The sequence below is a fragment of the Polypterus senegalus genome, chromosome 10 (assembly GCF_016835505.1).
Source record: "Polypterus senegalus isolate Bchr_013 chromosome 10, ASM1683550v1, whole genome shotgun sequence".
Lineage (NCBI taxonomy): Eukaryota > Metazoa > Chordata > Cladistia > Polypteriformes > Polypteridae > Polypterus > Polypterus senegalus.
Genome location: NC_053163.1, coordinates 16,731,787 through 16,803,875, shown reverse-complemented (window position 1 = coordinate 16,803,875; position 72,089 = coordinate 16,731,787). Strand labels below are relative to the sequence as shown.

At 40.0% G+C, this 72,089-nt stretch overlaps 2 protein-coding genes across 2 annotated transcripts in view; one reads left to right on the top strand and one right to left on the bottom strand.

The window, feature by feature from the left end:
- Positions 1 to 5,854, top strand: part of LOC120536196 (apolipoprotein L6-like) — an 11,498-nt gene extending 5,644 nt beyond the window's left edge. Inside the window, exon 3 of the mRNA XM_039764533.1 lies at positions 4,649 to 5,854. Within this exon, the coding sequence (XP_039620467.1) occupies positions 4,649 to 5,546 (898 nt within the window). The 3' untranslated portion in view covers positions 5,547 to 5,854. The remainder of the gene's footprint in view (positions 1 to 4,648) is intronic.
- Positions 5,855 to 28,450: 22,596 nt separating this feature from the next.
- Positions 28,451 to 32,818, bottom strand: LOC120536819 (interferon-inducible GTPase 5-like). The gene is made up of 2 exons (XM_039765321.1): positions 32,738 to 32,818; positions 28,451 to 29,873 (listed from the first exon to the last, which is right to left on the bottom strand). The coding sequence occupies exon 2, from the start codon at positions 29,864 to 29,866 to the stop codon at positions 28,670 to 28,672; it is 1,197 nt and encodes a 398-aa protein (XP_039621255.1). The 5' UTR covers positions 29,867 to 29,873; positions 32,738 to 32,818; the 3' UTR covers positions 28,451 to 28,669.
- Between the last annotated feature and the right edge of the window lie 39,271 nt (positions 32,819 to 72,089).

Genomic DNA, 72,089 nt, shown 5'->3' with positions numbered 1-72,089 from the left:
AAAGGAAAGGGCATTTTAAATTTGGCACCCTCTAAATGTACAAAAAGAAACAGTACAAATGAACACAAACAAATTGTGTCCCACTGTTAAAAAATTTACTGCAGCATGATAAAACAGTTTCTCCTAAATCATTTTAGGAATCTCAGCAAAATCCTATAAATTTATATGGATGCAGAAAATGAATGAATGGGAAATGGTACTATGTAACTATAAGGAATTTAATATCTGCTTCTCAGTATTTTTGAAAAGCAGTCTAAAAACAAGTTTACAGTAATCCCTCCTCGATCGCGGGGGTTGCGTTCCAGACCCCCCCGCGATAGGTGAAAATCCGCGAAGTAGAAACCATATGTTTGTATGGTTCTTTTTATATATTTTAAGCCCTTATAAACTCTCCCACACTGTTAACATTATTAGAGCCCTCTAGACATGAAATAACACACTTTAGTCAAACGTTTAAACTGTGCTTCATTACAAGACAGAGATGGCAGTTCTTTCTCACAATTAAAAGAATGCAAACATATCTTCTCTTCAAAGGAGCACCGTGAAGAGCAGATAATGTCAGAGAGAGCGCTCGCTAAGAAAAGCAACCAATCAAAAAATCAATACGTGCTTTTAAGTATACAGAAGCACCGAGATAAAGCGGCATTTTGTAGAGGAGCGTCCTATCCTCTAGGCAAACAGCCACTGTGTAAACAGCCCCCTCTGCTCACACCCCCTCCGTCAGGCAGAGAGAATGAGAGAAGCAAACAAAACAAGCGCCACGCGGGAAGCATATCTTATAGCATTGAGGAGTTTTAGTTAATATGTAATACATGCCCTGATTGGGTAGCTTCTAAGCCATCCGCCAATAGCGTCCCTTGTATGAAATCAACTGGGCAATCAAACTGAGGAAGTATGTAACCTAAATTAAAAGACCCATTGTCCGCAGAAAGCGTAACCAGCTTAAAAATCCGTGATATATATTTAGATGTGCTTACATTTAAAATCCGCGATAGAGTGAAGCCGCGAAAGTCGAAGCGCGATATAGCGAGGGATTACTGTATTATTAAACATAGTGTGATAGCTGGCCGGCAGCTCAGCCTGGCCGGGGCGTTCAAAGAATGAACGGATGGGGAAGGCAGCTACTTTGAAACGCTGCCTCCCCCACGATGCTAGATGGCGATTTCCCTGCAGCACAGCAGTGCTCCGGATTCCCGCAGGACACCATGGGATATGGAGTTCGGCTTCACAGCCCTTCTGGGTACCATGGATGCTGCCAGAAGATGCTGCAGAGAAACATGGGGATTTTTGCTTCCCGTATAGTCCGAAAGCACTTCTAAGTCACGGGGATGGAAGCCCCAAAGTACTTCCGGGCTGAAGAAAAAGACAATTCTCCACCGGACCCGGAAGTGCCGACGAGTCATGTGGACGGGAGGACAGAATCGCTTCCGGGTCAAGGACTTTATAAAGAACTGGTGGAGACCCAGTAAGCGTGCCAGAATTGGGAGGTGGTTTGACAGAGCTTGCTGGGAGGAGAGGAGGAGAGTATTGTGTTTATTTGTATTATTATTATTATTGCCTTTATATGGTGGCAGAGATGCTTCAAGGCACCATTATTAAAAGAAAAGGAATAAAATATCCTTTTGGTGCTTTTACCTGGTGTCTAGGAGGTTTGTCTATTGGATTTAAGGAGTGGCAGTGCCCTCCAGTGTCACAATTGTCACAGTTGCATGGTGGTGTGGTAAATTAGCACTACTCTCTCATGAATCCTGTATTCTAGGTTTGATTCCCATGCCAAGTTACTGTCCTTGCACATTCTCCTCATTTTTGTATGTTTTATTTTCTTCATGTACTCTGTTATTCTCCCAAAGATGTCTTTATAGACAGACACAACTGTATTTGTCTCCACAGGGAAATTTGGGTTTTTACATAAGCTCTTTAAATAAATTATCAAATAAATAGATAGATAAATGAATATATACACACACACCAGAAAAATTAAACTGGAAAAAAGAATTTAAAAGAAAGAAAACATCTGACTTTGCAGTCACACTCAAGGTGAGGTGCTACACAGGCACATTGCTGTTGGTATAAAGGAGCTCCCAGTAGTGTTTCATCACATACTTCTACTGAATGATTCATTGACTGAAAGTCCTCAGAATTAGTGTGTCACAGAGAGAATGTTCAGCATTGTTCATAATGTCACTCAGTTTTTTTTAACTCTCTCTTCCTATATGACCTTTAAGGTGTCCAGAGTGTGTCCTATAATTGTACTTACCCTTTCAATTAGGTTGTTGATTTGGTGGTCCTCTCTTGAAATGATGCTACTAACTTGAACACCACAGCATAGAAAATCCCACTGGCCATCAAAGAGCTGTTGAAGATGTGAAGGATGTCACTTCCCACATCAAAGGAACACAGTCTCCAAAGGGAGGGAAGCCTGTTCTGCACTTTCTTATACAGTTCCTCTGTGTTCAGACCAGTCCAACCTGTCATTAATAAGAACTCCCATGTACTTTTAAAAGTGGATCTCCTCCCATCCACTCTTTTAATAGTGAGCAGACATAGAGACTCTTTGGTGCGATGAAACTCAATAAGAAGTTCCTTGGTTTTGCTAATGTTAAGTTGCATACAATTCTCTTTGCACCATGAAACAAAGTTCTCCACCTGACTCCTCTCCTCTGTCTCATCTCCTTTACCGATACACCCCACAGGTGCTGAATCATCTGTGAATTTCTGCAAACATTTTAGGCTGTTTAAAAACTGTAAATTCACCCACATGACAGAGTGCATACTGCATGTCCTGATGAATTTGTGTCCTGTCAAGTATTGATTCCTGCCTTGCACCTAACACTATTGGGATATTTATGGAGGAATATTTCGGACAAAATGAAATAAATGCGCAAATAAATAAAGTACTGTGAAATGTGAGCATAAATAAATAAATGTGTCATGAAATGAGAGCCTAAATAAATAAATATGTCATGAAATGAGAGCATAAATAAATAAATGTGTCACGAAATATGTTTTTTGTTGCTTATTTATTTATTTATTTAATCAATTTTGTCCGTAATATTCCTCCAAACCATCAAAAAATACGATTTGAAATAAAACTGTCACTTTCACTCGTCAAAGTTGAGAGGGTGGGCTCTAACACACCCTCTGGTTATTGATTGATGAATCGATAGCACAAGAATTAAATAGAAAAATGCTTACTACTGCCGATGAAATGGTTTCTGCCGAAGATATTATGTATTTCAGAGAGAGAATTGAAGATTTATCGGAAGAAATTGCAATGTTGGCGGCCCTTTTAGACTCCGATATACCTGTAGATGAAACTATTTTTGAAAATATCGAAGAACTGGTGGAACGGACTCGACTGCACTCCAGTTCAGGTGACGCAGTTCCCTGCTCTGGACGCCCATCCTTTGACATTCCAGCTGAGTCAATAGAACAGACAGATTGCAGATCTATATGGTGTATCGGGGAAGACGATCACAAGGCGAATGAGCCAGTTTGATATACGGTAAGCTGCAACGGCTGTATTAGTTTAGATACTTTGACATGGAATGCCCAAAGCAGCGCCGACTAATATTTTGAACTGAGTATTTGACCCTTGTTTTAGGAGTATAAAGTCAGGTGCATATTCGCAGCTACTTTTTCAAACAACTTACAGCTCTGATCAGTGGCAAAGTTGTTTGAAAAAGTAGCTGCGAATATGCACCTGACTTTATACTCATAAAACAAGGGTCAAATAATCAGTTCAAAATATTAGTCGGCGCTGCTTTGGGCATTCCATGTCAAAGAACCTAAACTAATACAGCCGTATATCAAGCTGGCGCGTTCGCCTTGTGATCGTCTTCTCCGATGCACCATAAAGATCTGTAATCGGTCGTACTTTTAAACAGCATAACAGAAAGTGTTCAATTGACTCAGCTGGAATGTCAAAGGATGGACGTACAGAGCAGGGAACTGCGTCACCTGAACTGGAGTGTAGTCGAGTCCCTTCCACCAGTTCTTCGATAATTTCAAAAATAGTTTAATCTATATCGGAGTCTAAACGGGCCGCCAAAATTGCAATTTCTTCAGATAAATCTTCAATTCTCTCTCTGAAATGCGAAATATCTTCGGCAGAATCCATTTCATTGGCAATAGTAAGCATTTTTCTAATAAATTCTTGTGCTATCGATTCACCAATCAATAAGTAGAGGGTGTGTTAGAGCCCACCCACTCAATTTTGACGAGTGAAAGACAGTTTTATTTCAAGTCATATTTCATGACGGTTTGCAGGAATGTTACGGACAAAATTAAATAAATAAATAAATAATAAGCAACAAATAACAAATAATAAAAAAATAAATAAGCAACAAAAAACATTTCGTGACACATTTATTTATTTATGCTCTCGTTTCATGACATATTTATTTATTTAGGCTCTTATTTCATGACACATTTATTAATTTATGCTCACGTTTCACAGTACTTTTATTTATTTGCGCATTTATTTATTTATTTATTTAATTTTGTCCGAAATATTCCTCCATAGATATTCTCTGACTCAGCATGAGCATAAATGTGATTTGGCAGGTTTAAAATTGTAACTAGGTTTGAATCTGTTAATATTTTACAAATCAAATGTAATGTTTTGTTATTTATTGTCTCAAAACAGAAACGTCAGAGAGCTGAGGACTGGTCTGATTTACCAATGTTTTTCAATCTCCTTTCTGAGCAACTTTTCAGAACATGTGGAAACACTGGAAACCTGCCTTACAGACATAGAGAAGATTGCTTCAGAGATGGACACAGTTAAGAAAAATGTTAGCATCACCAATGTGGCAGGAGGCACTGTTGGTATAGTGAGTGGTGTGCTGTTTATCACTGGCCTGGCCTTGGCCCCGGTGACACTTGGAGCCTCCACAGCACTCACTATAGCAGGAGCTGCAGTTGGAGCAGCTGCGGGACTTGGAGGTGCAGTAGCAAGCATTGCTGAGGTTACACTCAATAGATCAGATCAGAAAAAAATTCAGGAAATCCTAAACACGTATAAACATACCATAGCACACATTAAAGAATGCATTGGGATAGAAGAATTAGTTTTTAGAGAGGTTTTCGAATTACAAGAAGAAAATATCCAAGAAAGAAATCAAAACATAGATAAGAATGAAATATTATCTGCCGAATTAAGAGCTGGTCTTCAAATTGCTGGAGCTGGAAGAGCTGTAGCAAGCATGGTAGATGACATTGTCTCTTTGAGCAGAATGGGAGATGTAGTGGGTGATGTTGCACGTGTTGGAGTGAGAGGAGCAGGGCAAGGAGCATTAAGAATAGTTGGTGGAGTTGGTAGTGGTATTTTTATGGTTGTAGACCTTTACAGCATCTGCAAAAACAGCATTGCTCTGGCAAAAGGAAAAAAGAATGAAACTGCTGAAATCATGAGGAAGATAGTAGCAGAGCTGCGGTGTGAGCTGGAGACATACAAACAACTTTATGAAGTCCTGGAAAGTGGGATGAAAGATATAATGATAAATATGGAAGCCTTAGAAAATGATTCCATCTTTGAGCAGTAAACATTTAATTCTATAAGATGTCGATAGTATTTCCCAGAAATGTCAATGATCATCATTTAAAACTCCTTACACCCTGGGGGCATTTTTCAGCAATCTCCACCTAGTGGAAAGTACCCCAAAATAAATCCTTATACAGTAATAAAGCCCTATTTTTCAAAAAATAAAGCCAGGACAGTTTATTTTTCAATAAAAACCTGACAGATAACTTCTCAAATGTGATAGAATCTGTGCTTGTGTGACATTTAAACATTGGAAACTGCTGCTAAACTAGGAAAAAAAAAACAACAGGGACTCACAGTCTGGGCCGGTTCTAGACAGGCAAATATGAGGGGGCAGGCAGAAATGTAAAGGGGGCACATGGTGACGACGGAGGCAGGAAAGGGGTGGGGGTGCTCTGGATAACTGTTTTTGTCATGTAATTGGATTGCACTTTGTCAGGCCTCTACCCTAAGACCGGTCCAACTTGGGTGTCCCACCTGAAGGCTAAGCTTCTGCTGGTGTAGCTCTTAGGGTCACTGAGGCACGCAAACCCCCTGACCACAATAAGGTGGCAATCCCTCAGGAGGAAAACTGAAAAATAAAACAACAAAAAGTAAAATAAAATATTCCTCATCAAATTATAACAACTAAAAACATGACATTTACCTTAATTTTATGGCCTATATCAAATATATTTGAAGCCAACAATAACACTTCTCAATACTAACAAAACTAAAAAGGGTAGGCCAAGTTATAAAAAAAAAATCAATTCACCAAGTCTTGAAAAATAAAATAAAGAATAAAATAAAATATCCATCCAGATCTTTACAACCAACAACATAAAAATTATCTTAATTGGATGGCCTAATTCTCAAATAAATTTGCAAAATAAAGTAAGAATAAAATAAGACCTCTCAATATAGCCAATATTTACAAAACTAAAAAGGGTTGGCATAGTAATTTAAAAAAAAGATTCACCATGTCGTTTCCTACAATTCTCAAACTAATTTGTAGAACACAACAGATTTAGAACAGAACATTTGAACGTTTTTCTTCTTTTTTTGTCTTGTTTTAAGCTTGTTTGTTTTGTAAGCAACTGAACTCTCTGTTTGTAACTGAACAGCTCCACTCTCCTTTCTCCTCAATCCACTCTACAACAACAGTCTCCTGTTTCCCTTTGCAAACACTCTTCCAAATTCATCCACATCCAAGTTATTTGTTATGGACTTCTCATGGGCCAAGATCACCAAATTCCTCTTTTTTTATGTAACATGGTGTGACGATAGGGGTTAGGACCCGTGACAAAGTGGAGAAGGAACTCTCACACGATGCTGAAGACACACCAATTACCAGGGCTGTTACACACAATTTATGCAACTCAGGAAAGGCTTCCTTGTACTCCTGCAGGAGTTTACACACAGTGGACAGGTCTGTTTCCTTTGAACATTTTTTGAGCAGCATCTGTTTTGCCACAAGAACTTCATTTTCAAACTTACAACATCTGCTACAGTGCCAGCCATCACAGCAAGAGGGTGCAACAGGGTGGGAAATGCACTAGATTTGGGTGCAAGACTAGATGTGGCTCTCATCAGGTCAATATTCTTGTGTGAAAATTTAGTTTCCATTTCTTATATGGCCCTGTCAAGGATTTTGAGCAGGGATCTTTTCAGAGACTGATGGGGGGAAATGGTAGGGTCACCAGAGTCTGTATGGCCCAAAGTTGAGAGCACAACACTTTGACCCAGGTGTTTGCTCATTGTTCTCCTTCTCTTTGTTGGATGTGACTCATCCTCAGCAGGAGATGACACTTCCCAACAGTCATCCTCACGGATGTTTTTAAGGAGTCCAGTGCTGCACTAACAACCTCAGAAGCACTGCACAGATCAACTGACTGAGACTGTAGAATAGCATTTGCTGGTTTCAAGACACCAAGCACCCGCACTGGGAACTTTCCAATCTCAAAGAAGTGATGCCTCTTAATTTGGCATAGCAGGCCTGATTCCTTGGTGCACAGATCAACTGCAGCATCATCATCCTCTGTCATCTCAGATAGGATACTAAGGATTTGTTCTTGATTGTCCACAGTGCACCTTGTCACCTCATAGTGGCTTGTCCATCTGATCTCAAGCAGCCTTTTTAGACAAGGTGCATCATGTTTATTGAGCACATAGTGGTGGTGAAAAAGTTGTAGAGTGAACTAGATAGGCTAAAAAATCTTTTGCACACGGCTAACTCTGCATGGCATGCACAACCACTAAGTGCAGTTGGTGGTTGTAGCAGTGGATGTATGGGACATATCTGTCAAGCTTCTTTTGGAGCAGAGCTTGTACACCACCTCTAACCCCACTCATCACAGAAGCCCCATCATAACACTGGCTAAGTATACTGTCAGCACTGTAGCCAGCATCAGAAAGGTGTAACAGGATCTCAGAGGTGATGTACTCTGCATCAAGTTGTTGCAAGTCGAGCAACCCAATAAGATGCTCCTCTGGCATGGAATTTCTGACAAACTGTATTATCACAGACACATTTTCCACATTGCACCTATCCCTGGTCCCATCACTTTTGAGGCAAAACCCTGCAGAATCAGCACTTTCATATTTTTCCTGACCTCTCCAAGCACCATGTCAGCCAGTGTTTGGATAATTTCATTTTGGATATCCTTAGATGTGTATTTTGCATTTTACGGGACACCCTTAGCAATGTTTGCTAGCTTCTCATCCTTCTCCAAGGTATATTCCATCAGTTTTAGAAAAATACCTGAAGCAATGTCATCATCATTACCCGCTGCATCATGTCTCAAGGTTTCTGCAGTCCCACGGAGCCCCAACTCATTTACACAGAGAAACCTTATAGCACTACCAATACTCTTGACATAGTAATGGTTTTTTTCAAGTTGTGTTTTACCAACCAACATTGAATCCGCAGTCTCCCCTCTGGCCTCCCTGCTTTTATGCTCAGTCCAGGTGGTTGATGCATGCACATGGTTGTGGCTGGACACATATCTCTGTAGCCCCTTGTCTCGATCAAGTGCTGCTTTCCAGTTGTTAAAACCAGTTAAGGTAAAAACTACATCCCTCTCATTAACAGTGCTGCCATATTTCCGACATGGGAAACAGAAGCATGCGTCCCACACAACAGAGTACTCCAGCCATGGTCGTGTGTGGTACCAGGCAGGATTGAATGATCTTAATGTTGTACCACCAAATACACGTTTGGGGTAACTACCCAGTATTGGCTGGGATGGTGTATTACCATTTAACTCACTGGGTAGCTGAGCGGGTTGCTTTGGGGCAGCAATTGTTGTTGATGCCACAGGAGTAGACATGCTAGTTGCTGTCTGTGATCATGGCTACTGCTATTGGTACAGCCAGGAGCAGCTTCACACTTTTTAAAAGCTTGGGAAAAAGGATGCATCTCACAGCATTAACTTTCCCTTTGTGAACTGCTGGAAGCTGGGGAGGAAAGTAATTAAGCTTTACTAAAATCGCTGTGATTTCATCAGTATATGAAACGAGAAAACTGTTGAGTGCAGAGTTGAAAGCTGGGGAGGGGCTTTGTGTCGGGGTCTGACAGACAGACACGGGTCCCCTAGTCGGCTCTATGCAGCAGCAGTGGTGCTTGTGGGATCGAGAAAGAAACACTTCTCTACCAGACTGAAACTGTGAGAAGAACAATGGACTAGTCCCCCATTGACTGTACAAATATAGATGTATTTTTTAGTTGTTGTCAATTATCTCACGAGTCGCTATGACTTTGACAACAGAGATTTGCTGCTTCCTCAAAGCCTGCCGCTGTTGCGCAGCCCCGCCTACTGAGAAACCTGACACCGGGTCATTTGCATACTAACAGTGATTGGATGTTTAGCTGGGGGGAGGGTGAGTGGAGGATCTCTGCTGAGTACTGTGTGAGCTGTGGACAAACAGTGCACGGAGGGAAAGAGCGAACAAGAGGTGAAACCTATCATCTCATTTGTGCCTTTTCCAGTGGATTTTTCAGCTACTGTAGTAAATCTTGTCCATATTCAGTTTGTGGGTAATCTATTATTTTCTCTCTCAGCTTCTAAAAGTTTGATTTAAGGGGGCAGGATGTTTGTTTAAGGGGGCATTGCCCCCCTTGCCCCAGCGTAGAGCCGGCCCCGCTCACAGTTATATTTTCAAATTTTTGCTTTCTGATATAATGTATTTCATGTACAAGTAATGCCAGAGCATTTTTTTTTACCTCTAAAGTGTCCCCAGATATGTCAACTGTACCTGTCTAAAGTTCAGTGTTGATAGCTGCACATCGGCAAACTGGAGATAGTAATTACAGCACTGTAGCCACAGGAGGGAAAAATAAGAAAAGATCAATTAAAGAAAGCATGAAGGTTAAATCAAACGAGAAGGAAGAGGCAGGTAGCAAGGCTGAGTTGGTGCAGCAGCAAGAAGGTAAAGGGTCGGGATTGATGTCCCATGAGGAGCGCGTGGCTGACACTAAAAAAAGCAGGGTCACTCCTTGCTGAGCATTCTGTGTGGTGGCAATGGATGGGAGAAGGGGCAGGGGTTGTAGGTGTTGGTATTGGTATAATGGCATTGAGGGACATGAGTCAGCCTTTGGGTACCCTGATGGTGACTGAATGAGGTGGCTGTGGTGTAATGTGGCAGATGTGTCTGTGAGCTGAGTAGATGCTAACCATTGAGAAGCAGAGACATGGTGGAGAAGGAAGCACTTCAACTTGTGCTGTTATTTTTTTTCCAAAGGACAGCACCTGCTAGTGATTTTAATTCTGTTTAATTGATTTATTATTAATTATGTGTGATTTTAATCTTCACATTAACACTTGTTTCTATTACAGATAGTTTTAATTATGTATTATGGATTAAGACTTTGCATTGCACTAATTGCACTTTGTATGCTTAACTCTTGAAAAATAAAAGCACAAAGAACCTTTGCACAATACCTTTTGTTTATTTGTTTCCTGATTTGCCTGTCTCATCCTTGTCATGTTATCTACTGTTTAGGGTTCAGAATTTGTGGGAACTGGAGTAACTCCACACTGTCACATACAGTTAGTTTAGATAAGGAATGGTTAACAGATTGGGACTTTTGTCTCTGCTTTTTGCAATTGTTGTTTATGATGACATGCACTTTCTTGGTATTCAAATTTTTGTCAATGAAAACTCTTTGGGCCCATTAACACCCAAGCATTTTTGTAACATTTTAGTACTACACCAGAGTGCCTCTAAACTGTTTGAGAAGTTATTTGCCACTGCTTCCAATGACACGATTCAAACTTAAGCTTTTTAAGCTGTGAGTGATGTAGAAAACTCCTCTATGCAGTATTTTTTGAGCCTTTCCAGACAAATGCTTGTTCCATTGAAATCAATTGTAATATTTATAAAATAATGATAAAAAAAAAAAAATAGCTTTTTACAGCATTCAAGCAGATGGCTCACCACCAAGTTAGCACCACGCCCTCCCTGTCAGAACAACAAATGCACATCTCTCTTTCTCCAGCCAGTTTCTTTACCACAAAGTTTTCTTCCCACTACAGACACATTAAACTCCTGAGGAGGCATTAAACCTCACTACCATGCTAGTAGTGCTGTTCATTTTTATCTAGAGACTGGCATTGCCTTACTTTTGCAACAGCAACCCCAGGCTTGAACTTCTTTTACTTTTAACTCTGAGCTTTAGGTTAACCAAGAAAGGTCACATTTTCTATGCAGCTCCACAGCCACCTCTTCTACTAGAAGGACAGCATGGTCCATGGTTATGTTGTCCTGTAACCAGGAGAAATTTCAACTTTTTGCTTATGCTCCTAAGATTCTCTTTAAACAAAGGGTTGTGCATTCCTGCAAACAGCTGGGTTGCAAGTATTCTTTCATTACATACTGTATTATTAGGGAATCATTACTTCATCCTAAGTCACCTCTGCCTGTCTCTTAACACCCTTTCAGGGATGCAAGTACATGTATTATGTATATCAGCCCCTCATGCACTGATACTGGGAAATTTAGAACATATCCTGTTGCCAGTGTGGCTGTGTCTCTATCGTGGGGTTTTCTTAAGACCTAGCACTGAAATCTTCATTATTTTCACTTTCTTGGCAACAGCTTGCCAATAGGACAATCCTTCCCTATATTATTTTAAACATATAGTACCAAAATAGGATAGACATTAACAAGTGGCATCATTAAGAAGAATGATTCCTTGATGTTTTTGATGTTATAGTCATTAATAAAGTAATTTACAACTTTTAAGTTCAGGTTAATCACATGAAGTATCATGTCCATTCACTAGTCATGTGACACTTCATTTTGAACAGAATTCAGTAACCAATGATCACTATCAAATTGTTCTTTTTTTCATGACAAGGACAACGTCTATTTGACTATAAATGATGCAGAAAATGAATAATGAAACCACAAATATATCATTAAGGAACTAATGACTAATGAGTAAGTATTTTGTTTTGTCTTAACTTCCAGTAATCCATTATCTTTTTGTTTGCAAATTATATTTTTTGAAAGTATTGAAACCAGGTATATTGCACTGGTTTATTCATATTGAACTTACCAATCTTTCAAATAGAAGAAAGTATTTATTTCACTCTACAGAATTAGGTCTTTTTTAGGCTGAACAATTCAGAGAATATCCAAACTAATGTTGAGTTCAATATGCAAGTCAATAGTTTCTCAGGTTAACGAGGATAGATCAGGTTATGTTTGATTTGGCACTGTGCTAATCACCAAATTAATTTAAACACCATTAAACATCTAAACTTAAACTTAATTTCAACTTTTCTGTAAAATATAGAATTTTGTTTAAGGTTATATCCATTGATTTTTGTGAAGTGTAGAGTGCCCTGTTACCTCAGTGTAATCTGCAAACTCTTCTATAAGCAGTTGGTTTTTGAGCCTCTTAATTTAAAGTAATAATATACTCTCTATATATTCAAAATAAGTCACCATGACATGAATGTGTTCTATACCTTTTTACCTCTTTATTGTTGGATTAAAAAAAATAATAATTTTATGTTCCATCATATTTTGCTTTCAATTTAACATACTTCATCTTACCTGCCGCTGTCAAAATTACTAAAAGAAAGATAGTTTAAGGTTTGACTATTTATTTATTTGTTTATTTAATGAATTTATTTATTTTAGACTAAGCAGTTAATACTGCTGCCACAAGTATACCGGATGCTGGACTGAAATCTCACTCAATCTGTCTGTGTGGACTTTGAACATTTTCTTCATGTCTTTGTGTGTTTTGCTTCCCAATTTTCAAAGACTTGCATCTTTATTTGTGTGGCATTTCCAAATTTCACTCATGTGGGTATGTGTGAATGGCCCCCTGTGTATTAGGTGAAATGGGCTTGAAAATAATAATAATAATAAGAAGAAGAAGCTACAGCTACTTTTGGGCCTTTACTTTTGCATGTTAACTTTTGCTCTCTTATCAATTTGTAGGCCTAGCTAAAACACCTAGCTCTGTTTACATTTTTATGGACATTATATAGCTGTCTTTTCTTCAAGAGTTGTTTTCTTTTTACCTTATCCTTTCACTGGAAAGATCCATTATTTATCCTGTTTCCATTTTAATAATTGTCCAGCACTTCTTCATATTTCATGTTTTTGAAAATAAATGTAATATTTATATACATTGTTCTCCATACTTGACTGAATAACCAAATCAATTGGGCAGTTTAGATTATCATAATTGTAAACTGACTAATTATTCTCTTTATTCATGTTTATTTTGAAGTTATTTTCATCTCCAATCATGAATTTTGTAATGCAGGACACACCTTATACAGTGCAGTTTCAGCTCAGATTTAGCTTCCTCAATGACATAAAGTGAAATAAAAGCCAGTAAAGATACAAAAATACCTTCTATGCACAACAAACTGTGAACATATAGCCCACTGGCTATATACTGGCTGAGTGAATGATGACTGAAACAAGCCATTATGAAGATTGTTTGAAGAAATGTTCAGACAAGCCATATGTTTCTGGTTTCTCAGACAGAATGCAATAAAATAAGATGGATTAACGAGCGGCAGGCAACCCAAGCTATCCTGATGCTTCTTAAAGAAACCATCCCTGAACTTTAACTTATGAAACAAGCCTTACTAAAGGCTGCTTAATTATGTGCTCAAATAGGATGCAACTTTAGCTTTTGAAATGTTTATTTGATACTTTTGATCATTTCATCATTTTAATAAATAGTGTTGCAGATGTTTTAACATTGAAAAACTCTAAATGTTTATTTTTTCCTTTATTTATTTTGAAATGTGAAAATCCTGTTTGTTAAGCTGGAGTAAATAAAACTAGCATGCAACATCAGCCCAGGAAAGCAACATAATTTTGTAATGTACACATATGACTGTGGTTTTGAGATTATTGATAATTTATTTAATCATTGTCAACTATTGAACTTGTTTTGTTCATTGGATGAATAAAGTTATCCATCACCATCTGGCACTCTGTAAAAAAGTAATTTCCCATTAATAAAAGGACAGGCATTAATGAAAAAAAAAAAATCATTCTTGAAATTTGAGCTGATGGAGTTATTATTGTAGTGATTTAGGACTTTATACGCTCAGGTTAAGTACCAGTGTGCTTTTCTACACAGTAACATCACTTCAAGAGAGGCCCACTGAATCAATAAGCTAATTTAAAGGACTGGCTCAGTTATGGGATGCACTCTGGGCCCCCTGAAGGAGAGAAAGAAGACAAATCTGAGTGTCATTATAAACAATGCTGCACATCCTCTCTCTGACACACTGACAATGAGGACTTTCAGGCAAAGGGTCATTCATCAGAAGTGTGCTAAGAAACAAGACTGGGGCTCCTTTATACCAACAGTAATACACCTGCATAAGGCCTCACTGTGACTGGGAACTTTTCATTCCTTTAAGTTTTCTTTCTTTTTAGACATTCTAGTATGTGTTCATACCATAGTTAGTGTGTGTGTAATGTATATGTGTATATGTGTAAGCCTGTGCTGTAAAAAGACTGGGGTCCTAGAAAATATTGAAATAGTCAGAAAAAAAATGAAATTTAGAGATGTCAGGTAATTGAAAGGAACTCCTCTGGGCATCTCTCTCCTAGGAGGATTTGTTTTGCTGATGTGCTCACATCACTTGTGTATTAGCGTCGAGAGGAAAAGTAAAAGGGATACCGTTTTGCCGATGTTAGTGGCTAAGTGACTTTGTCTTTCTTTAGAGGTTTCGTTTTGCTGACGTGCTCACCTCGCTCATGCTATTAGTGGCTAAGCGAGTTTTCTTTTTCCTCAGAAGAAGAGCCTTACCCCGACTCCACCTCTGATATCTGGGCCAAACAGACATGCACACTTCCAGGCATAGATATTTATATATAAGATATATGTTGCCTATTATAATGTCATTGTTATCTATCTATCTATCTATCTATCTATCTATCTATCTATCTATCTATCTATCTATCTATCTATCTATCTATCTATCTATCTATTGTTGCACCCTCATTGAATTCGAAATAGAATTTTGGGCACCATGGTGGCTTAGTAATTGGTGCTGCTGCTGCATCATAGATTCATCATTGCAGCCTGTATGAAGTTTACACATTCTCCCTGTGCTTCTCCCCAAATTTCAAATACATGCCTGTCAGGCAGGGCCGTCTTAATGCATAGGCACGCTGGACAGTTGCCTGGGGGACTAATCTACATATGTTGTGACTTTCTGTCAATAAATAATACTGTACTATATTAAATTATAAATATTTGTTATTATGTTACAAGTGGACATTGGCATTCGCCTCTGATTTAGTGTCACAGTCACCCGTGCAACCTCGCCTGCCTGTATGTGTACAGATCTCACGCACTACATAACGTAAAAGCGTATATGCTAACGTCACTTCAACTCAATTCTCTGCAAATAAAATTGTTTGTGTTGAACACTTGATTAATAATAAATAATTTATAGTAATTTCATACTGTGCCATCTCCGTCTGTTTGGTTTACCAATTGAGTATCATTTATATGTTGAAATTTTTGTGTTTTTCAAGGCTCATGTTATATTGTTCAGACATTTGTGTTGATTAATCTTTGCTGTACAACATGTTTTTTTAATGCTTAAACACTGATTTTGTTGGACGTACCAATACAATAAATATATGTTTAACTTTATCGACTGTTTACATTTTTATTCCTGTGAGAGTTTGTGTAGGTAGGGCCCCAGTGCACGGCTTTGCCTGAGTGCCTATAATGCTGTCAAGATGGCCCTGCTGTCAGGTTAATGTGCCTCTTCAAACTGGCCCTGTGGGCACTGCATACAAGTGATCCCTGCCATGAACGGATGTTTAGAATTGTTTCCAACTGGGTGCCCCGATCGGCTGTGACCTCCTGTCACTTTGCACTGAACTAGCAGGGTAGAAAGTATTTTTGGTTTATGTTACTTTTCATTAGTATCCTCCTCTTTATCTTTGTGTGAACATCTGTTTTTCTGTTGCTGACTCATCCTTTCATTTCCCTTATCTGCAAATTTTGCTGCTATTCTGTAAACATGTTTATGAAAAGTTCTTCTCTTATCAAGTTATCTTCTCACTGCAAAGATATGTTAGCTTTCCTAATACTTTCATTTTCGATATTACATTTTCCTACATTTTTTCATGTTTATTCTTTAACCAGCTTTTTCTAATTACATTTTCAACATGTTACCTTTTTGAAACGATATTCAATGATTTGTTTTGTGTGTTAATGTATGCAGGCAAAACATTTGGTAACTTACGCTTATCACAGGTTTCTGTTGACACATTACTGTATGCTCTTTTTCCAAAAAATAGGATTTTTAATTTGAGGCTTGTGCCTTTCTTGGTGTCTTGACACATTAAGATAAAAACAACATTTATTGTTGGTCTCATTTCCTATTCTGATGTTTCACTGTCTTATGTTTTCTTTTTCCAGGTTTTTTTTTTTTTTGCTAATCAAAATCATATTTTACTAAGGCATATCCATTTATACTCTCACTTTTTTGCATTTTAAGATATACAGGTAATTTTCAGTAGAACATAAGGTAGCTTTCCTTTTTTTCAGAAAAGGCATTTTACGTTCACCATTTACAGTATTTTTACCGTTACATTTACTGACATTTTTTACAGTGAATGTCACATATACTGTACATATACAAAATAAAATGCATTATTATTATTATTATAAAAAAAACTTCCTAATATGTAGAAAAGATGTTGAAATCTTTAATGTTCAGTGGACTGCAGCACACCAGAAATCCTGAACTTAACCTTGTGTTATTGGACCTACACAGCAGGAGACCTTCTAAAATAATGAGTTATTGGTATTTCACAATTCTGTTACCATCTTTTCATGGTTATTTACTGTGTGGAGTCTGTTGTGGATCAAAATAAATAATGGGCTCTTTCTGGAACCTTAATGTGTTGGGTCTCTTTGCAACCAAAAACGTTTCCCTTATGGCATCACTGAAGACCCCCTCTGGCACCTTTATTTTCAAGAGTGTAGACCCATTGCTTGACAAAGAATCACTTCATTCCAGGAAGGGTTCTTTGCATGTTAAGTCAGTTCTTTGGGCTTTGAAAAGGTTCCTACACTGTTTGTTTTTTTTTATTTTATTGAAATTATACAACATCCTATACAAATAAATCAATTTTTACAAAAATAAGATCAAAAACAAATCAATCTCCACCCCTGAGAAAGAGAGCTAAGCCAGCATAGCAAAACTTTAAGCTAGTAAAAATAAATAGATGAATTAATAAGTGAATAAAGATAAATGGAGAAGAAAAAAAAAAGGAAAAATGGGAGAGAATCTGTTTCCTCAGTGCTTTAAGAGCTTATTCTAAAATGTGATTGCTCAGATCCTGCCAGGTTTTGAAAAAGTTCTGCACAGACCCTCTAAGTGAGAATTTGATTTTTTCCAGTTTTAAAGAGTATATAACATCAGTTACCCATTGACTTAGAATAGGCCAGGTCATCTTCCAGCTCAATGCCCAGAAACCTGAATACTGGGACCCTCTCCACACAAGAGCCGCCAATGATGAGTGGCTGGATGTCAGTTGTGTTTCTTCTAAAGTCAGTAACAAGCTCCTTCGTTTTGATGGTGTTGAGGAGCAGGTTATTGACTCTGCACCACTCTGACAGCCGCTCCACCTCGTCCCTGTATGCCAGCTCACCCTCCTTGCCCGAGATGAGTCCGACCACCGTTGTGTCATCTGCAAACTTTATGATCTTGTTGCTATGGTGAGTGGGGACACAGCCATATGTGTAGAAGGGTGTAGAGGAGCTGGCTGAACAAACAACCTGTCAGCTTTGACCTCATGTGTCAGTGTGTAGAGACTGCTGTATGACTGTTCGTGAGCGCAGCCCCTCTCTCCACGAGAGGTAAAAGAATTTAGGAATAGCGTGTAAAGCATGAGCTAACTAGTTTGATATAAGCCGTTTAAAAATCACACAGAGGTATGCATCAGTTCCCTTTTAAATCACATTTGATACGTATAAAAATCATTCTAAAACAAGCCCTTTTCTATCAAATATATCCCACATTTTAAATAATCAAATACATGTATTTTCAGCTGAGCTATGGAGCCACAGGTGTCCGGCCAAAGGCTTAGATGTAAGCCCCCGTACACCGACCCATTAAGGATAAAATGGAGCATCTTCATGATCTTTTTAGAACAATGATTTCTATTTTTTATGGATAGGACTAAATGAAATATAATTATTGCTAATATATTCTATTCTCCCGAGAGTCACAGCATTCAAGATCACGGTATGGCATATTTTTGATTATTATACGCACCAAATGAGTATGTTTTAAAAAACGGATGGCTGAATCCTTATATTTTATCCTTAATCTTTCCAAGTTGATTCTCCAGTAAATCCCTTTTTAAAAATTATACCTGTTTAAAACGAGAGGGGTTGGGGCTTTAAATTCAAAAATGCTCATTGGTTACCGTTAATTATTATGTTCAGTAGCATCTCTCTGTGTGTAGCCACGTGAGTGCGCTAATGTGTGAGTGTACAAGTTGCAGCATTTTATTTCTATCTATGTGAACGATGATTAAGGTTCAAATTCATACGACTGAAGTAAGCAATAGCCGTTTTTTCTGTTACCGAAACGGGTAATCCATTCCATTAGTTTTTGTCTCGGCGTCTGGAAATTCAACCAGGTCCTCTCGTCTGAGAACATTCAGGAGTGATTTAAAAGCTCAGGCAGGGATTGTGTGCGTTAGCTCTGACATAATAAGATGTCAGCATTCTGAACTACGTACGTACAGAAGGACCCGCTTGTGAAATGCGTACTCTTTCAAAACAGACTTTCGCTGTAGCCGGGTGTTCTCTGTACGGAGCCGCCTGTTTTTAAAAGTCTGAGATAACGAAACATTTTTTGCTTTATAAACTCTCATTTGGACAGCCGGTTGGAGACAGACTCCAGGGTTGAACAGTGACCAGGAGCTAACTGCATCTGTGTTTTCATTCATTCCGCTAAATGAAATGTAATTATTTTAATACAGACTAGTAGCCCCAAAGTCCGGATTATATTTAGATATATCAAGTGTATTGTTGAATAATTGAGTAAATGAATATTAGAATATGTTCCTGTATTTATGAGATTATACTCGTATCTTAATAAACCTGACATCAGGCTGTCTGTTTTTATTTACATCTTTAGATTTTAAAAAGTTTGTATCTATACATTTTTCTGAGGTGCCGGTTTCTTTATCCACTTTTTCACAAAGGTAAGGTATCTTTTGCAAAATGGACATATAAAGTTTTACTTTTGCATCGACGCTCAAGTCACCGCGTTCAAGTATGAATTTTATTTGTTTATCCAGTTCACTTTCTATAGCGTTTAAAAGGTCGCTGGAAGCCGGAGCTTTCTGTCGCAGTTGAGCCGTTTGTTTTCGAGGTACTTGGTACATCTTGCGAGTGTATTCATATTTATACTCTCGAATGAATGGAATGGCCGCACTTAATAGGGCTCTGAGAAACCCTCCTTTCTGAATTAAAAGTGTTTTTTTCTTTTTAACGGAAATTTTCTATCGCCGAGTTTTTTTAAGGGCGCAACAAGGCTTCTTCAGCAGAGGTTTGAGTTTGTGTGTTACCGGGGTATGTTTTAAGCTGCTTCATCAGGAACAGAGTATCCAAACCGTGCACTTCCCCCAAGCTGGTCGGCCAGCGGAATGCCAGCGCCATGCACGAAGCTGTACCTTGCTCATTAAGCCAGTGAGCACTCGTGTCCCATACTCCGCACGACTCCGAGTGTCTCGGCAATCATTGCTTAGATGAAGCCCTAGCAATAACACAGCTCTATTCTGTTGTATCTCTTTATTAGGCAGATAGTCAGAAAACAAAGCTCAATCTCATTGCATAGCCATTGCCAGGGTCATTACCAAAGCCACCATTCTCATTGATGGTAACTATTTACAATTTAGTAACCCCGGACGGCAATAACCCAAACCCACCCTACCAGTTGAACACAAACACATACAACAATTACAACAGGAACAATAATTCGATTGCCTTGCTAATTTAACACAAACAGTAAACTTTACATAAATTACCCACAATGCATCATGCCGCCAGCACTGGCTGCCGGGTCACTACAATATTAATACGGTACTAGTCAGGGTCTATTGAGGATCAGGATTTCACTTTCTTTTTTTAAAATCTGGTACCTCCTTTTTCGATCTTGTGCATTGTTCAGTAAACCTTATTTTTTGGTGGACCAGAACATTTTGCTTACACTCCACTCATTAGTCTCTTTAGGTTTTTAACTGTTATACCTATCTATATTTATAAGATTCAGCAGTCCTTTGAAAATGTTTCAGTGACAGTAGTAAGTTGTAACTTAATCATATTGTGCAAAAACCCAGACTACTCACTTTTAAAATCGCTGCTCTGAATTTACCAATTCAACCAATATGTCAGCTTTGGATCCATCTCATCACTGCAATTGGGCCTTTCTTTTTGTAGATTTAGGTTGTAGGGCAGCATTTCTCAACCTTTACGTATTTGCGAACCGAGTTTTCATTAACAGTTTTAATCACACCCTCTAACGTTTTTTTTGAAAGTAGTCCAATAATACCAATATGTCCTTTTTTAATTAATGATATATCATAGATGCATATTTTATTATACCTACTTAACTTTTATCGATGTTTATCTAACTATTTCTAGTATCAGAATGTAGTTTAAGTTAATTTGTTTTGGGTTCAATAGATGTATTTTTCATATTTTCGATTTTTGTTTTCTTTTTTTTCACATCTTTACGCCTACCCTTTTTGTTACTTGATCGGCACCCTATGATTGCCTGTTTTGACCTGAGGATATCGTACCCAACTCAAGATTACTCTACGCCTAACACTAGACTACCTAAAAGAAAGAATAAACCTCACAGTTTTAGTAAAATTTTAATCATTGTGCTAACACATATAATAGATATTATGTAACTATTCACTAAAACATTTTCCATCCTGATTTGTCTAACATGTCCAAAATAAGCCTAATCATCAGCCCTGTAGTGTATAGGCTCCTATAACGTACTATAACCGTTCTTATTTTCAGGGGTTCATAACTGATGTAAAATGGAATGCTATTACCAAGCATTAACAGAATTTCTAAAACTTTTTATTATACAAAGCACCCTGAGTACCAAAGAGGTTATAGCATGTTAATGAAAATGACTTGAGACTCGATGCAAAAGTAAAACTTTATACGTCCATCTTGCAAAGATACCTTACCTTTGTGAAAAAAGCAGATAAAGAAACAGGTACCACAGAAAAATGTATAGATACAAACTTTCTAAATTCTAAAGACGTAAATAAAAACAGACAGCCTGATGTCAGGTTCCCTGTGTATTAAGATATACTCTCATAAATACAGGAACATATTATAATATTCATTTACCCAATTATTCAACAATACACTTGATACATCTAAATATCACCCGGACTTTTGGGCTACTAGTCTGTATTGAAATAATTACATTTCATTTAGCAGAATGAATGAAAACACAGATGCAGTAAGCTCCTGGGGCCTCATGTATAAATGGTGCGTACGCACAGAAATGTTGTGTAAGAACTTTTCCACGTTCAAATTGCGATGTATAAAACCTACACTTGACGTAAAGCCACAGTACCTCATACCTTGTCCTAAGCAAGTTCTCCACTTGGTTTTGCAGACTGGCGGCACCCAGCGTCAAAGCAGTGCTACTGTTCCTGTGTGGTTACTCTTTTATTTTCCTGGCACGGCTTTATAAATACACTGAAACTAACCGCATACTGTTTATTAGTGTAATCCATCTGATTGTAATTAACTTGTAACAATATAATGGTCCAGGGAATAGCCATAGTATTCCAAATACCATAACTGCTTTAGCGTTCTTACTCTCACTGCACCTTCTTCTTTCAGCTGCCCCGTTAGGAGTTGCCACAGCGGATCATCTTTTTCCATATTACTCTCACTGCACCACTCGGAGTATTTATATCACTGTATCTGAGTGTGAATCACAGCAGCAGCTGATCGGAAAGAGAATTATCGGTATACAGCTTCAAGTACACGCTACCTCAGCCACAGCAAAACGTTTTAAAGCCTTTCCTGTACGGACCTCGTGGTTCAGAAACCCCCAAGAACTATAAACGCACTCAATCAATTGCTCCTTGTAGAACTGTTAGTACTTATAAGTACAATCACCTCACTGTAAACTTGCATTACAGTTATAATATCGCACAACCTGAGCCACTTTATAAAGTGCGTATTTACATATGATGACAATATCATTTTTAAGATGGAATGCAGCAAAATATGTTTATTATATTATAAAGGTAAAACTTTAACTTCATTTAAATAATCTATATTCTTCACTGTGACTGGCGTGAAGGATAGAATAATTAAACATGTACTGCGAAGATATTTCATTGTTCCTTAAATATTTTGAAGAATCGGTGCTCTAAGCTCACAGATGGCTTAACGTCTATTACAGAGCTGATTGTGTGGTGATCGGTTACTTGGAGAAAGACAAGCAAGGACTGCAGGGGTGGCCATGCCAATATATATTGAATATGAAATAGAAAGAGAAAATAACGACACAGCTAAAAACGCAGCTGCAAATCTTGACAAAGTTAAACGCTTGTGTCATGAGCATGAGGCGGTTATGCAGTGTCCGCAACGGATGTGGCCACCCACCGTGCATAAGGTACCATATTGACATTGGCAGGCAAAGGAGCCACCGATTCTTTCTCTGCCCAGGGCCGCCACAAGCCTAGAGCCGCCCCTGAGTACTGCTGCAATAAATAATTTCATCGAAGGTCGTACATAATCACTGCACCATGAAACCCATGTTTAATAACGTGCTTTAACTCATATCATCATGAAAATTATATCACTTATACATCTTAGTATTTTAGTTATTCAGAGAGCTGTAATATCACAAATGTAATGGATTCTGTGTACAGTCGGAGGAAGAGAGCCGGTTAAAGAAGCAAGTAGTGATTCACACACATAGAGCACATAGAAGATCACATACAAAACAAAACATTTAACGTGCTACTTTAGTTACGATGTGATTTGAGAAACTGGTTAATTAAACGATTTTAAGATGACGTTTATGATGTTCTACTTTAATGACAAAATAAACTACATGATTAAAGTGGAAATTTCGAGATTGAAGTTGACATTTCATGCTTTTTTCTCCACTGTGTGCCTTTTTTTTTCTCTGTACCCTAATCAGCTTTCATATGACACTCAGACGGTGGGCTACGACTCGACTCGACTACGACTCTGAGCTTTCAAGTTTCTCCAACAAGCTATGTCACTCGATCAACTTCCTTTTGTTGATTATACAACGGTTTAATTAAACAAATAGTATGTTTTTCCGTTGTCTCCACTTGCTATTCGCTGAAATTCTTATATTTTCCCCTGTGCTTTTCCCATTGTCTTTTCACAGAAGGCTGAGCTTAAGGGCGATTTATATTGATTTGCATATTCAAAGAGGTGTAATTCTGGGAGGAGTTGGGGCAGGACATAAGGCACGTGCACGAGCGCTAATTTTCACGCTGACCGGGATTTATGTAGCGGAAGAACGTGGAAGTTGGAGTACGCACAAATTCCTGCATCTGGATTTTTCTGTGCGTATGCACATTTCGGCTTTTGTGCTTACGCAATGTTATAGTGCGAATTCTACGCACGGCGTTATACATGAGGCCCCTGGTCACTGTTCAACCCTGGAGTCTGTCTCCAACCGGCTGTCCAAATGAGAGTTTATAAAACAAAAAATGTTTTGTTATCTCAGACTTTTAAAAACAGGCGGCTCCATACAGAGAACACCCAGCTACAGCGAAAGTCTGTTTCGAAAGAGTACGCATTTCACAAGCGGGTCCTTCTGTACGTACGTAGTTCAGAATACTGACATCTTATTATTTCAGAGCTAATGCACACAATCCCTGCCTGCGCTTTTAAACCACTCCTGAATGTTCTCAGACGAGAGGACCTGGTTGAATTTCCAGACGCCGAGACAAAAACTAATTGAATGGATTACCCGTTTCGGTAACAGAAAAAACTGCTTTTGCTTACTTCAGTCGTATGAATTTGAACCTTAATCATCGTACACGTAGACAGAAATAAAATGCTGCAACTTGTACACTCACACATTAGCGCACTCACGTGGCTACACACAGAGAGATGGTACTGAACATAATAATTAACGGTAACCAATGAGCATTTTTGAATTTAAAGCCCCAAACCCTTTCATTTTAAACGGAGATAATTTTTTAATAAGGGATTTACCTGAGAATCAACTTGTAAATATTAAGGATAAAATATAAGGATTCAGCCATCCGGTTTTTAAAACATACTCGTTTTTGGCGCATATAATAATCAAAAATATGCCATACCGTGATCTTGACTGCCGTGACTTTCAGGAGAATAGAATGTATTAACAATAATTATATTTAATTTAGTCTTGTCCATAAAAAATAGAAATCATTGTTCTAAGAAGATTATGAAGATGCTCCATTTTGCCCTTAATGGGTTGGTGTACAGGGGCTTACATCTAAGCCTTTGGACGGACACCAAAAAGTCAGGTATTTTTTTAAAAGACGCCTTTATAATAAGACTTCTTTAAGCAGCTGTCTGTCCTGTCTTTAAGACAATTTTACACAGACCCCATAAGATACACCCTGAGGTTAAAGGCCTATATGTGTGGATCATCTCTTGTGTCAGAAAAATGCTTGATCTGTACCCACAGCTGAAGTGTGAATCGTCCCTTTTAGCCCCCCGCCCATCTCTCCCTTGGCTTCATGCGGACAACACATTTTTTGGAAGAAGGTGAAAATGTCCGCCGTATGCTTGGAATAGCTATATGGTATTTTAAAGCTTTAAAGCGCCTTTTTCTATCTCCAGAATATCCGAGGGGTGAAGGCATTGGACAGGTGAAGTCAGGGTTATTCAAGTGTGCTCCGTTCACTCGGGGTGTGTCTGAGTGCAGTTCTAACTTTTAGAAAGTTAAATGCCTTTCTTCTGCAATGTGGCTTGATAGCTCAGCTGAAAATACATGTATTTGATTATTTAAAATGTGGGGTGTATTTGATAGAAAAGGGCTTGTTTTAGAACGATTCTTATATAAATTATAATTATAAAGCCAAGAATAGATTTTTTATTCGTATCAAATGTGATTTAAAAGGGAACTGCTACATATTATTTAACTCTGTGTAATGTTTAAAATTCTTATATTGACCTGCTTTACATGCTAAGCCTTAAAAATCCTTTAACTTTAAAAAACCCACCCGTCATGGAAACAGGGGTGGCGCGCTCACCAGTCTACACACAGCAGGGGTGGGTGCTCGGGAAGTTGCACACAAATGTATGCGTTCCGTGCACACGCAGATCCTTTTAGCTTTGAGCTCATGTGTCAGTGTGCAGAGACAGAGAGAGAGAGCCGGACCCCTGCTGTTTGAGGGAAAGGCTTTTTTCAGCGCAGAGCCTGTCAGCTCCTTTCTCTGGGAAACCTGAATCACAGCTAAGGCAGTAAGGACCTTTCTGTAAGATGAAAGAATCAATGGCTAGAAGTCTATCAGCGCCTTTCTGTGGGGAAACCTGATTCATAGCTGCTAGAGGATTTTCTGTAAAATGGAAGAGGTTGACTGATTGCAGGATCTGTAAGCCGGCTTAGATAAAAATGATTTTACAAATGATAAAGCAAAGGTTAGACAGATATTTTAAAATAATAGATAGATAGATAGATAGATAGATAGATAGATAGATAGATAGATAGATAGATAGATAGATAGATAGATAGATAGATATGAAAGGCACTATATAATAGATAGATAGATAGATAGATAGATAGATAGATAGATAGATAGAGAGGCATGACCCCACACTAGTGATGGGAAGTTCTGATCATCTTACCGACTCGGACCTTTGAGTCTCGTTCAGCAAAATGAACAAATCATTTTTCGAGTCATTTCGTTCAATTCTGTTCCGGCTCAGACTGAGTTGGTTAAGCTTATGGGGCTGTCACGTGATGAACGAACGACTCGAAAAACCCGAAGACCCGAAACAGGCGAATCAATTCCAATACAGAAACTATAGGAAGTTGCGCAAATGCGCATGTGCAACTGAACAAATCACTCCCACGAGACAATTTGTTCTTCCCGAGTCACATTAAAGATTCGTTCAAAATGAACGAATCATTCAAGAACGACCCATCACTACCCCACACAGTATATGCAGGAACTGCTAAAAGGTAGATCTGGCTGGCTGGTTGTGGACAGGAACATGTCTGGGCATGTCCTCGGGAGAAGGGTCAGAGAAGTGGGGGTCAGCCAACAAGCAGGTGATGACAGACCTGGGGCCAAGGCAGACTCAGGACATTCATGCCTGGACATGTCGATCGGCCCGGCAGCAACATGTATGGGCATGTCTTCGGGAGAAGGGGCCTGAAAGTGGGGGGTCAACAAGCAGGTGCTGCCAGACCGGGGGCCAAGGGAGAGGACGCATTCATCAAAAATGCTCTTGACACATACCTTGGACAAGCAGGTGGAGGTGCGGGATTAAAGAGGGGTGGGGAGGGGACAGGCTGCCATTCACCAATTTGTTTTGACAGCAAAAAGTTGTCAGTCATCTTTGATTGACAGCTTGACAGAATGTGCCTGGCTTATACTACTCATATCAGGGAGATCCGAGAGTCCCCATAACCATTAGCAGTAGTGGTCGGTGGAGACAAAGCCATAGAACTGAAAAACTGTTTATATGTGTGTATATTTAAGAGGGACATAGTAGCACCAGGGTCCAACAAGAGTGAAATGTTCACACCATTTAAACTGACTGTACATGACATGACAGCTGCTGGTCCTGAAATCAAATTATGAATTATAGTTGCAGTCTGTCCGTGCGCACTGATTGGAGAAGAACGACATACCTTAGCAAAGTGATTCCGTTAACCAGAGCTGCGACAGTGGCTTTGAGCTCTGGTCGTGTGTGATGGTGATCCACAGTTTCCTCAGTGCTGCTGAAGTTGTTCTGAATGCCTGCACTGCACAAACTGTATTGTCTGTTCTCGGTCTGTTGTGCTGACTTCGGATGCTGCGGAATCGTCCGGCTGCGAGTGCTGAGAGTAACTCTCTGATGCGGAGACAGAAGCAAAGCGTTTCAAAAGCTCTGACGCACAAACAGCCACAGATTCCACATGCCCTGAATGCTACTCCGACTGCATTTAGGAATATTAAATCATCTTTTTTAAGCAAAAGCATTTCGTGAACTTTATCATCGCTAGTGCATTCAGTTAGCAGGTGGCGGATCATTTTGTCTTGTAATGCCCCAAACTTGTATGAGCTAGCAAGTCCCTTTAAGTTTGTGACATACTGATGCACAGTCTCCCCACGAAGCTGACAGCGCTGTCTGAAAATAAATCTCCGTAGTAAAGCACTTTGTGGGGCAGAGAAGTGGGCATTCAAAAGTGTAACTGCAGCATCGTATGAGTCACTTGGTCCCAAAATTCCAAGCACTCGCTGCCCTTCCGCTACAAAAGCAATGAACGAGTAGCGACGTTTTGCGTGCGGCCGAAACATCCTCAAGCCCCAAGGCAGTGAGATAGACCTCAAAGGACAGTAATCAATGTGTCCACGAAATAGGAGGCTCAAAAGGGTAAATTGGGAAGGGAGACGGTGGTGAAAGAGAAAAGTCAGCCATTCTCGTCACCAAATTTAATGTCTAAGAGAGATGCTGACAGCTGGAAAATGCAACACCCACAATCTCCTTGTTTTCTTTTCTTTTTTTTTCATTTTTTTTTTATATTTCTCAGACCAAAGCAATCAAGCTTATCTCACAGAAAGCTGACCTACAGCATATGGCTGCGTAATCAAACCCTGTAATTCAATTATAACACAGTGCACATATACTGTATACACTATAACAGCATTATTTACTCTTTACTAAACACTGAACAGGGAGCATCCATCACAGAAGTCTATTACAGAATGATCAAAAACACAAAGGGTAGAGGTACATTTTATGAACTATTGAATTTATACACAGAGTCAATCAATGCATATGTTTACTCTGGTTGGTCTAGACCCAAATGACTTGTTAAAAATCAATCTATTCTGCGATCCTTTGGATTTAGCCATCACCCTTGAAATTTCTGTGTACGTAACAACTGTTTAATTTTGTTGTTTACAGGACATCTGCTGATCTCTTAGTCATTTCCTGGTAAAATGTATGGATTACATAAACCTTCCTCTGTTACCAAAACTATTTTTTATATATTTCAATGTACACTGCAAACCAAAATGTTTAACTATTGTTACCTTTAGATTATTCTCTTAGAGTATAAATGTGTGTGGACTGCAGTACCTTCTTCTCTGAACTTTACTGCAATAATGAAAAAGTATAACTCAGCAAATCAACAGAAAATATTTGGAACAAGAAGATTATGCTGTTAAAATTGATATCTCTTTATTATTTTTGGAATCAAATTAATGTTCTCTATTTGTAATTGACACTGCAGTTACAAATTTAGAAATAAAAGCATATCACACTCACTAAACTTTTAGAAAAGTCCTAAATTACAGGCAGTTGATGTATCACATTGTTAAATGTCTGTTTCATGTACAGAATTAAAGCTTTCAGCTCATGATGTGAACTTGAAATTACTTCTCTGTGGCCTTTATAATCACCCTCACTGCTGACTTTCCAAATTCATCAAGTGAATTTCTCAGGATGCAGTAGGTAGATAGAAATGACAAAGGCGCCCCAACAACCGATCCAACAATTGGGATTAAGTGAAATGCTTCTTCAGCAATCATAATAGCACCAGCAACTGAAGTGGTGATCAGTTTTAAAACTGAGGCTGCGCTAATATCAAAGATAAACGGATTCTTGACTTCTGCTTTGAGGACTTCCACGGGTTTCCCAACTTTCCATGCGAGTCTCTGAAGTGATTCATCATCCAGACCAAAGCTGCTTCGTATATACATAAATGCTGTTACTAAAATGCCGATATCACAAAGTAAGGACGTTCCGGGAATAGGAGATGCACCTGCTACAAACGAAGCCGCAGCAGCTGCCAGAATTTTTCCATGTAGACTGGCCTTTTTCATTTCAATGACTTCAGTGCTGAAATTGGGAAGGGAGAGTTTAAATACATGCCTCTTGTTCTCACTCAGATCGGATTCCACCACGTTACAAAATCTGGAAAAATCAAAATCACTCATACGGTAACTGGACACCAGGAAGACTTCTTGTGAAGGAAACTTGTTCTCCTCCAGCTTTTTGATGCAGTACTGTCTGATTTTGTCGAGTTCTTTCTCCCTGTCTTGTTGTCGGTTCTTTTTTTCTAGATTATCAATTTCAATGTCTATTTTGCTGCGTAGGAAGTAAATCTTCTTTCCCATTTCATGTATTTGTCTGGCAAGAAAAACATCATTTTCCATGACCCTCACTCCCAGAACAACAATGAAAACATCGTATTTGTCAAGTTCAAGTTTTTTGACATATGTTTTACTTGAAAATGTTGTAGTGCCAACACCTGGGAGGTCATAAAAACAGACAGTTGGCAGTTGTGGGTGTTGATAATCTGTGACCTTCATAGTTTGCTCTGTAGAGCCCTCTTCAGCTGCACCAGGGTCACCATCACTCAGACCCCTCATGGCATTGATTAAGGCAGATTTGCCCACGCCAGACTCTCCAGTAACTGCAATTTTCAGTGTTTCATTTTCTAGAGCTTCATTCTTTTCTTTAATTCTGGAAACAACTGCTTCAAAGCCCCCTTTATTGTAAAGTGAAGCAAGTTGTTTTACCTCATCCTCTTTAAAAAAGCCGTAGTAAGTAGATATTGTATTGCCCATTATGTTTCTGCAATTATAAAAATAGGTTTGAGTAAATATTTTACACTTTTATTGATACCACAAATATTTTATCTTCAACAAAGCTGCAATATTAATGATAGAAAAGTTTGATGGCCACTGAGTGGCAGGTTCAGGTGGACATGTTGACTGTACAGGTCAGTATATGTTACTGCTATTTTAAACCTGATGACTTAACACTCACTTCTACTTTTTTACAGGCACTGTTTCTCATATTTTTAAATAATTAAATTTGAAAATGGACTTTTGTTAGGAATATCAAAACCCTACGATTAATACGGTAACCATGGAAAACTGAGGAAAACCACAAAAACCTAAAATATAAAATAAAACAGGAAACATTCCTTGCCTTTCTTACCACTAATACTAAAGAGATACATGACCTGCTACTCCACACCTACACCTCCCTTACTTACTCAGTCATTTTATCACTTTTTGTTATGCCTGGAGCACCCAGATAGACATCTTGATCTTTTACCTGAGCCTTACACTTCATGAAGATCAGATGTAATACTCACTGGGAGTTCTACAATTCTGAGAAGCTTAGCTATCAAATAACACCTTAATTTAAAGAGTCACATATAGTCAATAGACAAGATCTTTTCTGATAATATTTGGTTATAAACTTGTGACAATTCAGCTAAAAATACTGTACATATTTAAAAAGAATAAGACATTCAGTTCCCAAAAGACCATCAATTCCTGTTTTCTGTACAGCTCTAGTAGCTTGGCTTCATGTATTTACAGAATCCTGCGCTCTGTGATAGAATATACAAGTATAGAGGCCATGTTCTGTTTCTCCATTATATAAGTCACAAGAGTCTGAAAGTTAAACTGATCGAAAATAAAATTACACTCTACTGAGTGAGCACGATGAAAACACAAAACAGAGTCGTATGAGCAACAAGAAAGAATTAGTTTGTGAACCAATAGCTAGAGAACGGTAAGAAATAAAGACTGTAAGAAAGAAACTAGCTGATCAGTTTTCACGTCTTTATAATAAACTGGCTTTGTACCATTTCTGAAAAAGACGTACATAAACATGGAAATAGTGGAATTATCACTCTGAACTTTGAAAGCTTACAAAGCTAATGGCAAGAAGTCATTTTGACCTTTCTTTCTTTTTCTTTCTTTCTTTCTGTGAGCAATCCTTCACCAACAAAACTGTTTTCATGCAGGGCCTGGGAATCCCCAAGAATACGCAGCCAGAAGAAAGTAAAGAGCAAAAAATAAATAAAGTGCAAGTCCATAATCAGGTTTACGTACATACTGTACAAATGCATTGAGAAATCACATTAGATAGACGGATGAAAGGCACTATATAACAGATAGATAGATAGATAGATAGATAGATAGATAGACATAACACATGTCTAGGGTGGATTATAAAAATACCTTTTTTTGTAACTTATTATTTTATATCATAAATGACAATCACGAATACAAAAACACTCATAGTGGCAGCCCTCCTGGGTTACATCGGGAACTCAGGCGTGTGACTTTATTGCTCAGAACTGTTGGACTCTGTGGCCACCACCTGGAGGAGCTGCACAGCTTAATGAGCTTGTGTTGGCTGGAATACAGCCACACCCAGAAATGCAGCCTAATTAATTATATATAGATGAGGGGGTACCCAAAATTAACCGGAATTGGAAAAAAAAATATGTTTTAATAATTTTTATTATCTGAAACTTTAGTCTCCTTCAAAGTACTTTCTGTATGAATAAATACTGTTGTTCCAATGGTTTTTTGAAAACATTTTTGGAATTGCTGAAGAGGAATGTTGTCCATTGCCTGCAGCGATTTTTCTTTGACTTCCTCCACAGTACAAAAACGCTTTCCTTTGAGTTAATTTGAGATCAACTGACATTTGCTCTTCTTTGAACAAACTTGAAAACAACTCATAGACGTGTGTTTTACTTAAAGCTCCCATTTTTAAAAGCAGTTTCAAGCATCACTACTGTTTAAGCAGCTGTTTTCACAAACAGGGAACACAATTTAATGCTGACTCGCTGTTCTTTAAGACTTCTCATCACAAAAAACAACGAGAGTGCTTTCAATTCCGGTTACTTAATTATTTTTTAATTTGCTGTATTTTATTTATTTATTTATTTATTTCATCGCTGATGTGACAAAGATAAAAGCATTTCTGCTGCTGGAATTAAGTAAACTCGTGTCATTGTGCCATATAACTAATAACTGGAAGTCAGGGGGCTGCTTCACGGGGATGGTGGTATTTAGCAGCCCGATCATGAATTTGGCACACGTTCCCCTGAAGGAATTATTTACAAACCAAAGGCGTGTCTCTAAAACAGTAACAACCTTTCACTTTAAATGATTACTTCCTAATCTATTAGATAATAATAACAGCCAGCTGAGAAGAATGTGGAAGGAGGTGATTAATTTACGGATTTTCAAAAATTAAGCTTTTGACTCAAAATATGAAAGGATGTACAAAGAATCAAAAATGGGTTTGTCTCTCTTATCCTTTCCTGAGCTCAGAATCATTCACCATGTTGTAGAGCAAGTCCGATAAAGTTCTGAGTCAAAAAACAAAAGGGATTGAATCAAAAATCAGCATCAGAGCTGATGACAGTAAATACATGTGCTTCTCTCCTTGAAATGCTAAGACAGTAATAAAAGTTGTGTGAACAATAATGTGTATTTTCATCCTGAATTCACCCCACAAAAAGTGAAGACCAGATGATCTCCACGAAATGGCGTCTGTAGACGAGATCAAAAAATAAATAACTGAAATTTCTGCAGATACAATGATACAGTACAAGAGCCTAAAGACTAAACAAGTGCTAAAACAGTTTACAATGTTAAGAACTGAATCCTTCTAGCATTTACCTGATTGACCGATGAACTGATGTTCGTCTGATAAAGGATTATTGTTTCTGTTTGTCTTTTAGAAGCGGTGGCATTTGACCATCTTCTCTTTTGTCTTACAGAAGTTTGGAAATGTCATTTTATACTCGGGGCCCTCCGCCCATTAAAAACCGGTTTGTGTCCTGTTTACTACACAGATAAAACTATTTCTTAGAAACGGGTATATTTTGGTTTCGATTCCTCTAGCATTACCTCCAACCACCTTTCAGGGCAAACTAGAATACAATACAAAATGAAGAGGAGGGGAGGCGATATTTAAAACTTTAATTCTTGTGTTTAAGAGTTCGACTTCTAATCCTGTGCACCAAACTGCATCACATTGCATCATGCGAATTATAGTTAAACTTTGGAAATATAGCAGAAATTAAGTTTAGGGAAATCACTTTTATAAGGATAAAGAATATTTATTCACAAACACCTTTTTTTGCACAGTATATTGCTGATTCCATTTTCCTCTATTTATTTATGCTTTCAGCTGCTTCAGTTGGGAGGTGCAGCCGATCTTGCTAGCATCAGACAAAATGCAAGTGCCAAGCCTGGACAGGATGCCATGAACATTAATGACATTAATCCCGTTCAGAGTAGAAGGGAACTGGAATCTTAAAATAGTTGCACCATGTTGGAGACTCTTACCCATATACTCCTAAGGACAACTTAGAGTCACCAACTGATAACCTCATGTCAAGATGAGAATGGAAAGCCACGTTGAAGTAGTCAGAACATGTAAACCACACAAAGGTGAAAACTAGGAGAGAATTTTGAAACTAGGATGGTGAATTCATGAAGGAAAAGTGCTGGCAATTATCCCATACCTACACCCTGCACTGGACACGCACTCTCTTCTGGAGTTTCCTTCCTTGTGTCCAGTGTTCCTGGTATGGTCTGGTCTGCTGTGAACTGAAATAAGCAAGTTTGTTTTGATATGTTATAAATAACCCATATTTTTGCATTTTCATTATTTTTATATTTACATCGAAAAAAAGATGTACTAAACATTAGGTAAAGAAATCTCTATGGTAAGAAAATATTTCCATTTGTATATCTGACTACTAGTAGTTACTATGGTGGCCAGACGTCTGTCCTTTTAACTAATAAGAGAGCAGAATCTAACAGGAAAATTTGTTGAGTAGTTGAAAAGAGACAAGACCTCCTGGCCACAGAGGACATTTGGTCTGAGAAGGGAACTTATGAAACAGTGCCTAGTTCTGTGAATGTTCTCTCAATTTGTGTTTTCATTATTCTACTACATACTGGTAATGATTCCTGTGCAAGGAACTGGTTTACAGAGAATAGCAGGAGTGATGAAAAAAACATCAGAAGATGCAAAGAACACTTAGAACCTGTTAGAGTCCTACTCAACATACAATAGTCAAAAAATCACCAAAGTGAGTAAACTAAATAAAAATCACACCTGGAAATACATCTTGCAAATCCCTTACACTACCGTTCTTCAGTTGTCCTCAACTAATGCTGACTTTCATTATTTGTTTTAATTAAAGTATCTGATACTTGAATTCTACAAGCTGTGTGCTGCAATCTGGGTGGTCCAGGAATCCTTTGCATGCCTTGAAAATGTGTCTGGGGAATATTCCTGAATACAATTTTCAAAAATATGTTGTCATCAGGCACTCAATGCCCAATACTGGATATGTGAGACAATTTTAAATATGAACTCTAAAGAAAATCATTATTAGGGTGTCGCCTTTTATTTGAGCCTGTTTTACTCTTGAAGAAGTGTTCTTTGTCCTTCTGTACTCACAAGTATCTACAGCAGCAGTGCTGCTCTATGGCAGGGTGTCACTTAGCTTAAAGGAATACACCATCCAATAATACTTTTATTCAAATATTTTACTTCATGTTGTTTGTAGTGATGGTTGAGAAAACTAAAGACCCACCTCTCCCTCTTATTTATTGGTCAAGAGTCCTGTCTAAATGACTCCTGTTTGTTACTTTCATTTTCCCGGGTTTTAGAACATTAGAGCAATCTAGAAGAGAAAAGGCCATTCAGTACAACAAAGCTCTCCAGTCCTATCCACTTAACTCTTCTCTAATAACATCAAGTCGAGATTTGAAATTCTCTACTATCTACCTCACTACTTGGTCACTTATTCTTTGTTTCTGTGATTCTCTGCGTTGGGAAAAATTCCCTAATATTTGTGAAAAATTTACACTTAACAAGTTTCCAACTATGTCTCCATGTTCTTGATGAACTCATTTTATACTTAAGGTTTCAATGCACTGGACTAATTCCCTTCATGATATTTAACACTTCAATCACGTCTCCTCTTAATCTTCTTTTGATTAAACTGTAAAGGCTCAGCTCCTTTTATCTTTCCTCATAATTTATCCCTGTAGCCCTGGAATCAGCCCCGACGCTCTTCTCTGGACCTTTTCTAGTGCTGCTGTGTCCTTTTCTTAGCCTGCAGACCTAAACTGCTCCCAGGATTCCAGTGTATAATAAACCTTACGCAGAACCTCCTGACGTTCTGTTAGTCTTCTTAATGGCTTCTGATGCTGTCTGGCAGTTAATTGTGTCAAGTCCACTATGACTCTTAAATCCTTCTCATAAGGTGTACTTTTGATTTTCAGACATCCCATTTTGTATTCAAACCTCGCATTTTTATTTCCTATGTGTAATACTTTACATTTATTGACATTGAATTTTATCTGCCACAAATCTTCCCAATCCTGTATGCTCTCCAAGTCCGTCTGTAATGACTTAATGGATCAGAGATTATCGACCAATCCATTTATCTTGGTATCATCTGCAAATTTAACCAGCTTGCTATTGTGGTACAGTAGTTCCACAGCTCAAAAAGGAGAGGCTGTTTTTAAAAATTAAATTATTGTCCAGTTTATTCTTAGAGTGTCTGCATGCTCATGCGGCTTTGGGGAGTTGGTGGAGTAATTGGGGCAAGGCGTGTCTGCATATGAAGGTGCGGTATTTCTCAACTGTTTCATCAGCTTCCTGCGGTGCATGATTGAGATGCTGCACCGTGCAGGCGCAAGATGAGGGAGAAGGAATTGAAATGGGAGTTAAAAAAGAGAGCAGAGATTAAAGATAGAAAGAATGAGAGGAGCTGGAGTGATCCGGCGATTATAGAGAGTGAAGCAGGTAGATGAGGATGGAACCCCAGGAGGCAGCACGAGCCCAGCGCTCAAGAGGGGTCACAAGGATCACTTCTGCTGAGCAATAAGGAGCAGGAGTGATCGCTACACTCTGGTGTGTCCTCTCGCCAGCTGGAGCCTGGATTGACAGCGGTGGGAGGATGCTACACTTTGTCTGGATTGGCAGCAGTGGGTGCAGTAGCAAGGTGCAGTGGATCTCCGCTGAACGCTGTGGATCGGGCGGCAGGAATAAGGACTTGGTATAATGGATGTCTGAGCCTATTGGTGGACGTCTCTCCATGCTGCAAGGTCCGGGAAGGATAAGCTGGAGAGGTGTCAGTTTTAAAAGGAAAGCCCCGTGGACAGAGGATTCTTAAAAGTAATTTAACCTTGTTTTTAATAGATTTATTTATTGGGATTTTAACCTCTACGTTCACCCATTTTTGTGGATTATTAGATGTTTTGAGCACTGAACACTTGTTTTGACTGTTTTTTAGTTAATAAAAGTAATGAGCACTTTTCACCATCCTGTTGCTTGCCGTGTTTTGTCACAATCTGCCAAGCTCATCTCAGTTACGGTACTGATGGTGTCGGATTTAAAAGTGTCAAAAATGGAACAGGGATCTAGGAGCTAACCCGGGCCATCAAAGTTACTTTTTCCTAAACAAATCATTAAATATATTAAAGACAGAAGCCGCCCTCGCACTCACCCCTGTAGAACGTCAGCCAATTCTGATAAGGTTCCCTGCACCATCACCCTCTGCTTCTTGTGTCTGAGCCAATTTTGCACCCATTTACACACCACACTCTGAGCTCCCACTTCCTTTAGTTTGATGTCCAAAATCTCTCGTGGTCCCTTATTATGCTCCACTTTCATTATATCATACTGTTGCCTCCTCATCTAATTCCAGCATGTTGGTAAATTACAACCTCCCTCATTTAAACCCGTGCTGACTGTTCAGTAAATCTCCTGCTCTTGCCATGTGCTGCTTAATATTTTCTTTAAAATTTAATTCCATTAATTTTCCTGTGATCATGCTGGTCTATAGTTTCTTGGATCTCTCCAATCACCCTTTTATGCACTGGGATAATAATTGACATTTTCCAGTCCCTCAGGATTTCTTAATGTAAAAGAAGACCTCAATGATAAGTATGGACAAATAAGATGTTTCATTTAGTTTACACCCTGGGGAAGGAAAGCAGCACCACAGTCATAGAAATATGAAGGAATTTCAACTGTCATCCATCATAAGGAGAGCCAGGCAATCAAATGTGTGCAATGTCACATATCCCCAAGCCCATGTAAAATTTTAAGAATAAATATGGGACAAAGGGACGACAATAGAATGCAGCAAAGACACAGGAAGAAATGTCAGAGATGAAGAAACTTGTGACACTTTTATAATCACATTAGAGAAGGTAATCTTTGAATAACATTGGTCACTAAATCACAGTGCTGCCCAGCACAACATTCCCTCCTGACATTGCTAATTTTTCAGCAAGCTTTACTATGATTGTTGTGATGGAGGGCCGGCATTTCATTCCGGCCGGGACGTCCCTCATCGGAAGAAAATAGCCTTTTTAGGGCAATACTTCCCCCGGGATGCTAGATGGCAGATCCTCTGGATGGAAATGGTTCCTCGGATTCCGGCAGGGCAGCATTGGACATGGAGTCCGTCTCATCAGCCCTGTTAGGTGCTGTGGGTGCCGCCAGGGGATGCTCACCAAGAACCCGGGGACTATTACGGTTATGTCACCCCGGAAGTACTTCAGAGTCACAAGGACGGAATCCCGCAGTATGTCCGTGATACTTGAAGAAGGTGTTTGACCCGGAGAAGGAATACTTCCGGGTCATGGACTTTAAAAGGACTGTGTGAAACCCAGCAGATCGAGCGAGAGAGGAGGATTGATTATTGTTATTACTGAATTTATATTGTGTATCGTGGAGGTGCTTTGTACACAATTGAAGAAATTAAATTCATTTCTGATACTTTTACCTGGTGTCTAGACGTGTTCTCTTTAGGTTCAGGGGTCAACTGAGACCCCTAGTGTCACACTGTATATATCCAGACTTTGCTATCTATTAAATCTTCTTTAATTTGGTATTTCTTACACTTAAATAAATACCACATTACTTTTACATTTTGATACTTTATAGTTATATCTTGAATGATTGAAGTAAATATTACAGCACCTACTGTGAGAACAGTGCCACCTTCTTGCCCACAGGATTGACAAGACTGACAGGTTACTCCAGGATATTTAGAACAAGTACAGTAGAAATAAAACACTGCTGCCTAGTAAGTGTCCCTATAACCAAAGTGATAGACGTTTTGTGTGTCGTAATGTCACCATATGTTTGTTAATGCTGGTGCTAGTGAGCCCTTATGAAGAGTACTAACAGTGGCAGGCATTTGCCGTCACTCTTACACAATACATATTTATGTCAAGGAGATCCTATGTGCAATATTGTGGGTTGGGCTAGCAATTGGCATCACCCAAGACTTTTTCTGGATAGGATATGTATGCGTATTCATGTGTTTGGGTTATTCTTTAAGTACGGGAGAAGATGAACCAAAGAAAAGTACTTGGTAAGTCTTACAGATCCCATGATGATACACTCATTCTATCAGAAACATTGTTATCTCCACTCTCTCTAAAAATATGTTAAATGTATTTTCTTGGCAATCTGCACAAAATGTCATTTTTGGGTAACATGTTCTTATACTCCACATGATAAAATAGATTTGCTTTTAAAAATCAAACACAAATATAAAAATGTTTCAAATCAAAACATTTAGACTGAAAGTCAGTAGACGGACTGGGAGAGCATGGGGGGGTCATGGGGTCGCTGGAAAGGGGTGTGTGGTGCTTCTGAAATCTATGCAAAAGGACGAATGTCCAAGTCTTTAGAGTCCTGGTGCTTTCTGTCGTGCTATATGGTTGCGAGACATGGACGCTAACCAGTGACCTGAGACGAAGACTGGACTCCTTTTGTACTGTGTCTCTCTGGAAATTCCTTGAGTACCGTTGTTTTGACTTTTGTTGCTCAAGGAGTCCCATATGATGCACATGACCTGCATTGTTAGAGAGTGTCAGTTACGGCACTACGGCCATGTGGCGCGATTCCCTAATGGTGATCCAACTTGTAAGATCCTCATTGTTGGGGACCTGAGTGGCTGGACCAGGCCAAGGGGTGGCCCAGATAAGACCTAGCAGATAGAGGGTCATTTCAAGAGGGTGGGACTGGACTACGTGTCTGCCTCGGGGGTTGCAAATTGGGATCCTGAGTTGTTTCCTCATGTAGTGGGTGCGGCAATGCGCTGTACCAGTGCATGCTCCCCAACTTGACTTAACTTGACTTGCTTGCTGCCGTTACATGAAGTGTCAACACTTCCATGTAAGTCGCTCTTGGATAAAAGCGTTTGCCAGGGAAAGAAATATAAATGTAAAGCAATGAGTTGGCAGTTTTTGTTTTCCTGCCAACTCATTCATTTACATGAAGTGCATGCATGTCATGATGCTGTTTAAAATTACAAGGTGTCTTCTGTTTGCATATTGCATTCGATTATCTTAAGTGACAGCATTCTAAAATAGCTAATTTACAAGTCAAATAAAAAATGAATCCTACAAGCCTATATATGTCTTTAAAAGTATACATTTATAGTTCCAGAGTGCAACATTGGAGCATTAACAGCACACTCTAATTGCAACACTGGGTGAGATGTCACAATATTCATCGTGTTACGCATGTAAGTCGGAGGGACAGCATCAGTGTGCCTCTCAGGTATGTGATACCACCCCAGACAGACAGAGGGTACTGCCACTAACTTCTTGTCTTCCTCCTCTGCAGTGCAGAGAAACTGCCCAATGAGGGCGACTAACTCCACCCCTTCCAGTCTCTGGGCCATAACAGGACAACTGCCTGGAAGGAGGTGTCACTTCTTATGCAAGTGACCAGAACAAAGGAGCCCCTTAAGTAAACAGGAACGGCCAGATTGGTGCCCCAGAATTCATTCTTGTATCACCCTGTCATTCCCTTGGGTGACCAAAGTGAACAGCAAAAGGCACAGTAATCCTAAAAAATATGACCATGACACAAAACACCGGTGTTTTATCTTGGTAGAGTAATATATATATTGCTCTACTTTCCTCTATTGTATTATTAATATGTAGCCTTAGAATGCCTAATCTCACAGACTTACCACTGTATATAACTTATCCTCATCTTCCCTTCTATATCTATAACCTCAGGCAATTATATGTAGTAAAAAGACAAGCAGGAGTTAAGTTAAACATAAAATAATGTACAGTACAGGCCAAAAGTTTGGACACACCTCCTCATTCAATGTGTTTTCTTTATTTTCATGACTGAAGGCATCAAAACTATGAATGAACACATGTGGAGTTATGTACTTAACAAAAAAAGGTGAAATAACTGAAAACATGTTTTATATTCTAGTTTCTTCAAAATAGCCACCCTTTGCTCCGATTACTGCTTTGCACACTCTTGGCATTCTCTCGATGAGCTTCAACAGGTAGTCACCTGAAATGGTTTTCACTTCACAGGTGTGCCTTATCAGGGTTGTTTAGTGGAATTTCTTGCTTTTTCAATGGGGTTGGGACCAGCAGTTGTGTTGTGCAGAAGTCAGGTTAGTTGGACGATCATTTATTTTTCAACAGGACAATGACCCCAAACATACCTCCAGGCTGTGTAAGGGCTATTTGACCAAGAAGGAGAGTGATTTTCATACTGTTTGTATGAAAATGTGCTATATAAATAAATGTTGTTGTTGTTGTTGTTGAGTGCTGTAAATGGTCATGAAAAAAAAAAACACATTGAATGAGGAGGTGTGTCCAAACGTTTGGCCTGTACTGTATTACTGATAATATTCATAAATAATAACAAAATGCAAAGTACATTTGAATATTGGCAACCATACAACCTGATAAAATGGTGATGTGTAACTCAGGTGGCACACAGACTTATAGTTACTTAAACTGTCTCTACTAAGGCATCATTGGTGCTCAGCTTTCAGCCACATGTCTGTTCAATATGGCTGAAGCTGTGCTCTTCATTGTGCTGTTCTTGTCAGTCCATGGTGTGATGGTCTTCATCAGTTGTTTGAAAGATATTTCTACATCATCACAGGTTAGCAAGAGATATGCTTTTTCATCATATGTTGGTTAGAGAGATGCTTCTTTCAGATGTTAGTAAGAGAGAATGTGGTTAAGCAAGGAAATTTATAGGTTTTCTGTCCAACCCCTACAGCCAATCCAGACAGCCATATCTCAGACCAATGGGGGAAATAGTACATCTTAACACCTGCAACCCCCCAAGACCATATTTTAAGCTAACCTGGCTTTGTGTTGGGGATGAGAGAAAGACTTTAGCAAAGAAATACTCATCAAACTGGTTTAAGACACATCCCCCAAATCCTGTCGTAAAATTACAAAGAAAAGTCGTAAACGGGGGGGCAAACACGAATCCCTCTCACCAAAGTAACACTAAATTTAATTGCTTCGCTTAAATTACAAATAAAGACATACAAAACATTTATCAAGTTATATGCAAAATCGTACATCACAACACCCCGATGAATGTTTTGTGCAATGTCTTTATAAACAATGTCAATTGTTTAAAGAGACTGTTACATAACTTGTCCATTGATTTGCAGTATTTACTCTCCCAATGTTAAAAGGTGTCCGTGACCATTTGTTCATTACATATCTTCTTTATTTCAAAGACAATCTGAAGAACTTGGAAGCGCTCCTGATGACTTTTATCTGCTTAGGCTTGCTTCAACTCTTTCTTTAGCTTTCTGCAATCTTTATATGTCATCAGATCTGATGGTTCAAAATGAGACAAGTCCACACCTTCCACTAAACTAGCCCACTGCAATTTAGTCTGTTGTGTAAATTCTTAATCTGTACTTGTTCTCTGTCTAACTGCTAATTAGACCCCTGTCCCAAACTATTTGTTTAACACTAGAATTACCAGAGCCTACGAAAAAACTTGTAGATCCGTCCCACCTTAAATCGCTTCTTAAAACCATTCTCACCTCTCCGCCAGTGTCTTTTGTTAATCTAAATGTGTTGATAAAGAAAAGTTGCAAGTAGCCGGCTATTCCATCCCCCCATCGACTTAGAAAGTGCACAAACTTCTCCCAGCTCATGCCTTGATTGATTATCTGGGAGTGAAGTGGAGTTTTAGAGTGGAAATAATAGATCATTATTTGGAATACACGCATTTCACGTGTGTTCCGTTTCTACAGTAATCCGTGTAAACACATTTTTAAAACAGAAACGTTTTTCATATTGTAGTAGTAAATGACAAAATGTTGGCCTAAATGATATAATGTATGAAGCCTGAAGTCCAAATATCAAATTAACAACTTCACAAAAGGTACAAATATAACAGAACAAGTATGCTTTTATTCAAAAATATAACTGCAGGAAAAAAAGCCGCATTAGTTACTTGCAACTTTTCTTTATCAACACATTTAGATTAACAAAGGATGCTGGCGGAGAGGTGAGAACGGTTTTAAGAAGCAATTTAAGGTGGGATCGGATCTACGAGTTTTTTCGTAGGCTCTGGTAATTCTAGTGTTAAGCATATGCAGCTGTACAATTAACATCAAAATTTGAAAGGTAACATGCCACAGGTGCCAGTACAACCACTTCTGTCCAAGTGACAGCACATGTGCCACTGCATAAACTGTTCACAAACCAACCTTTATGGCCCCTCTGCACACATTTGGGGTTGATTTAGTTGCCTCTTGTGCTTTCCTACCCATGGTGCAACTCTTGACTGCCATCATCCTTTACCAGTATAGGCTGGCATCACCACCATGAGACATCAAAGCTATGCAACTCTCATCATTCCCCCCGTAGGCCACCCCTAGAGTTGCTTGCTCACCATATGCATACTCGTTGTGCTAAACATCTTGGTTCAGAATTGGCCCACTTGTCCTGTGCCTGTACCACAGCCGACAATTTTAGCAGAGCTTTCGTATTTTCCTAATTAGACTATACCTAAACATTGGAACCCATATGATTCGCAAATGTACCAGCTGCACCTGCTTTCCTGAAAAGTTCACCAATTTGCTCAGTATACCGCTCTTTAATAATAGTATTAATTATATTAATTATCCCACTTAATTAATTAATACCCAGAAAGTATACTTTATGAGCCCAAAATGAATCCCCTTATTTTGGCATTCCTAACTGGTTTGTTCAGTTTCCACCCCTTGGAATATAAATTTGCTGTAGTAATGAACCTTTGAAGGAATGAAGGAAACCTTTCCTTTTAAACTATAGCTATTCTGACTAGCCTTATTATTGCATGACTTGTGGACTTGTTACTTACTTAAACCCCAGTAAGTGTCTTTTTCTTGTTGTCTCTTCAGTTCTTCTTCATGTCTTTGTCTTTGCTTGTTGTCTTTCTTTCTTTATTTTTTTTCATTCCGCTATGTAGGCAGGTCTGCAAAATGGAAGGTAACAACGCAGTTTCTGTCCATCTGGTTTTCTTGGTTGTCAACCTGATGCCAACACTCAAAATTTGCTTCAACGCATTCATTGGAACAGTTTGGCCACTACGGCCACTCTGCCACTCTGCTCCAATGTGCCAATGGTAACCCAATCTCATGCATGGATTTTACTCTGCTAATTGCCTTCAATATTGTGAAAAGAAGAGACTTGACACACGTAAAAAGGTTTGGGGCAGCCACCCGTATAATATTCCTAGCTGCAAAGGTATTGAATTTTAAAGCAACAATGAAGTTGACTGTAGAGTGTCCAAGACAGGACTGCTGAAGGTTGGAAAAGATGGAGGTTTTAAATGGTCAGACAGGAAGTGATGTCTGTTAACTGGAAGTGATGTAGGTTGACCGGAAGTGATGTTTCTCTGACATCAGCCTGGGAGCCAGGACCGGACGTGACAATCTTCTGGGCGCCGGAACTGGAAGTGACGCTCTTCTAGGCACCGGAACTGGAAGTGACGTTCTTCTATGCGCCGGAACCGGAAGTGATGTTCTTGATTCAGATAGGTTTTCCCGCGGCTGGTCTGTAGAGATAACAGGAGAAGGTTTAATGCACCCCGCCCTCCCCTGGCCTGGCATGGAATTACCTTTACTTGGTCCACATAACGTCCCCCTATTCGCACATGTGTGACATGGCCCCCCCCTCAGCCCAGACCCATCGGGTCAGGAGTACCGGTCCGAGAAGTCATGGCATCTAGAAAGGGCATCGGCATTGGCTTGCATAACACCGATAAACGACCGAATACTTATACGGCTGTAGATCCAAAAACCACCTCGTGACCCGTGGATTGGACTCCCTGTGCAAGGCCATCCACTGCAAGGGTGCATGGTCCGTCACAAGAGTGAATTCACGTCCCAAGAGGTAGTATCTCAGCTGAGTAATCGCCCATTTAATAGCCAAAGCCTCCCGCTCCACTGCCGCATACCTAGTTTCCCGATACAACAATTTCCAGCTCGGGTACATAATGGGGTGTTCAACTCCATCGACGCTCTGGCTCAACACAGCTCCAAGACCTGTGTCCGAAGCGTCCATCTGGAGAATTAAAGGTAAAGAGAAATCTGGTGCCTTTAATATAGGAGCTGACGTAAGGGCCAGTTTCAAGTCACTGAATGCAGCCTCTGATATGTCATCCCATACCACATGACTAGGTTGACCCTTCTTTGTGAGGTTTGTCAAGGGCGTAGCTCTCTCGGAAAACTGGGGTACAAACCGGTGATAGTAACCCGCTAAGCCGAGAAATGCCTGAACTTGCCTCTTGGTTATCGGACGGGGCCAATTCACAATGGTGTCTATTTTAGAACACTGTGGTCTCACCATACCCCGGCCCACTAGATAGCCTAAATATTTGGCCTCGACCAACCCAAAGTAACACTTTTTTGGGTTGATACAAAGCCCTGCTTTTGCCAGTGTGCGCAGTACAGCTCCAACCTGCTGTATGTGTTCATCCCAGGTGTTGGAATAGATGACGGCGTCATTGAAGTAGGCAGCACTATATGAATTATGAGGACGGAGCACTTTATCCACCAGACGTTGGAAGGTCGCAGGAGTCCCATGTAATCCAAATGGGAGGACACGATACTGCCAGTGACCGCTAGGGGTGCTGAACGTTTTCTTTTCCTTAGCAGAGTCTGTTAAGGGAACCTGCCAGTACCCCTTAGTCATATCTAAAGTAGTCAAAAATTTGGCATGTCCTAGCCGCTCGAGGAGGTCATCCACTCGCGGCATCGGATAGGCGTCAAATTGGGAGACTTGGTTAAGCTGACGGAAGTCATTACAAAACCTCCAACTTCCATCAGGCTTACAGACTATAACGATAGGACTGGACCAGGGACTATAACTTTCCTCAATCACACCTAGTTCCAGCATTCATCTGATCTCCAACTCCACTTCAGCCTTTTTTGCCTCGGGAATTCTGTATGGGCGTTCTAAGGTAAGGTTTCGTCACAATGTCATGCGCAACCAGGGAGGTCCGACCTGGCTTTTTACTGACTACCTCAGGGACAGACAGGATAACTGCTTCGAGCTCCTGACGTTGTTGGTGAGTCAAATTATCTCCGAAATTAGGGTGTAATTAATGGGCAAAGAGAGAGCGGAGCTGTCCGGAGGAGGGTTTGGAATCGCTATCCTTCCACGGTTTCAGCAGATTGATATGATAAATCCGCTCGCTGGGTCAACGATTCGGTTGTTTCACCAAATAGTCGACCAGCCCCTTCCTCTCCTTAAATTCACATTAGCCTTGCCTATGGACCAGTAATTTGGAATGTGAGGTAGGAACTAAAACCATGACCCGGTCTCCCGGGCGGAATTCCCGCAGAGACGTACCACGGTTATAGCATCGGGCCTGAGCTGCTTGCGCCTTTTCCATATGCGTTTTCAATATGGGTCTAATTTTCTCAAATCTATCGCATAACTGCACGATATACTCTAATATATTTGTTGATGGGAGGGTCTCTTCCTCCCATCCTTCTTTTAAGACGTCTAATATGCCCCGGGGTTGTTGTCCATATAGTAATTCAAAAGATGAGAACCCCGTGGAGGCTTGTGGGACTTCCCGATATGCAAAAAGGACGAGGGGAAGGAGCTGGTTCCAGTTCCTTCTGTCCTCATTGACTACCTTACGCAACATCTGTTTGAGAGTTTGATTAAACCTCTCTACAAGACCGTCGGTTTGAGGATGATATACCGAGGTCTTTAAATGCTTTATTTGAAGTAGCTTGGCAGTCTCCCTGAACGTATGCGAGGTGAAAGGAGTCCTTTAATCCGTCAGGATTTCTTTAGGGATTCCTACACGCGCAAAAACCCCAACTAATTCCCATGTGATAGCTTTTGAAGTAGCTGAGCGCAATGGATCAGCCTCTGGAAATCGAGTAGCATAATCTACCAGGACCATTATATATTTATGACCTCTGGCTGAGGGTTCTAGGGGTCCCACCAGGTCAACCCCAATACGTTCGAAAGGGATATCTATTAGGGTAAGGGAACTAGAGGAGCATGATCCCTCCTAGGAATTTGCCTCAGTTGACATTCCAGACAGGATGTGCAAAAGGGAGGATTAACCATTACTGCCACCATTAACTTTTTGATTATGCCGTCCTGACATATAAAGCATTTGGCGGATTGATAATACCGGACATCCCCATGAACACAGGTAATGCAGGTCTTATTCTTACACCATTGTCGCGGTAATATCAAATGGCAAGCAACATTGGAAATGTTACTGCCGGAATCAAATAAAGCGGTTACTTTAATTCCATTAACTAACACTTTTCCCGTGTGTGAACAGGCCATTGGATTAGCGAGAGCACACCGCACCTCCTCCCACATCACCCCGCAGACCCCTTTGTTGCTTCGCAGTGCCTGCCAGCGCGTCCCAGGGTCCACCCAAACTTGCCTCAAATTATAGCCATGGGACTCTGTATTAGGGACGCAAGCACGCCCGGGTTCACACGAGTCCCGTTCTGAGGCTCCCAAGCCGGTTTCTGCCCTGAGGTGATCTATTGTCTCAGCTAATGTGACAATATCTGTATATTCCCAGGCCAGCTGGGCAATTTTTTCGGGAAGGCTCTTAAGGAGTAAGGCACAGGCAACCTGCTCCGCTATTTGGTGGCTGGAATTTTTATGAGGCTGTAACCAACCAACCACTTTAGCCCATAAAGCCATGGCCTGTTTCTTGGTTGCCTTAGCGGTGTTAATTTTCTAGGCCATTGTGTTTTTCACCTGCCAGCCTGGGTTTCTCCCACCTTTATTAAAGGGCTTGCCCTTTGTGGGATAAGTAGGGGCAGTCCCCACACCCGGGAGGCCATAATAAGCACTCAATGCGTTCCCTGACGCACCTGGCTCTAGCCTGTGGGTCCCGGGGCTATTTTTCCCCAGACCTTTAACAGGATGATGGGTTGAAGCACATTCCAGTTTTCTCCAACACGCCCCGACTGACACCCGCTCGGCAACTTGGGAGTGGTACTTACCCATCTGATGATTCGTTGGTTTATAAACATGTGTCAAGCCTAGGTTTAGGTTTGCCTTCCAGTCTCTCCAGGAGGCCATCATCCTGCCGACTACGCCACTGTGAAATGAAGAGACGTGACACATGTAAAAAGGTTTGGGGCAGCCACCCGTATAATATTCCTAGCTGCAAAGGTATTGAATTTTAAAGCAACAATGAAGTTGACTGTAGAGAGTCCAAGACAGGACTGCTGAAGGTTGGAGAAGATGGAGGTTTTAAATGGTCAGACAGGAAGTGATGTCTGTTAACTGGAAGTGATGTAGGTTGACTGGAAGTGATGTTTCTCTGACATCAGCCTGGGAGCCGGGACCAGAAGTGACAATCTTCTGGATGCCGGAACTGGAAGTGACGCTCTTCTAGGCGCCGGAAATGGAAGTGACGTTCTTCTAGGGGCCAGAAAAAAAAGTGATGTTCTTGATTCAGATAGGTTTTCTCATTGCTGATCTGTAGAGATAGCAGGAGAAGGTTTAATGCACCTCGCCCTCCCCTGGCCTGGCGTGGAATTACCTTTACTTGGTCCACACAACGTCCCCCTATTCGCATGTGTGTGACACTATTTATTACCTGCACCAACCCAAAGTCCATAAAACCTTACAATAGAAGCTGATCTATTGCAAAAGGCCAGAAAATTTAAACAGAAATAACTATTTTCCCTTTCCTGTCTTCCTGCACTACCCTTCTATTTTTTTTTTTCATTGCCCGTGTGTCCTTTTTTTATTGTAAAGTAACTATTACCTGAAAGTGTGGGCTAAAACCTCTCCAGAATCCAAGTGCTAAATCCAGCATCTCTCATATTAGAATTGGACAAACCTGTTAAGAAGGCAGGCTCTATTGTAGGAATAAAGCTGGACAGTTTAACATCTGTAGCAGAGCGACGGGCACTAAGCAAACTCCTGTCAATCATGAAGAATCCACTGCATCCACTGAACAGTGTCATCTCCAGGCAGAGGAGCACCTTCAGCGACAGACTGCTGTCACTGTCTTGCTCCACTGACAGACTGAGGAAATTGTTCCTCCCCCACATTATGCTACTCTTCAATTCCACCTGGGGGAGTAAATGCTAACATTATTCAAAGTTATTGTCTGTTTTTACATGCATTTTTATTATTCTTTAATTTAATTTTTTTTTTGTATCAGTATACTGCTGCTGGATTAAGTGAATTTCCCCTTAGGATTAATAAACTATCTATCTATCTATCTATCTATCCTAAAACTAACCTGTGCTCTTTACTAAAGACCAGCTCACTTTTCTCTAGTTTATTGCATGGAGATTCATAGGCTGTCTTTTTAAACAACTGGTCAGTCAGGTTTTGAATTACTGAGCCTAAGTGTGTGTGCTTTTTAATTACTGCTGGCCCTATCACAGCTGTTAGGACCCTCACACTCCTGTGCATTCCTGGCTTGCTGCACCATCCCCCATCCTTTGTTCTTTGGCTTGTCCTGATCCATTCAAACCAAATCCTAAACTGGTGCACTTTCTTTCCAACTCAGCCATTCTTGCACTAGCACATTCAGACCTTCCACACTCAAGCACTTGAATCCCTTTCATTTCCATTGTTCCTTGTTTAAATTCCACACTTTCTTTACTCAGTATCCTTAAGCCATTATCCATTTCATGCCCTCTAGTCAACAATTGTCATTCACACTCACCAGCTTCTCTGCCTTCTATCTGATCTCTTTGTCCTAAATCAGATTTCAGTGCAGCACTGGTTACCTTTCCTAACAGTGGTGAAATATCTATCGGTGTAGCATGTTCTTTAAATACTGTACAGACCTCAGAATTACCTGGAGATTGTGGTGCAGTGGAGAATAATGGAAGAAAACATCCTTGCTGCTTTCCCTTCCTTTCATCTCTCTCCTTTTTCTCGCATTCACATTCCCACTCTTTATCTGAGCACTCTGTCTCATGTAAGTCACCCACCCATGTTTTAGGGTCCGAGTCCGAACTGGTTACTATTGCCCTAACTTTCACCCTAGGTGGTTTACATTTCTTTTTTCCACTGCTTTTACTGCTTTCTACTTTAGCAGTGGGTGTTCTACATGCTAACACTTCACAATTATCACACCAACTGTTACATCTTTCAAAACTCTCACACAACATTCCATTTTTACTTTCATTCACTTTGCTGTTTTCTTCCTCATTGTGATCTTCCTTATTACCAATAATACAAGCTAGTAAACCTCTTATAACAGCAGCTGTCTTCTTTAAACCTGATCTCTGTTTTCTTGCTTTTAATCCTTCCAGCCCCCTTCCATTTTGTGGCACACTCAGCTCAGCTTCTGCTTTCTCAACCTGAACTACAGGTTTCCTAGCTTTAGCCTGCTTGCCTCTGCCACTCCACTGGAAGATGGCTGACTTTAATGTGAATTTAGGTATTTAGGCATTTCTGAGTCCACAATGCTACTTTAATACAATTTGCCAAATTCGTTATGGGTTGGCCTATTTTTGCCCCTGTAAGCAAACATACACAAAGATCCTAAATGAATAAGTACCGTATGAATGACGAATGCATGCCCCATCACTCCCTAGCACTTTAACCACTTAAATGCCGTATGAATGACGCATGCATCTTTCACCACTCCCTAGCACTTTAATTAGGGACTCACTACCACCAGTTCTAACAAACATGCAGGTGTCCTTGTGACACACATGAAGTCCCTACACTTTGTTGGTTATATTCAGCAACCAAACAAGGTTTTACTTCCACCGCATTTGTACACTGGGTGCCCTAAAATTCACTTACATAAACACACACATACATCAAAATAGTATTTGCAAACAGGGTGCAAAACATGGTTACCCCAAAATCCTGCCAACTACGCCAATTGTTTTATCTTGGTAAAGTAATATATATATTGCTCTACTTTCCCCTATTGTATTATTAACATGTAGCCTTAGAATGCCTAATCTCACAGACTTACCACTGTATATAACTTATCCCCACCTTCCCTTCTATATCTATAACCTCAGGCAATTAGATGTAATAAAAAGACAAGCAGGAGTTAAGTTACACATAAAATAATGTATTACTGATAATATTCATAAATAATAACAAAATGCAAAGCACATTTGAATATTGGCAACCATACAACCTGATAAAATGGTGATGTGTAACTCAGGTGGCACACAGACTTGTAGTTACTTAAAATGTCTCTAGTTAAGGCATCGTTGGTGCTCAGCTTTCTTCAGAAAAGACCTCAAGCCTGTCTCAATATGGCTGAAGCTGTGCTCCTCATTGTGTTGTTCTTGTCAGTTCATGGAGTGATGGTCTTCATAAGTTGTTAACAAGAGAAAGATACTTCTACACCATCACAGGTTAGTAAGAGATATGCTTCTTCATCATATGTTGGTTAGAGAGATGCTTCTTTCAGATGTTAGTAAGAGAGAATGTGGTTAAGCAAGGAAATTTATAGGTTTTCTGTCCAACCCCTACAGCCAATCCAGACAGCCATATCTCAGACCAATGGGGGAAATAGTACATCTTAACACCTGCAACCCCCCAAGACCATATGTTAAGCTAAATTGGCTTTGTGTTGGGGATGAGAGAAAGACTTTAGCAAAGAAATACTCATCAAACTCATCCCCCAAATCCTGTCGTAAAATTACAAAGAAAAGTCGTAAACGGGGGGGCAAACACAAATGCATCTCACCAAAGTAACACTAAATTACATTGCTTCACTTAAATTACAAATAAAGACATACAAAACATTTATCAAATTATATGCAAAATCTTACATCACAACAACTGGCATTCGTGGTTTGACTATTTCTTATGCACTTGAAGCACAATTATAATCTCTAAAGTGTGAATGCCCCCCGCACCAGCGTTGTTGATTTTTGCCATGAAATATTATTAAATTGTACTTGACATGATTTAAATTCTCTGATTCTACAAAAAAGCTTAATTTATAACTCAGAACAGGATTTCTAGATAATGATTAATAGTGCATAGACTTTAAATACAATTTGGTTCTTTCTCCTAATAAATCTTATGAGATTAAAAAACATTTGTTTTGATTTTTTTCCAGAAAACTCAAATGCTTCAAATATTGACATTAATGACATTATGAAACATCTATCGGTTCCAAATCTGGATGAATGGGAAGTTTTGTTTTTATATTTTCCATTATTATTGTCTCTACATAAGAAATCCTAAGGCACCATAAGTGAATGGAAATTGCCAGGCCTTAATGGAATATGTTCTGAGGTTTTCTTCTACTTTGTGGTATCACTTCTCTGGCCCACTTCTTTAAATGCTAAAGTCGCACTCTCTTCCTCTCAGATAAATCTTTTAATCACTAGGGCACAAATAACTCTCATGTCAAAACAGGGCGAAAACCCCTTGGATTGTTTGAGCAACCATCTGATTTCATTAATAAATTTAAATCCAGGTTGCTAGCCAAAATTCTTACGTTGTGTTTATAATTTAGCTAGCAAAATACCTGCGCTTTGCAGCGGTGAAGTACTGCCTTAAATTTTTATTAAGAAGAAAATTAAACCTTTTTAAACTGAGGGAAAATATACCAATAATTATTTGTTAAGAATCTCTTTGTATACCACATTTTGAGTTCGGCCCTCCGGTTGTAATATGACCAAGCTGTGCGCTGAGCTTACTCTTGAGCATACAACGTACAGTTGGCCATGTGAACAGTAATCTTGTTTCAAATCTCACAGCTTGGATTGCTGCTGTCATAATCGGTTTGAGTTTCATGGTTTGTTTCAATTACGACAGTATTTGTAGGACTTGTGTTGAAGAGACATTCGGCATCTGTCAAGCATTGTAAGTATACAACCAGTTTCATTGATAACCTCACATCCAGCTTTTGAGAGTTTAAACATTTATAAACATCAAAGTGTCCACTACTGAAATCGTCACCTGTGAATCTAAGATGTTTAAGAGGCATTGGCGGTTGTCCAAAGGTATAAAATATTTGGCCATTTTGGTACACTTGAAAGCAACAACCTAACAATTCAGCGGCAGCCATCAACTCACATGCAGAACCATAGGTGAAGGGCCTCCGGATATCAAGAGTGAGCCTGATATGGCCGTGCAATATATAACAAAGAGAATGGAAAAGGCAGGTGCCATCTCCGAGCATGGAAACCACTCGATAAAGTGACAGTTCTTTGATGGTGATCATCTCGATAGACATGTTAATGCGGGTACGGTTGGAATGATAAAGGAAATGGGTGCCTGAACAATGTAAAGTAAGTCTAAAATACCTACACAATAACTATAATTGTAATAAACAAACAATAAAACAGCGGAGAAGCTGTGGATTAAATAAAAAGGCTGTAGTTATCAGCAGAGAGACGTGAATCCCGTGGCGAAGCAAGGAAGGGAATGTAGAGACTGGAAGAAAAGATGGCCTTATATAGGCAGTCAGCCAACAACGTGGGAGGCGTTGGGATGGGGGACCTAACGCCGCCTCACACAGTGACCGAGCTGCAGGCTATGGACGTATATATGTACGTAAGTAGGATTCAGTTAGCATTGGGAACCCGCGTACCAAATTTCTTGAAGATGGGCCCATAAGTAACAAAGACCGTTAAAAAGTTCAATATGGTGGCCGACAGTGGCATCATACAACCGAAATAAGTACCAAATTTCAGCCTTCTACCTACACAGAAAGTTGGAGAATTATTGATGTTGGAAAGTTCAATATGGCAGCTGACAGTGGCGTCACACCACCGAAATAAGTACGTACATTGGTTTCGGTTAGAGCAGGGAAGCTGCCTACCAAATTTCATGAAGATGGAGCCATGAATAAGAAAGTTGAACATGGTGGACTTTGTTGACCGTTATGACCGTAATGTGTAGAATTTCTATTTGAAACCTGCTTAACTTTTGTAAGTAAGCTGTAAGGAATGAGTCTGCCAAATTTCAGCCTTCTACCTAGACGGGAAGTTGGAGAATTACTGATGTTTGGAAAATGCAATATGGCGGCCGACAGTGATATCATACTACCGAAATAAGTACGTACATCGGTTTTGGTTAGCGCAGGGAAGCCACCTACCAAATTTCGTGAAGATGGGGTCAGCCTTCTACCTACACGGCAAGTTGGAAAATTAGTGACGTTGGAAAGTTCAATATGGCAGCTGACAGTGGCATCATACCATCGAAATAAGTATGTATATCGGTTTCGGTAAGCGCAGGGAAGCAGCCTACCAAATTTCGTGAAGATGGGGCCATAAATAAGAAAGTTCAACATGGTGGACGTTGTCGACCGTTATGACCATTACGTGTAGAATTTCGAAATGAAACCTGCTTAACTCTTGTAAGTAAGCTGTAAGGAATAAGCCTGCCTAATTTCAGCCTTCTACCTACACGGGAAGTTGGAGAATTAGTGATGAGTCAGTCAGTCAATGAGTGAGTGAGTTAGTGAGGGCTTTGCCTTTTATTAGTATAGATACACCCGGATTAAACTGGCTTTATTCATGCACGTAATGAAGCTGACAACATCCATCTTCTTCTATATTCAACTGATGTTTCACCAAACTTACCCTCACCAGCTGCCCTTCTTTCTTTAGATGCTGAAAGGTCAATTGACTGCATGAAGTGCGCTAGCCCTTGAAAAAATTGGATATCGTGCAAAGCTTATTGATAAGATTAAAACCCTATTCACATTGCCTTCTGCAGTAATTTTTATTAATTTTGAAATATCTCAACACGTTTGAATTACAGAGTTGTTTGAATGTTCCCTCTATCATCTACTATCAATTATTGGCCTAAAATCTCAAATTTCTTTGGAATGTAATAGATCTCATTTTAAGCATTCTTTCCTAATCTGAGGTTGATCTGATGGTAGAGTTTCTCTTCCTGGCTTGAATTTTCACCATTGGTCTTATACCCTCAGGCCTACATGGAACTCGCTTGATATTCCTGCCTAACCTCCATTTTGGATTTTTATTGAAGAAGACTTGCTGTCCTCACCCTTTACACACTCTACCAATCACCTTCTTAAAGCTAAAGCCCTGTCTCCCTAAATTAGGTCCTTTTATTCCTTATGTTTTAAAGTCCTAGTGTCAAGCAGAAAAGCTTTTAGGTTTCACTTCCATTTGGCACTCAAATACCTCCATTTTTCATAATGAAGTTTTCTGCATTGCTGGACAGTCTAGTTCTTTTCCACATTTGGCTGTTTTAGGCTTTAAACTTCTGGTGGAGTTATTATTGATGACTCCAGACATTGCATACACTTGGGTTCAGGTTCTCCGTTCTCACACTCATTTTTATTTTTTCTCTCTAATTGAGGTCATATAAAGACATAAGTTTTATTGCTTTTATTTTCCTCTTCCTTCTCATCCACTTTATTTCTTACACTATGCAAAGCTTCCTACAAACCCACTTGTATTATGTATGAATTAGAATCATAATCAGTATATCTTTATTGTCCTTGTAAGCAAATACAACAATATTACGTGCAGTCCCTTCGGTGTCAAAATATAAATAAAACATAATTTAAAAAAAAGGATAAGAAAGGAAGGGGTGACATGGTGGCGCAGTGGTAGCGCTGCTGCCTCGCAGTTAGGAGATCCGGGTTCGGGTCCTGCGTGGAGTTTGCATGTTCTCCCCGTGTCTGCGTGGGTTTCCTCCGGGCGCTCCGTTTCCTCCCACAATCCAAAGACATGCCGGTTAGGTGGATTGGCGATTCTAAATTGGCCCTAGTGTGTGCTTGGTGTGTAGGTGTGCTTGTGTGTGTCCTGCGGTGGGTTGGCACCCTGCCCAGGATTGGTTCCTGCCCTGTGTTGGCTGGGATTGGCTCCAGCAGACCCCTGTGGCCCTGTATTCGGATTCAGCAGGTTAGAAAATGGATGGATGGATGGATAAGAAGAAATAAGTAGAACACAAACATTAAAACATAAGACCTTACTTGAACATGAACACTATTGCACAAGATGTCATCTATTGCACTGCTGCATTGGAGGTGATTAGGTGGCATTCAGTGCCCTAATAGCGACAGGGTAGAAACTGTTATTCAGTCTATTAATGTGGCAACGTGATCTCCCATCCTTCGTTGTCATGTTATTGAACACCATCTTTAAGACTATCACTTTGTCTTTCAGGAACTCCAATCATCAGAATACTCAGTTTAATTTTGTCTATTGCTTGTATCTTACCCAAGGTATGTGTTTATCAGCTGACCATCTTTGTCACTTTGTTTCTGGAACATTCCTTCATATGTTTTGGAACTGCTTCACTGTCACTCCCTACTGGCTTCCTGTTTTGAGTTCTGTCAATGATCTCTTCCAGGATTCCACTTACTTCATATTTTCCTTCATCAGGACCTCTCAGTCTCACTCAGCAGGTAGTTGTGGTGATTATACTTTGGAGACCCATGATATTGAATTTGGTATACAACATTAGTCTATTCTGGATCAGTTTCTTATTCAGTCTCCATGCTGCCATTAGTTCAGATTATCTCAAAGCACAAGGTGAGCTACACAGGCTATGCAGATGACACACAGTCGTATTTATCTATAGTGCCTGATGACCTTGACACTCGTGGTTCTCTGATCCAATGTCTTAGCAGTATTTCCAATTGGATGAGGAGAAACATTTATCAAATTAAATAAGGAAACATAGATATCTTAATGACTGGAAAATATGGAAATAGTAAAGATATTAGAAATAAACTTGATCCCTTAGGTTTAAAAGCAAGGGAAAGGTAAAGAGTTCGTCCTCTGTGTTGTTTCTCGTTATGCAGGATTTCCGCATGAGCTCCTTTTTTTTTTTTCAAAATTTCAATAGAAAAATTTTGTCTAAACTTATGTTGTTTAAGTTTGTTATGTCTGAATTTTGAGTATCACCAGTCCTTATTATTCGTAAGTTAACTTTTCATCAAGATATATTCACAGTAAAGTCTGATGCATTATTTCTAAAGACATATTTTATAACACCACTTTTTAGAAGCAATGCAATGGATTAGAGCGTTTCTTATAACTTGCATTACTTACAGTAAATCAAGTGAATGCCGAACTTTCATTTTCATTTTATTGTGTGTATTTTTAAACAATAGCCTTTAGGGTTGTATGTAAGAAATAAATAACAAAAAAATATGCAGCATGCCTGACAAAAAAACATCTCTGAGTCTTTAGTCACAACATCTTACATAACTCTAATAAATTCCACTCTTACATCTAAAGTGTGTTACTTTAAATGTTTAAAAGTTTCATTGCTACCTAAACATTTATTATTTCTTCATAAAATTATCCTGTGCTATACTTCAATCATCTTATGTACTTAGTAATTTTAACAAGTAGAAGAGTACATAACACAGCACTAATGTAATACCATAAGAACGGCTCAATCCAGTTTTTTCATGTAAGGCCCTCCTTTGACTAGTAACTCTTGGTGATAAGGGACCAGCATTTTGTGTATTTGTCAGATAAGCAAAGAAAAATTTTGAATATGTTGCCTGCAAACGTTTAACATTTTTGTTTTATGTGTAATACATTATAATCAACAGAAGGTGTGAAATCTCCTTCCAGAAGCCTTCCATATCTATCAGAGGTCATTCTAGATACCTAAAGCAGTGTTTCCCAACCTTTTTTCTTTGTTGGTGCGGTTTTTGTAACTAAAAACTTCCCAAAGCACATCTAAGCTATTAGTTTTTTCCTCTAAGTTAAATTAACATCTAGTTTATCAAGCAGCACAATCACAATGCTCAAGAATTGATAAAATACACATATTTCATAATTCAACTTTGTTTCATTTAAATGATGTATTGGTGCCTAACAGCAATAGAAAGACTTTCACTTGTGAATATATCAAACTTCCACTGCCAAGATTTTAAAATGGCTAACATAATAATGACATGAAGTTTAGTTTTTAATAGTACTGACAAATTCCTTGGGATTGGGAGGGACAAGAGAAAAAGAGGAATTTATTTCTTTATCTCTTTTACCTCCCCAGTTTTAAACGTTATATTTTGTGCCATTCCACTAACCTCAACTGCCAGAAATATACATTTTATTTTAGCATTAAAGGTGAAATTTTGGAAAAGAAACGTAACTAAAATTACACCACATAATGTAACCTAATGCAAAGAAGCACAATATAGTAGATGAGCTTTGTCCTGGAATATCTAAGGTATAAATCATATATATACAGTATATATAGTGGCTGCAGATGGCACACCAGATCCCCAAACCCAACACAGACTCAAAAGAGGCAAGAGTCCAACACAACACTGGCTTTGATTTACCTTTGAGAAACTCCCAAACATTTCCCACTTGCCCAAAGTAGAGAAGAACCAAGCACAATGAAATAAGTCACAAAGCAATTCTCATTCTTTTTTTTCTCTGTGTCTTCCTTTTCTCTGCCTTTGTCTTTCCTTCCGCTTACATTCCTCCTCCAGCAAGCTGTGTCCTCCACCTACCGACTCTGGCTCATGGAGCAGTGGCAGCAGGTTTCTTTAATCCTGCACCTGAGAGTACGTCTGGTGACCCAGTAATGTGGTCTAGAAGAACTTCTGGGTGGGGTGGAAGCCTGATAAAGTAGGACTTTGCGGTCCCTACAGTAACCCCTCTGGGAGCACCCTCAGAACTCAACAGGGCTGTACCGAACTCCAAATCCTAAGAAGCCCCGTGGGAGTCCGAGGCATTGCTGCAACCTTTGGTGCTGCTATCTAGCTCTACTGGGCAGATAATGACCTGTGTATGTCCTCTGCTCAAGCCTTTCCATTAAAAAAGGGTGCTGACTGTACCAGGGTGCCAGCCATTCACCACAATATATACATATTGTGGAAACCTAGAGTGCATACAGCTTCCCCACCCTCGACTCAGCAAGTGCAAATGCAAAACCCACCACTTTTTATTTTGAGCTGGGAAGCACTTTTCCTGCATCACAGAGCACAGCACAATACAGTAACAAAATATAAACTGCCAGTCCTTTTCTTTCTTTCCTTCTGCCAGGCCTTTTGCCTTCACTCCTCCTCACAAGCTTTGTCCACCTCCTCCCGACTCTGGCTCTCTGAGTAGTGGTGGTTGGCTCCTTTTATAGGAAACTCACAAGCACTGCAGGTGTCCAACAAGCTTCTTCTCTGGAGCACTTCTGGGTGTGGCAGAAGTGCTGCCAAACAGGGCCTGGCAAATGTCCAGGTGCTCCAAGGTGGTGGCCACAGGTCTCAGAAGAGTTGAGCTTCTATACTCCAAACCCATGTCATGCTGCATTCTGGCCGGATAAGGGCTGCAGCTGTCTGCCACATATATATATATACATTGTGGACACTAGGTGGCACTGTTGTCCCTTAAACCCAACACACAGGGCACAGGGAAAAAGAACCAAAAAGATAATTTGATTATTTTTTCTTCTTAAAGAGTACCCTCTAAGCACCACATTCACAATCAGCAATCAAATTGCACAATTCTTTACAATGATACCAATTCTCTCCTCCACGCCTCCCAGCAAGCTCTTTCCTAGACCTCCCAACTCCAGCTCCCTATCTGGGTTCATGCATTCCTTTATATAGTCCTTGACCTGGAAGTGCTTCTGTTCTTCCTTCCACGTGACTTACCAACACTTCCGGGTCAGATGGAGGATTTGATTTTGCTTCAGCCCGGAAGAACTTCGGAGCTTCCGCCCTCTTGACTTGGGAGTACTTTCGGGCTATGGATGAATACAACTCCTCCGGTCTTCTTGCAGCATTCCCTCGTGGCACCCACAGTCCCCCATCCTGCCATCGCAGGGGCGTCCCGGCTAGAAAGAGATGATGGCTGTCTCTTACAAAATACATAAATATAAATCTCCCTATACAATGCAATATACATAAATAGAGGGTTCACAGTCAACTAGTCCATGGCTTTGCTCTTCTGGGTTCATATACGTACAACGTCTCCAGCCGTGACCCATTTGGAAGCATCCATAGCACAGCCGCCCCACTCCTGGCACCCGCACACCATGGGTTCGGAAACAGGGTGGGATGTCTTGTTTTGCCCCACGCCCAGTCAAGACAGCAGCCTTCAGGCATACATGAATGAATGGACTAACGTGCTGCAGTGTCAGAGACCTGTTATTTTCTTTAATTGTGTCACGTTTTTTTCTGGTGTGCAGTAACAGTCAGGATTTCCCTATTTGATAAAGAGAGTCCTCGCACTGTCTGCACCCTTTTTGTTTTCCGTATGCTGATATCCAGTCTGGCACTCCCAATGGCAGATGCTACCTCCGAGCAATTGGTCATCACCACTTTATCTCATGTAAGACTCAGTACTACTGGATTCCTCTCAGTACACCCCAGAGTCAATTCATACCGAGTTCCCTTTTCCTGTACAGTACCAAGTAAGCTTACCTGTAGTGTTGAATCAGTTGGCAGAGGTATTTGTCTGCCGTTCCTAATGGTGACCTGTTCATCATCTCCACTTCCGTGTTCAACATTTTTATACTTTCAAAATTCACTAAAACAGAATGTATGGACTGGAGAACTTTCTCCAGTTCCCACACCTCAAAATTGTTAGTTGAATCTTTGTAAGTTCTTGGTCATGAGCCAGTCAGCAAAAAAATTTGCTGCTCATGCTCCATTGGTTTTTTTGAAGGAATATGGGAAATGGAGTTCTGGGGGTAAGCCAGCAGCTGACTGGACTCGGCCTGTGTACCACCCTTGACCGAGCTCTCAGCCACCCCTCGTACCTTCTTACCTTTTCTGGAGGCATTGAGTCCATGGCCCACAACCCCCATTCCTTCTGGAAAGCCGGCGTCCAATGGGTTTCAGCCCAAGCAGTTGGAGGACCTTGCAGACCTTGGTCTTCCCATAAAGCATTGGAACAGCATGGCTCATACTCATCTGGGAACTTGGCGGTGAGACATTCGCAGCTCGAGTATTCTGAAGAAGGGATCATTGTCATTTTTTCTGGGGCAGCCCTCTGGCTGTAAATGGGCATCCGAGCATCTACCACCTAGGAGGTACATACACACAAACAAGGAATAACACTGCCATGGCTCATCAACCCTCCTGCATGCAGATGGCCATGAAGTCCCATCTGGCATGCAACTTGTGACCTCGAGGGGCTACACAGCTCCCTAAACACCCAACCCAACAGACACCAGGACACAAGTTTAGCAGCACACACATTTTATTATATGTAGGGAAACTCTTCTCCTTCTCTCCCCACAACAGCACAGTACAAAGCACAGAAAACCAACAAAGCACTGTCTTTGCATTCTCTCTGTGTCTTCTTCTCTCTTCCTTCCACCTCCACTCCTCCCTCAAGCTTCATCATCTTCCATCCGACTCTGGCCCTTGGAGTAGTGGAAGCTGGCACCTTTTATAGGGTACCTGGAAGTGCTCTAGGTGATCGGTGATCTTCTTTTGGCAGCACTTCAGGGTGTGCAGGCAGTTCTGCTAAGATGGGCTCAACCATTCCCCTTGTGTCCCCTGGCGGGGACCACAGGCCCTGAAAATGTTGAGCTTCCATGCTCCAACCCCGTAGCACCACAGCAAGCACTGGGGGCTACCCTCTGTCGTCCCAGGGGAATTATTGCCCTGTGCAAGCTGCATCCCCTTGCCTTTTGTTACAAAGGCATCCCGGCTGCTTAAGAGTCCCGGCTGTCCATCACTATAGATATATATATATATATATATATATATATATATATATATATATATATATATATATATATATATATATATATATTACATTATATACTGTACTGTATTATACATTTTTACCCACATTTACATGCAGACAGGGTCAGCTTGGAATAACCATTTAGCTTACCTTGGACTTTATGGAGATGTGGAGAAAACACTCGAGTAGTATTTAGCCTTGGCACCACATCACAAGCTATCAGAGTTCATAAATCTTGCTCAGAAGAAGCTCCTTACAGTATCAGTTAGGAGAACTCCCGGGCTCGTGAGAGCAAGGACTGCTTCAAGCATTACAAGTGGAGTGCTACCTGATGATGTCAGCTGAGCTCTCTCTCTCCAGCTCAGCCCCCACCTTCTATGCAGCACTAACAAACATTTCACCCCTCCACAGAGCAAATCCTGCCAAACTATGCCAAGTGTTTTACATGGAATCATACTAAAAACTGTCACACAAGTACCCAAAAGAAAAACCTATAAGGACATCGGAAGAACAGTCAAGCTGCAAACAGACACAACAAAGAATGAAATTCAATCTCAGGATGATGGATTCATGTGACAACGGTGCTAACCACTGTTCCATTATGCTGCCCATATATAGAATATAATTTTCTTTCTTTTTTGTTTATCTTTCTGCCATCCTGTGGTCACAATATAATCAGAAAGAGCCATCGCTTTCTCAGGTAGGCAATATTGTTGCACTTCATGTGTTGCAGATTTGCTAATGTAGACCTGCAATGGCCTGCTATATCATGACAGCTAATTTGTACAAATGTCTGTGAGGATTACAATACTTTCCTCTCTAAACATTGTTACAATATAGCAAAAGTAAAGCAGAATAATGAATCAACAACAAATGTACAGAACAATGAGATTTTCCAGTTGTATGACTAGGTCTACTTTTTTGATGTCAAATTTAAGTTCTCCTCTTAAATTTTTGAAATTTAGTTACAGATAATTGAATTATGGGTGGCACAGTGGTGCAGTGGTGGTGGTGCTGCTACTGCCTCACATTAAGGAGACCAAGGTTCATGTCTCAGTGAGTAGCTTGCATGTTCTCACTGTATCTGTGTGAGCTTCTTCCATGGTCTGCAGCTTCCTCCCACTGTCCTGAGACATGCAGATAGGCGATGATAAATTGGCTGTGGTGTGTGTGTGCATATATGAGTGTTTCCACCCTGTGATGGAGTGGTACGATGTCTAGGGTATCGTTCCTGCCTTGCTCCCTATGCTTCCTAGAATAACCTCAACACCAAATTCCCCCCACTTCCACCCCAAACTGCCTTGTTAAGGATTGGTTGTGTTTAGAAAATTATATGGACTGGTATATCCTAGTTACAGATGAAGTTTTAAGGTATATCACATTCAACTAACTTCTTCTGACTACATCTAAATTATTATTGAAGGTCTTAAATTGCAGGTAAATTTTATTTCCAAATATGGAAGTCAGTTTTACGTACAGAATTTAAAATTTAAATCATTTGACTGTATAATCTGCAGTTATAATCTGAAACCTCAACAGTCTTCACAATCACCTTCGTTGCTACTTTTGCAAACTCTTCGAGTACATTCATTAGTATTGCATAAGTGCTGATGATTGACAAAGGCGCTCCAACAAGACATCCAATGATTGGGATAAAATGAAGAACTTCATCAACGACCATAAGGCCAAAAGCAGCTAAACCGGTCATGAGCTGTAAGACTGATGTGGTAGAAATATTGAAAATAAATGGATTCTTAAATTCTGCTTTGAGGACTTCCACGGGTTTCCCAACATTTAATGCAAGCCTATTAAGTGATTCATCATCCAGGCCAGAACTCTTCTGTATTTCCAGAAATGTTGCTACTATAATAGAGGTTTCACAAAATATGGATGTTCCAGGAATAGGAATCAATCCTGTTGCCGCTAAGGCTGAAGCAGCTGCTAGAATTTTGAAATTAAGACTGGCCTTTTTCTTTTTAATCACCCCGAGTTGAAATTGGGAAAGGAGAGATTAAATACGTGCGTCTGGTTCTCACTCAGCTCACATTCCAGAACATCACAAAATCTGAGAAAGTCAAAATCATCTAGACCATAAGTGGACACCAGGAAGACCTTCTATGAAAGGAATCCATTCTCCTCTAGGTTCTTGACACAATTCTCCCTCATTTTCTGAAGTTCTTTCTCCCTGTCTTCATCCCGGTTATGTTTTTTTAAATTATCCATTTCAATGTCCATTTTGCTGCACAGAAAATAGAACCGCTTCCCCATTTCTTTCAGTTTGCCAACAAGATGAGCCTCATTTTCTGTGAACCTGACACCCATCACAATTATGAAAAAGTCACAGGTGTCAATTTTGACTAACTCAGCATATTTGCCAGCTGAGAAATGTTTTGTGCCAATGCCTGTGAGGTCATAAAATCAGACATTTGAGTGTTTCATTGCTCATAAGCCATGACCTCCATTGTTTGCTCTGTACACCCTTCTTTAGCTGCACCTGCTTCACCAGGGCTCAGACCCCTCATGGAATTAATTAAGGCAGGTTTGCCCACACCAGTTACTCCAGTCACAGCAATTTTCAGTTTAATTTTCAAGAGCTCCATTCCTTTCTTTAATCCTGGAAAGAACTGCTTGAAACCCCTCATTGTTGTAAAGTGAAGCAAATTCTTCTGCCTCATTTTCTTTATAAAAGCCATAGTATGTTGATTTGGTGTTACCCAGTATGCTGCTGTGAGGAAAAAGAAAAACTAAAGTTTATTTTGAGAAAACATCACTCTAAGACATTATCTTCAATAGCTGTACAATATTGCCATTTAAAACTTTTCAGGTAATGACTATAAAGTTCAGATGAGCATACTGGTGAAATGTTTGAGCATTAGAACAATCTGGACAAGAACAAGCCATTTAGCCCACCAAAGCTCATCAGTCCTATCCACTACATTCCTCCAAAATAACATCAAGTGAATTTTGGAAGGTCCCTAAAGTCCAAAACACTACTTAGCAACTTATTCCATGTGTCTCTGGCTCTCTGTGTGTAATAAAACTGCAAATGTTTCTGATGTGCCTTCCGCTGGAATGGAAAATGCAATGCATTTTATTAGTATGTGCACTATAAAATACATTCCAGCAGATTGTGCACTGCAGATGTTAACATGGAGGTCTACATTGATTACTTACATGTCAACCTGACTTAAATGAGTAGCACATCTAGTAAGTTGATAAACTTTCAAAGCATTGTAACACTCTTCAGAAGAAGGACATTTAGTTGAAGCTGGAGGAAATCATTTGTTAAAGTGTATGCAAAATATGTAATGGGAACCAAACGATACAAAACTATAAAACAAAATTGTATTTAAAAGCCTTAAAATATAATAAAGATTCTATGTACCTGGAGAAATGGGATTGATGTTTTTTGCTGCACAGCATATTGAAGACTAAATGTTTTTTGGTAAATGATGAGTTTTATTGACACACTTCAGTGCTGAAACAGGCAATCAACTTCAGTTAAATACACTCAGTGCTACCCTGCTAGCAAGACTATATAAACCTCAAATGTGTTTTTAAAAATGAGCCAGAACAGAGTATTGGTAGCCCATATGGCATATTTTGTACCCAAGGATAATAAGGATCTCTACGGATTAGTAAACTGTTTCTGATTGCCTGGTACAGATGTGCTGGGTGGAAGTAAAATCTTGGACAGTTTGGGGATAAAGGACTAGTTTGGGAGCTCCTGGTTTAGATAACAGGCACCAAAGCTTCAAGTATTCATTTAAAATTCTGAAAGATTTATTAACTTACATTAATTTGGCTGTTACCTTAACCCAAGGAAACTTACAACATTTGAGATACAATTAGTTACATTTTGTTTGCTTTTGCAATAGGAGCACGGACACATGAAATACACACACATACACATACAGTGGGATGCAAAAGTTTGGGCAACCTTGTTAATAGTCATTATTTTCCTGTATAAATCGTTGGTTGTTACGAGAAAAAATGTCAGTTAAATATATCATATAGGAGACACACACAGTGATATTTGAGAAGTGAAATGAAGTTTATTGGATTTACAGAAAGTGTGCAATAATTGTTCAAACAAAATCAGGCAGGTGCATAAATTTGGGCACCATTGTCATTTTATTGATTCCAAAACTTTTAGAACTAATTATTGGAACTCAAATTGGCTTAGTAAGCTCAGTGACCCCTGACCTACATACACAGGTGAATCCTATAATGAGAAAGAGTATTTAAGGGGGTCAATTGTAAGTTTCCCTCCTCCTTTAATTTTCTATGAAGAGTAGCAACATGGAGGTCACAAAACAACTCTCAAATGACCTGAAGACAAAGATTGTTCACCATCATGGTTTAGGGGAAGGATACAGAAAGCTGTCCCAGAGATTTAAGCTGTCTGTTTCCACAGTTAAGAACATATTGAGGAAATGGAAGACCACTGGCTCAGTTCAAGTTAAGGCTCGAAGTGGCAGACCAAGAAAGATTTCGGATAGACAAAAGCGACGAATGGTGAGAACAGTCAGAGTCAACCCACAGACCAGCACCAAAGACCTACAACATCATCTTGCAGCAGATGGAGTCACTGGGCATCGTTCAACCATTCGCACTTTACACAAGGAGATGCTGTATGCGAGAGTGATGCAGAGGAAGCACAAACAGAGCCGCTTGAGGTATGCTCAAGCACATTTGGACAAGCCAGCTTCATTTTGGAATAAGGTGCTGTGGACTGATGAAACTAAAATTGAGTTATTTGGGCATAACAAGGGGCGTTATGCATGGAGGAAAAAGAACACAGCATTCCAAGAAAAACACCTGCTACCTACAGTAAAATATGGTGGTGGTTCCATCATGCTGTGGGGCTGTGTGGCCAGTGCAGGGACTGGGAATCTTGTCAAAGTTGAGCGATGCATGGATTCCACTCAGTATCATCAGATTCTGGAGACCAATGTCCAGGAATCAGTGACAAAGCTGAAGCTGCGCCGGGCTGGATCTTTCAACAAGACAACGACCCAAAACACTGCTCAAAATCCACTAAGGCATTCATGCAGAGGAACAAGTACAACGTTCTGGAATGGCCATCTCAGTCCCCAGACCTGAATATAATTGAAAATCTGTGGTGTGAGTTAAAGAGAGCTGTCCATGCTCGGAAGCCATCAAACCTGAATGAACTAGAGATGTTTTGTAAAGAGGAATGGTCCAAAATACCTTCAACCACAATCCAGACTCTCATTGGAACCTACAGGAAGCGTTTAGAGGCTGTAATTTCTGCAAAAGACGGATCTACTAAATATTGATTTCATTTCTTTTTTGTGGTGCCCAAATTTATGCACCTGCCTGATTTTGTTTGAACAATTATTGCACACTTTCTGTAAATCCAATAAACTTCATTTCACTTCTCAAATATCACTGTGTGTGTCTCCTATATGATATATTTAACTGCCATTTTTTCTTGTAACAACCAACGATTTATACAGGAAAATAATGACTATTAACAAGGTTGCCCACTGTATATACATACACACACACACATATATATATATATATATATATATATATATATATATATATATATATATATATATGTATATATGTATTGCGGTGGGTTGGCACCCTGCCCAGGATTGGTTCCTGCCTTGTGCCCTGTGTTGGCTGGGATTGGCTCCAGCAGACCCCCGTGACCCTATTTGGATTCAGCGAGTTAGAAAATGGATGGATGGATGGATATATATATTGTCAGGGATGCCAGGGGCAACGACCCGGCCGGGACGCCATGAGGGACAGGTAGAGGGTCACAGCCCACACTGGATCACGTGGGGGCCGCCTTCCTGGTTGCTCTGGGGGCCACGGGTTGAGGGCATGGAAGCCCTACCCTGTAGGAGCCTATGGTCACCGCCAGGAGGCGCCCCAATGCCTTGGGGACCTGTTGCCCCAGCACTTCCGCCACACCAGGAAATGCTGGGGGAAAGACTTTGGACGATACCTGGAGAGCTGCCGGGAGAACAGCCGGCACTTCCGCCACGCTGGGGCGTGGCAAACGGGGGAGTGTCGGAAGCACCGGGAGCTCATCCGGGTCATGTATAAAAGGGTCTCTCTCTCTCTCTTTCTGACATTCTCTGCTCCTGAGGCGCACTCCTTCGAAAAGGAACATATGTTTGCATTCTTTTAATTGTGAGACAGAACTGTCATCTCTGTCTTGTCATGGAGCAGAGTTTAAACATTTGACTAAAGGGTGTTATTTCATGTCTAGATGGCTCTAATAATGTTAGAAAATGTATTTAGAAGGTTGTAAACAGGTTTTCTATGCTCTAACTGCAAAAATATTCGATTTATAAATAAAGAATCCTACTTCACGGAAATTAATTTATCGCGGTAGAGTCTGGAACGGATTAACCACGATAAATGAGGGTTGACTGTATATATATACACACACACACATATACATATACACAAAGGGAGAAAATGAATCACGTATCATGAAGTAGTTTTTATTCCTGAGCTTTCAGCCCCAAGGCAAAATATAGTAAAAATTACATGGAGGGGCGGGTTTTTTGAGTCAGTGTGATCAGGAAGGGGGGGGGGTATTGGTTGTAAAGTTTTATTTATTATGAATATGTTCTTCTTAAGTTTGCATATGCTGGATTTATGTCCAAATAAAGCGGTATACATAGAACAAACATCTTCAAGAATCGCAACGCCGTCAGAAGAAAGGACTCATGATAACTGATCTATACGCATACTAAATCAACAGGACATGCATTTAATTGGAACAATGTACAAGTAAGATTCAAGGCCAGTACTAAAAGTGCAAGAGAGCTGGATGAATCTTGGCTATCAAATGAGAACGCCATCAACAGACACTTGGACATAAATCCAGCCTATGCAAACTTAAGAAGAACATATTCAAAATAAATAAAACTTTAAAACCAATACCCCCCTCCTGATCACACTGACTCAGCCCCCCTGCCCCGCCACATAATTTTTGCTATATATTGCATCTGATTCTTGTAAGTCTAAGCATTATCCTCTGATGAAGGCCGCTGCCAGGGGCTGTAAGCTCAGAAATAAAAACTACTTCATGATACGTGATTCATTTTATTTATACATATATATATTGTGACAGACGGCTGGGACGTCTGCACAGCCAGGATGCCTGAAAGCTGGAAGGACCGGTAGAGGACCAATACCTCCCCCAGGACACGAGAGGGTAACCACCCTGGTTCACAAGTGGGCTACACGTTTGGAGCTGGAAAGCTCCACCCAGTTGGGGCACGTGGTCTCCACCAGTGTCCGCCCAGACGTTCCCAGAGTCATGTATGGCAGCACTTCCGCCAACGACAGGGAGTGCTGCTAGGCCAGGAGGCAAATACACCCGGTGTGCTTCCGGGTGCTCAGACAGCACTTCTGCCACACCCAAAAATGTTGCAGAAAGATCGTCCAGAAGCACCTGGAACACATCCGGGTACTGCATAAAAGAGGCCTCCTCACTCCAGTTGGGAGGGAGAGTGACAAAGCTTATGAGAGAGGAGTGGAGGCAGCAAGAAAATCATAAGAGAAAAGGAAGGACTGTGAGTGATTGGAGCACTGTAATTGTAAAGGAAAATAAAACGTGTGTATTTTGGAAATAAGCTGTCTTGGTGTCTGTCCCCGTCGAGGCTTGTTCTCACAATATATATATGGTGGGAAACAGGCCAGACACAGACAGGTAGACATGATTATATGCACCTCAACACATTGATTTTACAACTATTTACAGTAGTGAACACAAACTCCCCAGTGCCACAGCACCAATCAACCTCAAAAGTCCTGGCCTTCAAACAATGCCTTTCTCTGTCTCGGGTCCGCCTCCACTCCTCTCCTCCGAGCTCTGTCCTCTTCCACCCGACTCCAGCCATTGTATGAAGGGAAGCGGCCCCTCTTATAATCACCCAGATGTGCACCAGGTGTTTCCCGGCAATCTTCCACCGACACGCCCCAGTGTGCTGGAAGTGCCAGCTGCATTCCCAGAAGCACTCCAGATGTCCCTGCTTCTCTTCCCCCCAGCACTTCCAGGTGTGGCAGAAATGTCAAGGTCCAGGGCTATCCAGGCATTGGGGCGGCCCCTGGTGATGACCACGGGCCCCTAGAGGGCTGAGCTTCAATGCTCTCTACCCATGGTCCCCAAAGCAGCAAGGGCAGTAGCCCCCCCATGGTCTGGAGAAAACGCAAGCTCTCCTCTGGTCCTCCTGGGTGTCCCGGCTGGGTACCATCCCCAGCCGCGTGCCACAATATATACACATATACATATTTATGTGAACAGGGGGGCAGAACACACCCCTAGAAGACACGGACGCTCCTCCAAAACCCCCTCTTAAACGCTGATACAATGGGAATAAATGCAGTTTACCTTCACTTTGCTCCCTTACTTGCTGGACAGTGGTGCTGATGCTCCATCATGTGATATGCTTCTCACGCGGTGCTTCGCATACTTAAAAGCCTGAACAGCACCTGTCCTTTTTGGCTCTTTACTTTGTCTCTCTCTCTGTCCTCCCTCAGATATCCTATGCTAGTGTTGGGGGTCCCGCTCCCGAAGCGCACCTCTATGAAGGATGGTTTGTATTTAAGATTTTTGTGTTTACTTATAATTGAGAGAGGGATCTGTCCCCTCTGTCTTCACACGGAGCTCGTATGTTCATTTGAAGAGTTTGAATAAAATTCCTGACTCACCAACCTCCTGTGTTTCTGTGCAATTCTGTCACCCAAGCTTTACAATATATATTAACTACTCAAAAAAATTAAAGGAACACTTTGAAAGCACATGGAAAAAATCCTGTTGGATATCTCTACTGATATGAACTGGTAATGTTTAAGAACGAAAGGATGCCACATCGTATGATGGAAATGAAAATGACAATATTTTGGTTGGTGGAGAAACAGAAGATGGGCTTTATACTTGTATATTCTTTCACAGAGTGCAGGATTCTGTAAATACATGAAGCAAGTTACTAGAGCTGTACAGAAAACAGGAATTGCTGGTCTTTTGGGGACTGAATGTCTTGTTCTTTTTAAATATGTTCAGTACTTTTCGCTGAATTGTCTCAATTTTCTAATCAAAAATGACCAGAAAAGATCTTGTCTATTGTCTATATGTGACTATTTAAATGAAGGTGTTAATTGATAGCTAAGCTTCTCAGAATTGTAGAACCAATGAGTATTACATTTGATCTTCATGAAGTTTAAGGCTCAGGTAATAGATCAAGATGTCTTTCTGGGTGCTCCAGGCATAACAAAAAGTGATAAAATGACTGAGTAAGTAAGGGAGGTGTAGGTGTGGAGTAACAGCTCATCTGTCCCTTTGGTATTAGTGGTGAGAAAGGCAAGAAATGTTTCCTGTTTTACTTTATATATTTGGTTTTTGTTGTTTTCCTCAGTTTTCCATGGTTACCTGCTTAATATTAATCATAGGGTACTGTTATTCTTAACAAAGTCTATTTTGAAGTTTAATTATTTTAAAAATATGAGAAACAGTACCAGTAAAAAAGTAGAAGTGAGTGTTGAAGCATCAGGTTTAATATAGCAGTAACATATGACCTGTACAGTCCACATGTCAACCTGAACCTGCCACTCAGTGGCCATCAAACTTTTCTAACAGCAATATTGCAGCTTTGTTAAAGATGGAATATTTGTGGCGTCAATGAAAGTTTAAAATTTTTACTCCAACCTATTTCTATAGCAGAAACATAATGAGCAATATAAAATCTACTCACTCCAGCGTTTTTAAAGAGGAGGAGGTAAAAGAACTAAAAGAAAGCTAACATTAATTTTATTTTTATTTTTTTCATTTTTAATTACTATTTAATTTAATATTGTTTCTTTGTATCAGTATACTGCTGCTGGATTATGTGAATTTCCCCTTGGGATTAATAAAGTATCAATCTATCTATCTATCTATCTATCTATCTATCTATCTATCTATCTATCTATCTATCTATCTATCTATCTATCTATCTATCTATCTATCTATCTATCTATCTATCTTCACTTTACAATATAAAGGGCTTTGAAGCAGTTGTTTCCAGAATTAAAGAAAATAATGAAGCTCTAGAAAATGAAACAATGAAAATTGCAGTTACTGGAGAGCCTGGCATGTAGTGTTTTGGCTTAGTGACCGGATTCAAGGGTACCGTTACAGGGCGTATAAAAGCATTAAATTTGGCACAGTTCTTCCTTAAGTTCAATAGAGTTATTTTAGCCTAGGACCCCTGATGGGATTGTACAATAAACAGTATAAAACACAAAATGAATTAATAGGCATGAAATATCGCAATTGTTTCAGATCGGCCTAACATAACCCTGATGGGAATGTCAATAACTGAGCATGTAATAAAAATAACTTAACCAAATTAAATAAATTGTAGTAGACGGTAGTATAAAACACTATTGCATTTAGAATTTTGACTTTTTTAAAACTTATGAGACTGCAGAAGGAATTTGAGGAAGAATACCTCCATGATGATGATTCTGAAAACAGTAAGAACTTTCTACACTATGAACAGGGTTTCTTAGTTCAAAAGACTTTCCACACACCGGTGACAAGCCTCTGTGAAGTTATGAGACAGATGGTCAATCCATTCTTAGTTGATTTCCCAGAACACAGAAAAATGTCCGGTCAGACAAAACTGCCACGTAACTGGATGGATTATCTCCGTGACCCAACCAATAAGAAGGAGCTTTTTGATGTTTTGTCAAAAAAGATTGAAGAGATCAAGTGGTTACCAGAAAAAAAAAATATGTATGTCACATCAGGACATGCTGTTTCAGTTCTTGGTTCTGGTTCTCCTATGAATGACTGCAACCACGAGGAGGCTGACACTCGGATTGTTGTACATGTACAGCATGCACTGGAAGACGGAGCAAAAAGTGTTGTTGTGCGTACTGTAGACACCGACATAGTAGTCATCCTTGCAGGCATATTTCATGACCTAGTCATCACACAATCTGATGCTGATATTTGTGTGGCTTTTGGCACAGGCAAGAAGCAGATTTTACCACATTAACGAAATATGTGCAAGCTTGGATGCATACTCCGGCTGCGATACAACTTCAGCTTT

Excerpts from the sequence above, each read along its gene's own strand:
- LOC120536819 (XM_039765321.1), bottom strand. The coding sequence starts at position 29,866 with ATGGGCAATACAATATCTACTTACTACGGCTTTTTTAAAGAGGATGAG.